This window comes from Sciurus vulgaris, assembly GCF_902686455.1.
Source record: "Sciurus vulgaris genome assembly, chromosome: 13".
NCBI classification, from domain to species: Eukaryota; Metazoa; Chordata; class Mammalia; order Rodentia; family Sciuridae; genus Sciurus; species Sciurus vulgaris.
This window is the reverse complement of record NC_136474.1, coordinates 24,230,489-24,302,577: the sequence shown is the minus strand read 5'-3', so window position 1 is coordinate 24,302,577 and position 72,089 is coordinate 24,230,489. Positions and strand designations below refer to the sequence as shown.

The following is a 72,089-nucleotide window of genomic DNA, read 5'->3' as shown; positions in this document are numbered from 1 at the left end:
TCAGAGAAAAATGGAAATCATTCCAATTTTGCTTAGCCAATAAAAGCCACATTTTAAAGAGAAATCAGTTGTTTTATTCACATATCATTGCTAGGCATTTTACTAAGCAGTATACAAGATAAAAATGATTTGCAGAGCTATTTTATTTTTAGGTCTTTTTTCGGGGTGGTACTGGGGATTGAACCCAAGGGTGCTTTGCTACTGAACCACATTCCCAGTCCTTTATTTTTTATTTTGAGACAGGGTCTCACTCAGTTGCTCAGAGCCTTGCTAAATTGCACTTGGATCCTCCTGTTTCATCCTCCCAAGTCTCTGGGATTACAGGCCTGTACCACCACCATCCTAAATGTTTTTTTTTTTTTTTTTTTTTTTTTTGATTCTGACTGTTGTGCTAGGGATTTCACATTCACTAGTGCAGGGTCTTGCAACAGCTCTATGAGAAAAACACCATCAGCTCAATTTAACAGGGAAAGTTAGTTTTTGCGCATACAGTGTGGTCACCTAGCCAGGAACTGACAGAGCTAGGATTAGAACCCAGGTCAGTCGAATGGCCAACCTGGATGGGAGCCCACCCAGGGAACTCCAGCCGAGACGCTGTACCATCTGCAGCAAGCCACTCAGTGCACACTGGGGAACGTACGTCCTTTCCCGTGGTAAAATCTGCACGGTCAGCGTGGGCAGCTTGGGCTGAACTTGTGTTTTCACCTTCCTCAGAACTTCTTCAGTCCTCCGCAAGTCTGGTGAGATGAGAACTCTGCCTGCAATAGCCTCCTGTCAGCTGCCCCAGGGGACCAGAGGTGATGAGAACATGCAAAGGTACAGAGGAACATTTCTCCAAGTCGGAGAAATCATAGTAGAGCCCAAGAGAATCCGTGTCAATATCAGAGAGACTTGCATTCTGAAAAGGAAGTGGAGAGACCTAAGAAGAGTGTGTTCTGAAGAAATAATTCTGAACTTACTTATTTTCTTCTTACTGGATTTCATATTTTAAATTATTTAATGTATCACCTAACATGAAAGAATGAATTCCTCACATTCTTATCTGGCAAGTGTGTTTAACCAGTGACTGACAGGCCATTGGAAAAATTATATATATATATATATATATATATATATATATATATATATATATATATATATATAAACCCATTCACTCTCTTGGAATGCAAGACAGGGAGTTATGGGAAGTTGAACTCCTTGATTGGACTTTAAAGTGTGCTATGGTTTGAATACAGTTTATCCCCCCAAAAGTTCACATATGGGAAGCTTGAACCCCAATGGGTGGCATAAAATGACGGTGGGACCTTTGAGAGGCAGGACCCAAGGGGAGTTCCCTGGGTCATCATGGCCCCTGTGAAGGGATCAAGGATGGTCTTGTGGAGTCGGTTAGATCTCACAGCAGACCAATTCCTCCTCCGTCTCTTCTTTTCCTGTCATGTGATCCCTCTCTCTCTCTCTCTCTCTCTCTCCCATAATGTCATGCACTTCACCATGAAGCCCTCAACTGCAGCCAATACTGAACCTCCAGAACTATGAGCTAAACCTCTTTTCTTTATAAATTACCCAGTCTCCATTATTTTGTTATAATGACACAAAAGGGACTATGACAGTGTGTCTGCAGATGGTTTTCTTACGAGTATTTATTTTGGAGGACACCTTGTGATAAAGTGAAAGACCACCTTTGGCTGGGAGGAAACTGCTGGTAACAGCTGAAGCATTTAAGACGCTAGGCTGTTTTAAAGTTTTAGAGCAGTTTGATGTTTGGAGAGAATGAAGCAGACATTCAGAGTCCCCTGGACCTCGGGTCTCCCCACTGCATCTTGCACTAGCTGCGGCATGTCTGTTAGCAGGCATGAGCCAACACTGAGAGGTCTTCCAAGTTTAGAGTGTACATTCAAGTTCACTCTGTGTTGGACAGTTCTATGGGTTTTGCACAAATGTATAATAACATCACCCACCTACCTACCACCACAGCATCACACAGAATCTCACTGACTAAAAGTTGCCTGGGCTCCATCTATTCATCCCTCTCCACTGGACCCACAACTTGGTACCGACTGATATTTTTACTGTCTCTGTAGTTTTGCCTTTTTCAGGACGCTTTATGTTTGGAATCATACACCTGCACCCTTTTCAAATTGGCTTCTTTCATGAAGCAATATGCAATAAAAGTTTTGCTGTGTCTCTTTATGGCCTGCTAATTTCTTTCTTTCTATTGCTAATATTCCAGGTATGGAAGTATTAAGTTTGTCTATCCCTTCGCCCTTGGAAAAGCAACTTGGTTGCTTTCAATTTGGGGCAATTATGAATAAAGCTGCAATGAACGTTCATATACAGGTTTTTGTGTGGTTTAAATGAGCTTTCAACTCATTTAGGGAAATACCCAGGAGTGCAATTGCTGGATCACATGGTAAAACTATAATTAACTGTATCAGAAATCTTCATGCCCTCTTCAGAAACGATTGTGCCACTGAGCTGGGCGATTACTTATTCCAAACTGGAGTCAACGCATGTGTGCTCACAGGTTAGATTTGAAAAAAATGATCCCCAGGCACATAATTTGGTAATGCTAATTCTAAACAAGGGTCTTTGTCAAGTCCACAACCTGATAATATGAACTGGAAATCTCCAGAAGTGGAGTGCAAACGCAGCAGTTACTGCGTTTACTTGGACCCTTTCATTGACACATCTCAAAGATTAGATTTTAAGGAACATCTCTGGAAAATTTAGGTTCTAGGAGCTAATAGTGATTCTACAGCAAATGTCACTGTGAAGGTATTGGCTATTTTGGTAAACTCCTATTTCCTGCTAAGTTAGAAAATCTGAAGGAACACATTGTGAACTTTTAACTTTTTTTTTAGCTAGAATGGGTAGACGAATTGACTCATCTGATTTGGATTTTGGTTCCACCAAATGGGGTTTTCATCTGCTGTGGGAGCCTGGCAGAGGGACAGAGGGTAAGAGGGACAGAGGGCAGGGACAGCCTCTCTAGAAGACCTGCAGCTCCTGGGACCCAGCCCATCTTAGTACATGTTAGCAAAGCTAATACCTTGAGTTCACATGGTAATAGCAGGTAGCAGGTCAATTAGGATCTACATTATAGGGACCAATTAGTTTGAAAATACCGTCTCACACCTCAGTTGAATGTGTTGAAAACTCAGAGTCAGTCTGATAACGTTAGGGTTAATCGATATCTTCCAAGACAATATTTTATCAAAGAGTTCTTCAATGAAGATAGCTGGAAATAATTTATTAGCTATCCACCACTAAATATTCTGACTTTAGTTATGCTGTGGGAAGATAGGGTCTATCACTGGGTAACCAGTAAATACACAAGGGTGTCATCCCACTGTAACGTAGAAGAACCTCATTAGCATTTAGTTCTTTAGTGACATTCATCTCAGGGTGATGAGATTCATTTTAAAATACTTACTGACTGGTTTGAAAATTACTAAAACTCGCATAAGGTTAGAGAATAACTTATGAAAAAATGGTGTCCCCTTTGGATATCTCCAGACCAGTAACAGAGCTTTGCCCACTACAACTATGGTGGCCAAAGCCAACAGGCCTCTGCAGGCCTGGAAGCCGGGGTGGAGGTGGGACATGAGCGTGGCTTTCATGGGCCCTCTCTAGACATTTCCACTGTCTCAGAACATGGTTTTCTTTGATTCTGTCTTCATTCCTTTAGAAGGTCTGTGTTAAGTGACTTGGCTAATTCAGCTACACACAGAAAATCGTTGGAGTTCAATGAAGTTTCTGTCACTCTGAGTTTAGTGTTAGAACTAAGACAGTGAGCAAAACTGCAGCTATTGATCATCTGCGCTTGGGGACTTAGTCAGTGTGCAGTCCGAAATATCAATTTTTTTTCATTACTCTGAGGACTTAAGCTTCATAATATGGCAAAAGCTAATACTTATAAAAATGCATGTCTTATTGGAATGTTCCCCAATTTGTTAGAAAGGACCAATGGGAATCTCGATTTCCCTGACTTCAAAACCCATATACTCTGTCCTACATGCTCTTGAATCTGTCCCTTTTATAGTAAGTTGAATTTGTCATTTGAACTGATTAAATCAATTTCAGAAACCTTAGGTACAGATTAAGTAAACTAATTTAATACATGGTCCATTCCCTCAAATCTGGATTTAATTTCTCCAGTTAAAATAGGTAACATTCTCATAGCTGATTAACAGAGAAAACAATTTCATAAAATGTTTTGTTTGTCATTTTTTCATCATATTGCATCTCTTCACAACTATAATGCCGCATCCACAGCGTACTTTCTTCTTGACTCGGGCCCTTTCAGATTATGTAGAGGTATTTTTATTCACAGTGTGTAAGTCAGCTTTCTCTCTATTACCTGAGAAAATCAGCTTGAGAGGAGGGAAGACTCACTGGGGTTTTAGAGGTTTCCATCCATAGCTCCTGGGCCCCATCTCTGTGGACTTGTGGCGAGGAAGAACATCATGGCGGGGGTGCGTGGTGGAGCAGAACTGCTCACCTCATGGTGACTGAAAGCTGGGAGGCAGGTGGTTGAAAAATATCCCCTTCAAGGACCTGCTTCCTCCAACAAGGCCCCATTTCCACCCCCTCCATTTAAGAGTCCATTTAAGCTATGAATCCATTGGTGAAGTCGGGACCCTGAGGATCCCAACACCTCCCAAAGACCCCACCTCTGAATTCGCAGCACTAGGGACCAATCCTCCCTCGTGTGCTCCTGGGAGATATGGTGGAGCCAAAGTGTAGCGTAGCGCAAAGCATTCTAGACCTGCAGGGGCCGTATTATGTCAATTGATACTTTACGGTACAAGAATTCACCGAATAATGCGTATACTCTAGAAAACCAGATGGCTAGCAGATACCTGTCCTTTAGAATTCTCTAATCAGTATGAACAAATCCTTTTACCTTTCTATAACTATCTTTGCAACCTCATTTTATTTTGGAAGAAAATTGAAATTTTACATTAAAACAACAGTTTTTAAATAAAATATACCACTGAGAAATATGAGGAAAAATGTTAATTGAGCCAGCAGATATTCCTGCCTAACATTTAATTTGCCTGAACAAAAACCTTAGCAACCAAGCACAAAGTTAATGCTAATTTGTCTACAGCCATGAATAGTTAATGCTGGAAAAACAGTCACGTCTAATTTTAAAATATTCCCTAGGATGTAGTATTTTGTTTCTGTGACATTCACAGAAGTACAAAATCGCATACCTCTTGATATTTATGACAACCAAAAATTCCTCAGTCATGATCTCCTGACAAAAACAAAGCAGAAAATGCCATTTTTTGGGGGAAATATTAATCTTAAGTACATTTTTCTAGAGTAAAAAAAAAAAAAATTCATTGTTACTCCAAACAAATATTCATCTGGTCACATATTCTGTCTTGGTTTTTGCTTGTTGGTTGCATTCTCACTGAAGGAGATGTCTATCAGTGAAAACCCTCTAATACGCTGTTATGAATTCAAGTTATTGATGAGTGCTTTAAGAATTTGAATATCAGTACTGTACCGTTCCTTTACGAAAACACAGATCCCCTGCTAGATCTCCACCAGTACACTCCCAGAGCTATGGCTTGTTCTTGGTTGTCACCCCCAGCACTCCTCCTCTGTTCCCAGGAGCCCTATCAGAGCCCCCCATCAGCATCTTAAAAGGGATTCATGCATCTTTTCTCTGTATTCCCTGCGGTATCACTTATACCAAGCTCAGGCTTTTTAAAAAGCAGAATCTATTTATTATAGTTCTGTCCACAAGTAGATTCATCAGAATAGCTATTTAATGGGAATCGGGTCTATAGCAGAGTTTTCTGCTAAGGGTGGATGTAGCTGACAGATCCAGTGCATGGAAACGAAGGAGCAATTGTGTCATATTTTGGCAGAACTGGCGAGGGTGGGATATGGTGTGGTCACATATTCCTAGAATTCAGTCCTACAATGTCACCAAGCCAACAGTGGGATTTCAGTGGGACTTAACCTGGAAACTTCAGTGGGTAAATATCAGCACTTGTGCAGAAGGGAACTAGGTTCCCATATTGAACCTGCCACTGAATAAATATTTACATTTCTGAAACCAAAGAAAGAACTTGCCTGCTAATGGATTGGCCAAGTAGACAGTTTAGAAAACATACCCTTTGGTTCTCAAATTTTTGTAGTTCTCTGAAATGATGCTTTTTCCCAAAGGGAGTGTGTAACAAAATGAATTCTCTCAAATATTCTTACCACAAGATTTGAAGGGTTGTTGAGATATATATGTGTGTGTGTGTGTGCGCGTGTGTGTATGTTTGTGTGTGTATTGTATACATATATATGTGTGTATATGGGGGTATGGGAGTAAGAGAAGAATGGAGGAACTTTAGATTACATAGAGGGAAATGAGAGGGAGGAGGGGGTGAGGGTATGAAAAATGGAATGAGACAGACATCATCACCCTATGTACATGTATGATTACACGAATGGTATGAATCTACATCATGCACAACCATAGAAACAAAAAGATGTATCCCATTTGTGTACAATGAATCAAAATTGTCTGTAAAAAATTAAAAGCTAAATAAAAATTTGAAAAATAAATAAATAATTAAATTTAAAATGTCCTCTTTTAACCTTCATTTTTCCTTTGTTATATTGCAAAGTGACCATTTATTTATGTTTGTCTACATGACTGAGTGGGAGAATTTGAAACTCAAGATGATTTTTAAAAATAATCTTTCTCATCAAGAGATGCAATCTTTGAAACATGGGATGAATAAATAATATATTGCCAGAAAATACTGCTCTAAAAGATGGAGTTCTTATTTTTAATCAAATTTCCATCATTATAATGGGAAAAATCTTATGTTATTTGAACTAAGGAACAACCAGCAGTCCTTAAAATATGTGTAGATAAAAACTCAGATAAACAGTGAAATAGCTTCACACTTAAATTCAGATAGAAGTAACATGAGTGATTTTGAGTAGGTGATTAGGATTGTCTGCTAAATGTTTAAGACATTTTAAGAAATCCCACTTAATCAAATGCCTAGACTTTTAACTTAATGGCTCAAAATGAGTCAATAACAGAAGTCTGTTCAGCATTTATCTAGATCACGTTTGTTCCATGAAAACAGTCTCAGCCATGAACAGTATTCAGCATGGGAAATTCAAGTCAAGGATTTGTTTTGCCTTTGGGCCTAAATGGTTGAATAAATGAAAGAACAAATACCAGGTTATTTCAGAAAAAAATAGAGTGCCAAGAGTTTTAAAACCTCACGCGGTTTCTGACCAGGACAACAACAGAAGCAGCTGCTGTTAAGGACTCTTCCTGACACCGGGCGACTTGCTATGAAGAAAAGTCACCTCTGCTGAAGGTGCTTCGTCAGGGGTGAGTCTGGAAGAGGTCATACTCGCTCCAAGTGGGGCCTCAGCGACTCTGAGGTGGATCCCACTGTGTTGAGACAGGATGATACTGAGAATTAGGGCCAGACACCTCAGCAGTGACAACAGGAGAACGAGCTAACAGGACAGGCGTTCGGCGCTGAGCCCTGATTTAGGCTGAGGCATGCTCGCTCTAGGAGCAGGCGGGTAAGGGGTCACAGTGGGCAGGAGAGCCTGGACTCTTTGGGACTCTGGATGCAGAGTCATGACTTCTGAAAAGGGGAGTATCCGGTGTTGAGCTCAGCGGAGCCGCGCTCTTATACAGATAAGAAGGGACACAGCCGATGGCTTCTCCTATCAGTTCTTGCCGCTGCTTCTCTCGCAGAGATCTGCGATCCCAGTTTGATTTTGGTTTTGAATCTACATGACCCCTAAGAGTGACAGCATTTTACTGGCCTGACCTGACTCTACAGAGAGCTTTAAGAAAACAAAACAACAAAAAAAAATTAAATCTGCACAGCTCCCCTCCCATTTCAGGGGTTAACAGTTAATTGAGTGTAGATTGTGGTATATTTTGCAAGAACATCTAGAAAACTCCCATTTGAATTCTAAGGAGAGAAGAGAGCCAACCTGCGGACAGTATGTGCCAACCCCACCTGAGCACCTGCCTGGGTTCCTGCTCCAGCTGTGGGCTCTGGAGGGATGCAGGGGACCACAGCCTAGGGCCTGGCTGCTGTTCTCAGGGACCTCACAGCCCCACTGACTGGACCGGAAGCTACACTTCCAAAGACAGCAGAGCTGAAGGGCTCCCTCAGCTTTCCTAGGAAACGGTGCTGCTGATCCTCACTACCTCTGGGCTCCTTCAGCTAAATAAAGGTGTAGATTTCCTGATGAGCAGGATTTTCCAACTCTAAAATTCTCTTTTTGTGATGTCAAGGCAGCATATAATTAAATGCCACATAGTAATCATTGTGGGAGCTCAGGGAACAGGGAGGGTGTGTGAACTGAGAAAGAAAGGAAGGAAGGAAGGGATGTCAACCAATGTCACCATTTTATTTCCCTGTGCTGGGGATGGAACCCAGGGCTTCATGCTGGCAGGGCACACCCTCCACCACTGTCCCTAGCCAAAGTCAGTTTTTACTATAAGGCAGAACCTTTTTCTTTCATTTTGTGGACGAACATTGTAAAGTCCAACTACTTTCAGAGAGCTGTGTGGCTCCTATGGCAGATACCCCACCTCTTACTGTCCCCAAGTGTCGAAGGTCTCCCTACTCCATCTTGCCCCTGAAAAAGTGAATGCAGAATTGAAAGCTGAAAGGCCAGGGGGATTAAAGCATGCCTCTTTGTCCTCCCCAAAAGCCAGACTCCCAACTCTGCTGCTTCTGCAAATGAGCTCTCTGGAGCTCAAGGTGTACCACCCACAGCCTGTGGTGAAACTGACTTTTTATTTGATCCTGGGAATGAATTCCAGTGGTTCACCTCCTCACTTTCCTGGCCCCTGAGAAACATGTGATTTCTCATCTGCCCTGGGATCTGCAGTAGGTAGAACAAACCCAGCATTACCAGCCTGTCCCCTGCCAACTGCTGCTCCAGATGCAGATTCGGCTCCGAAATGAAAGGAACATTTAGCATTGAGTGAAGCCATGGATTTATGAAAATTGCTCCCTTTGATGAGCAGCCAGGCATGAAGCGAACTTCTGCTTCCATCTCAGGAAAAACCCTCAGGGGCAATGGTGCACGTGGAAGATCCACTGTTCCCTGGATTGAGATCTCATGGCTACCAGAGCACAGAGGAACCTCAAAACCACGCAACGCACCATACCTCGTAATCCCCTCAAGCCAAAGGCTCCCCGCAGAGACTCTGGCAGGCACAGTAGGTGAACCTGAAACTCACAGGGAGCAAGTCCAGGGGGAGGGACTGACACTGCCATCTCTCTCCGATGGCTCCCTTGGAATTTGTGGCAGGGGCTTAAAATTGTCACTGATCACATGTTCTGACCTCCTAACAAGAGTCTTTGATTTTTCCCATTGGAAGTGGGAATCCTAACCCATGACTCGCCTGAAACCTTATTTCTGTCTCCATTGGGAACAAATAAACAGGGGCGGGGAGGAGCCTGCTCTGGACGGGACTCTACTTGCCAGGTGGCTCCAGTGTGAATGGATTGAGCGGCAGAAGGAGTGCTGGGCCCCAGATCAGAGGACCCACCAGGGCTGTGCCACCCATAGAGCAGGGGACCATGAACAGGTCACAGGGACCTCAGCTGTGAAGCGGATGGGTGATTCTTGCAGGAGTTTCCTCTTAGCAGTAACCTCTCCTGGGATGCTGGTTCCAATTAATGAGCCGATATTAACACCTTTTCAACTAGTGTCCAGAAGTTACTTTGGGGCTCACTACTTGTGTTGTATATTCTGAGTGATGAGAAGTGCATAATGACACGGACCCACCATTAGAAGAGCTTCCAGGATCCTCTCACTGTGTGTCCCTCTGTGTGTCCCTGTTTGCCATCCCTGCCTCCAAGGCTCTGCAAAAACTGATGATTCTATGTCTCTGTTTTCGTCTTTTTCCAGAATGCACATGCGTGGAAGCCTAGGCAGACCGCTTTTTCAGATGGACTTCTTTCACTTCACGTGCATCTCTTTCCTCAATGTCTTCCCATGCCTGGCCAGCTCATGTCTGTTTTTTATCTCTCCGTGGACTAGTTCTTTGTCAACTCAGTCAGCTATTGAAAGGCATCGTGGTTGCTTTCATATGCTGGCAATTATGAATAAAGTTGCTATGTGCAGGTTTTTGTGGGAACCTGTTTTCATCTCCTTTGGTAGATATCAAGGCATGCAATTCCTGGATCTAGGGTTGAAGTACATCCGGTTCTAGAAGAAACTGTCCACCGTCTTCCGAGGCAACAGCTGAGAGCTGTTGACCACCATTCACAGCCCCGGGGCTGGTCTGGCCATTCCAGGGGGTCTGCAGTGCTATCTCACTGTTATTTTATTTGGCATGTCTCTGGTGATATATGATGTGGCTGATCTTTTTATATGCTCAGTTGCCTTTCTGCATATCTTCTTGGGTGAGGTGTCTGTTCAGATCTTTTACCCCTTTTTAAATGGGTTGTTTGCTTTTGTCTTGTTGAATTTTAAGTGGTCTGTTTATTTTAGATACCACTCTCTTATCCGTTATGTGTTCTACAAACTTCCTCTCTTCCTTACCCACCCCTCACTCGCTCTCTTTCGTACTGGGGTTGAACCCAGGGCCACTGAGCTACATTCCTAGTCCTTTTTAAAAATTTCTTTATTTTGAGATAGGGTCTCACCAGGTTGCTGAGGCTGGTCCTGAACTTGTGACCTGCCTGCCTCAGCCTTCTGAGCTACTGGATTACAGGCGTGCACCACCATGTCTGACTTGTCTTATTTTCTTAACAGTGTTCTTTGCAATGCAGATTTTTTTCATTTTAATGAAGCCCACTTAATAATTTTTTTCATAGATCCTGTTTTTGTTGTTGTATCTGGTTAGTCAGTGTTAAAACCACTGTTACCGAAGCCTTTTCCTATGCTGTCTACCTTGAGTTTTGGAGTTTTTCACTTTATATTTCAGTCAATGATCCATTTTGATTCAACTTTTGTGAAAGGTGTAAGGCCTGTGTTTAGATTCATATTTCTGCATGTGGCTGTCTACTTATTCCATACATTTGTTGAGAAGATTGTCACTTTTCCATTGAATTGCCTGTGCTCCTTTGTCAAAGATGAGCTGACTATGTGTGTTTCAGTCCACTTCCTGGCCTCCTGGAAATTCCATCCATCTGTTTCTCAATTCCTTCACCAGCACCTCACGAACTTGACCTTTGCAGCTTCACAGTACATTCTGATGCTGGGTCAGTCCTGCATGCCTGTTCTTCAATATCTGGGGGCTAAACTTGAGCTTTGACCTTCGTATAAAACTATAGAACCAGTTTTTCAGTAGACACAGAATAACCTGCTGGGATTTTGATGGGGATTGCACCGAATCTCTAAATCAAGTTGAGAAGTTCTATTCACTTAGAATGACTCTTGGTTGACTTAGATCTTCTTTGATTTCTTTCATCAGAGTTTATAGTTTTCCCCCTACAGATCTTGTACCATCAGAAGAATGCTGCAAGGTCATGGCTGTCTCTGTTGAAGAAAGCCGTGGAAGGTTTGTGCTCATCAAAACCAATACAAGCAGATGATCCTAAAGTCAGGTTCGCTTTCTCTCAAATATCAGTTAATAGACAAAGATGAGATGAACGAACAGTTACTGTTCATTGTATTAAGAAAATATCAGGAATGACACACCGTTGGGATTCTCACAGGAGGAAAAAAAACATGCTTTCCTTGCAGAATTGTCATAGAAAACTGCAAAATCCATGTAATTGGCATGTAGTTTTTTTTAAAAGCCAACACCACCATCCTTAAACACTTTCATCCAAATGTTGGTGAAGGAGTAAAAATAAATTAATCAGTCTTGCCTCTCAGATTAAGTTCTATCTACATAGGAATTAAGTCATAGATCTTATTTTAGTAAAGTAATCGTTCCACATAGCGGGGGAAAACATATTTAATTGGAGTTCTCCTGCCAAGGACTGTGGGTTCCCTCATTGACAGGAGCTGTATCATGGAGTCTTGTTGGGGCCTTATTCTTTCTGGGTCTCTGATCAGATTCCGCTTAGGACTAGCTCACTTTGGCTGTGGGATTGTCAGCCCCAACTCAATTACACATACAAGGGACCTGGAAAGCTTTTAAAATACAGATGCCCAGTCTCCTCCCCCACAGAGTAGGACTTAATGGAACTGAGATAGTTTTTAAATAGCGGGACTTGAGAACCATTGCTAGCAAAACATAAAATATGAATTTTTTGATTTCCAACAATTGTTCCATTGACTTAGAACTCTGGATTTCTGAAGCAGTTTTGAAAAAGTATCTATCTAGTACTCGTGCACATACAGACTCCCTTACCTAAGACGGGAGGAGAACGCTGCACAGTAACTTTTCATGGGTCCTTCACATTTCTGCACAGATTGCCCTGTGTTCCTGTCTTTCTCTTCAAGGGTATGAGTATTTTCTTCTGGAATAAAGTATAGACATACTTCCTGACCCACCCTTCCTTCCTTCCTTCCTTCCTTCCTTCCTTCCTTCCTTCCTTCCTTCCTTCCTTCCTTCCTTCCTTCCTTCCTTCCTTCCTTCCTTCCTTCCTTCCTTCCTTCCTTCCTTCCTTCCTTTCTTCTGTTTCAGACTCAGGGTCTCTAAGTTGCTGAGGCTGGCCTCAAACTTGGGATCCTCCTACCTCAGCCTCCCAAACTGCTGGGATTACAATCATGCACCTAAGATGGCTCCTTTTCTGTAAGGAAATCCACTGCATTTATCTGTGCCTATCAGAGTCCATCCACGTCACCCCATGAGATATGGGGACAAAGACCCTTGGCCTGCTGACACTTACGCTGTGTGTTATTTCTTAAGTACTAACGTCTTTTGTCTCTGAGTGAGGAGTCTCATTTCTTCTGCCAGCAGCCTTGAAACTGGTAGGACAACCTGTTGGCTTATAAGTAATGTAGAATGTCAGGACCCCTCCCCCCATTATTCTTAGCAGAAACATAGGGTGTTAAACTGGATGAACACTTTAAAAAGATATGCCAAGAAACTATGCCTAGAAAAATTATTAAAAAAATAAAATAAAATGAGATATGGGGTTTCCTACCTGGTAGGGCTAGAGGGTAATGAGGTACATGTGTCCTCTGAAGAGCTGATGCCTGCCTGTGAGGCCGTATTCCAGAAAATTCATGAGTTTTTACAAATATTTTACATTTAAGTTTTCTCAGAACTGAAAGAATAATTACCAGTCTGAAGGTTTTACAAATGTTTTCTCTTTCACCTCTCTGGCTTTTGAAAATCTAAAGGAATCTGTCTTTCTGTGGACCAGCTAACTGTATTAGAATTATATCATGTTTTTAGGAATATTTGATGAGCTAAACCTGTTGTCGAAGAGCATCCACCAAACCCTACATCAGAACAACGAGGATCTTCAGAGCATGATTTTAAATCAGGCCATGTCGTTCCTAATGAAGAGGCAGCCTGAGTTCAGAAGTGAATCCAGGCAGGACATGATGGTCCCATAAAGTAGATTCCAGGCGTGTGCGTGCATCCCCAGGGAGAGCGTGATGACAGTTCATTTAATGCCATGTATGTGTGACCCCTGCGACATACTCTGAGCACAACAAAACAAGACGTGATGCTGGCCCTTGAGCACATCATAATAATAATGTGTGCAGACCTGCTTCCCTATGCCTGAAGGCGCGGATATAATCCCCAATGTGCGCGTGACCGAGCTGAGGCTCAGCAGATGCGCTTGTCCAGCATCACAGAGCCAAGCGCGGAGACCCAGCGATCACGCCCAGTGCACAGGTCCTCTAACGCGGATCCTCAGAGGCCAGGCGGCAGGCCGGCCCTGCACCCCCGGGGGGCTCCCCAGCACCCCGCCAGTAGAATCTCAGAGCTCCTCCCCAGCTGCTTCGCTCCTTTAACAGGAAGTTGGAAATGGGTGCCGAGGCTGACAGAGTACTTATTGGAAGAATTAGAGTGGAAAGAAAAATGTACAGTAAACGTGACATTCCAGATCATTGGGGCTTTGGTCACAGATATTTTAAATTGCAAATGAATTTTTAACAGTTAGTAAAAAGACACATCAACGGAGAGCAGGAGTTGAGTTTTTGGGAAAATCTTGAGTTTTCTTCCCCGCGGGAACCTTGGTTGGGGAAGCAGAGTTTGCAAAGGCATCCCTCCGATTTTGTGCTATTTTTTAACAGAAGGGCTATCCTTTCCCGTGGGCTTCAATTACATTACTGGAAGAAAAATGTCTCTTTATTTAAAATAATCTTCAGGAACTTATGTTTTTCCAGTATATTTTAAAAGAGGTCAATCTAGGAAAAAAGGGTATAAGATAGTTAGAAAAAAAAATTACCTTGGGCATGTCATTAGGCTAAAATATGGAACTGGTATTTATTTTAAAGATTCAGCATGGCAAAGAGGAAAGTAGTCAATTTTAGAATTCATAAATCAGCTTTTTTTTTTTTTCTGGTACTGAGTTATGTACCCCATTTATTTATTTATTTAAACTTTGAGAAAGAGTCTCACTAAATGGTTCAGACTGGCCTCAACTTGTGATCCTCCTGCCTCAGCCTCCTGAGTTTCTGGGACTATAAGCATGTGCCACTGGGCCTAGCTGACTTTAAAGGGGTTTTTTTGGAGCAGGGAGTGTACCAGGGATTGAACTCAGGAGCACTTGGCCCCTAAGCCACATCCCAAGCTTTATTTTGTATTTTTATTTAGAGACAGGGTCTCACTGAGTTGCTTAGCACCTTGCTTTTGCTGAGGCTGGCTTTGAACTCTCGATCCTCCTGCCTCTGACTCCTGAGCCATTACAGGCGTGTGCCACTGCACCCAGCACCTTAAAGTTTTTTTTTTTTTTTTTTTTTTTTTAATGAAATGAGAGACACTCTAATCAGTGTCTGGCATCAGGCTTATAACTGAAAGCTGAACACTACTGTCTTTATGTGTCATTGAGATTTTGACGGTAATGATAAATTATCTAAATATCTCGAGTGGTAGAAATTATTAAAATTATTGAGTTTAACAAGTGTACCTATACCAGCTATGCAAGAATAAGACAGACCCTTCCCTTATGGGACATGCTGAAGATATGATACCCAACGAGTTGCAGACACTGAATATATGGTAAATGTTTGTAGGGTGCTTTGCAGATGGTTTCACAGGAGGGATGGACTATCTAGAAAGATATGCATTTGGGGGCAACTCCATGAGGACAAATATGGCAACAAAATATCTTGAAATAGCTTATCTAATTGCCAATGCCAGCCTCAGAAATTAAAACAGGAAAATAGACGTATTTCTATCTTGGCATACTGTTTCTTGCTTTTAGAATTTTATAACGAGATCACATTTAAACATACGGTAAGCATAAAATGTCAAGGCAAATGTATCAATGATATGGTTAAAAGCTGTTCTTTCCAAACTCAGGTGTACAACTTAAATATGCCTACTTTAAAGGAACATGCAATCTCCAAGAGGTCAACTAGCCAATCTGTTAAAGGATATCTAAATGATGTGGTTAACAGTTTTAAAACAGTCCAATTTTGTTAGACGTCGGTATTGGTGGCAAGAGAGCCTAGGAAACTTATTTAAAATGTCCCTTTTGATTACAATGACATAAAAATAATGGCTGCTGATGCTACTGTCTCCAGGAGAGTGACATAAGTAAATATAGCATGAAAATCTTTCCCAGGGAATTAATGCACTTCCGGTACTGCGGAGTCTCCTGCCGGGGGTTGGTCCATGTGCATGCTGCTGCCTTCGATAGAGTGACTGTCTCCACTGGAGGCTGAGGTCACTTGCTCTTGGAATGGTGATACATTAAAATGTTTTCAGGATTGCCAAGTGCTCACCGGCAGATTTTGTTTTCCTGGGTAAGTGGGTGCAGAAAAGAAATCAGGCACTTCAAATAGTTCGTAGTTTCTTTCTTTCTTTCTTTCTTTCTTTCTTTCTTTCTTTCTTTCTTTCTTTCTTAATTCCCTTCCGTCCTTTTCTTCATTCCTACCTTCCTTCTTCTCTTCCTTCCTTCCTTTCTTTCTTCTTTCTTTCTTTCTTTCTTTTTTCTTTCTCTCTTCCCTTCCCTCCCTCCCCCCCTCTATATTAGCACTGAGGATTGAATCAGGGGTGCTTTTACCACGGAGCTAAGTCCCCAGTCCCAGCCTATTTTATTTTTATTTTGAGATAGAATCTCCACTAAATTGCTGAGGTGGCCTTGAACTTGTGATCCTCTGGCTTAGCATCCCAATCCCGTTCTCTGATCGTTCTGTTAATTATAGAACAATGTCTCCAAACTAATGATGGAGAGTTTTCTATGGAGGCTTAAAAGCCTCATGTCTGAGAGAAGTAGCTGGGTCAGGAAGGAAGTAGCCTGGATGGGTAGACCCTGGGGCAGGAGACCAAGCCCATGAGAATTAGTGTATAAGGAGAATTAAATATGCTTTTCTCTCTTATTTTTCTTCTATAAACTCCCTTTTTTGTCCAAAAGCCTTCATTGGCAAAGTAGTAAAGAAAAATAGAGAGTTAATGTTCAGCTCTTGACTTTCACAATAGAATTTTTGAGCTCTCAACAATATAATAGAATTGGGAGATGAGCTTTGTTGAGAGAAAAGAATGCACCAAATTCCCAATATTTCCTTTCATATTAAAAGCCACATCTGGCTGACTCAGAGCAGAGAGTCTCACTGTAAACCATGATGTGTGCGCCAGAGACCAGAGGGAGGACAGGACAGGGTCAGAGGAGGCTTGGCTGGACTGTGCACTGCCTGCACCAGGAGAAAGAGTCAGCACCCTCTGGGCACCAGGTAGAAGCCTGTGGAGTTCCCAGGACATACAGGATCCAGGAGACACCGCCTTAATCTCCAGCTTCCTAGAAACCAGGACTCTCCTTCTTCACCTTCTGTCATTTCCCTTTGTATTTTACATACTCTGAAGTTCCACCTCACTTCCTGAATGGGACTTGTGAGTTACATCTTATTTTGCAAACCACATAGGCAACTCCTACATTTTTTTTTAAATTCAGGGATAATGGACCATAATCCCTTAATTCTACTTTTTTAAAATTGAGAGATAATGGACCATAATAATGACAGAAGATGTGTCAGCTTGTATCTATGTTCACATTTTCACGTCCCATTCATTAGCTATGAAGATCTGCCTGCCTCTTATTAACTTCTTTTCTTGTCAGCTGCTGTCAAAACTTCAAGATTCACAGACACTGAAAATTGCTGTTTTCGAGCACTGATTCCTAACATGCTTGAGGGAGAGCTGCATTTTTCCCCATGAAACTTGAACTCTGAGGAAAGACACTCCCTGAGAGCAGCAGAGGTTTACCTTCCCCGGTGAGTGACATGGGACCTTTGGAGCTGCACAGGACTCTGGAGAGAATTTAGTGCTACTTTACAGATGCACCGAGGCTGAGGCAGGCCAGGTGACTGTGCAAGGTCCCCCAGGGGGCAGCAGGATGTGACCTCTGTGCACACCGCCCAACAGTGGGATCCAGATCCCATGGAGTCCTGGGGTCTGCCCTACTGCAACACGCAACTCAGGGCAGGGGAGCATCTGCAGGAACTGCCTGGAAGAGCCACTGGTGGGCCCATACCTGCCTCTCTAGGACCATGTTGAAGGGACAAACACAAACCTCAGCTACCAGAGAAAAGGAACTCTGACCTGGGCCAGGTTAGTGTCATTTGCTGAGTAAGTGTCTTCTAAGGTCAATTTTCCAACTCTAGGAGTTATCAGAGGTTTCAAGTAGATAATATACCTGTTTGAAATTTGATTAAAATGATTTAAAAAAATCTGCTAGTAGTTTTGTGTTGAAGAAAGGGAAGGATTCTGTTTGCTGGCATAAAATATAAACTCAGCAAAGGAGGCTCTTCTGGTGTAGATATGGCTTCAGGGTCCCCTGAGGCTTCATGCGTTGAAGTTTAATGCCCATGGTGATGTGATAAGGGGGTGGAAACTTAATCCAACTATTATGTTCAGACTCGGGGTCTTTGGGAAGGGATTAGGAGTAAATGAAATCATTAGGTTGGAGCCCCCATGATTGAATTCTGTTTTCTGGCTGGAGAGAGACCAGAGGAGACACAAACAGGCATGATTCCCTGTTTCTTGCCATGTGATTCTCTGTGCTGCCTTGGGACCCTGCCAGCAAGAAGTCTGAGTCTTCTCGACCTTGCATCTCCAGAACCAGGAGCGACAGGAAACCTCCTGTCTTTATAAAGTAGCCTACTCCAGGTATTTCATCGGAGTAATGGAAAACAGTATAATTTGATAATATTATGAAAAAGACAAAACTCTGGAGACAGTCAAAAGATCAATGGTTGCTAGCTGTTAAGGAGGAGGGAAGAATGAATAGAGAGCAAAGCATTTTTAAGACTCTGAAGCTATTCTGTATGCTACCATGCAACCTGGTATAATTCTGTGTAACACTATAATGACAGATGCACATCATTACACATTTGTCAAAACCCATAGAATGTCCCACACGAAGAGGAAAGCAAGATACACACTATGGCTTTGACTGACAGTGACAACTCAACATAGATTAATTATGGCAAACCCCACTTTGGTGATGTTGGTTATGGAGGAGTCTGTGCCTACGTTGGGGCCTGGGTCATATGATTCCCTCTACTCAATTTCTCTGTGAACTTGATACTACTCTGAAAAGTAAAAACTATATTTTTTGTATAAAAAAGTAGGTTTGTTTTAAATCTAATATTGAGACTTGGTCATTATTAAAAAAGGGAAAGAGCTTCCAACTGAGACTGCCTGGGCTTTATGGGTGTTTGGTAAAATTAAAAGCCAATGATGAAGAACATTAATGTCTGCCACAGGCGGGATATTTTGGAATGAATTCTTTTATAGCTTGTTTACTTTAAAAAGTAAAAGAAGTAAAAGACCTTCATGGCCAGTGTAAACTTAATGAGAATCATAACTGCCTCATTAGATGCTTATCGCAAGCACTTAGGTGAGTTCAAAGGCCTATGATTAGCCAACAGAGTGAATATTCCAATCCAACTATGTTGAATATTTCAATGAAACACACATTAAAAAAAGTCACGAACCATTACAACCAAACAATTTCACTGTCAAAAATACAAGTTAATTAAGAACGCTTCACACATTTCTTAAGAGACTGATAAAAACCTCACACCAAAGGCTTAGCAGAAGGGAGACACTCATTTTTGGCATAAAAATGATTTATCTCAGTCCTGACCATGCAACACAAGGTGTTTGACCTAGAAAGAATTACAAGCCATATAAGAATGCAAGTGACAACACAAGCCCAGTGACCAAGCAATCACAGAAGCCAGGCTCAGCTTTGACACAGGGGTAGCATTTTCTGAGAGGGAATTTATAATAACTGTGATTAATATGACTCCAAAAGTTAGCATCATGCAAAATTGGTAAGTAGTTCCAGCAGAGATCAGAAAACTATACTATGAATAAAATGGAAATGCTAGATCTAAAAACCTGGGTAAAAGTGGTAAAGAATATCTTTGACAGGTTCGTCCAAAGGGTCCATGTAGCACAGGAGGAATCCTGTACTTAAGGAGAGAGCAATGGTAATTACTCAAGTGGAAATTCAGAGAAGAAAGAAGAGGAGGAGGAAGAGGAGGAGGAAGAGGAGGAGGGGTGGAAAGAATGTTAAAAAGAAGAAAAAGAAGAACAAAACACCCAGGAACTCAGGGGTATCTATCCCGAATCTATCAGGCAATCTGATCTAGATGTCAGTGGAGTCTGAGAGAGAAGGAGGCGAAGGAGTGTTTGAAGTGGCAATGGTCAAGAATTTCCCAGAATAAAGTTCCCAGCAGACTGCAAATCACAGATGAAAGGAAGTTAGAGAACATCAAACAGAAAACAAGAAAGCGGCTACCCAGGCACACCATTTTCAAATTACTAAAATAAAGGGCCTCTTCTTCATCTGTATGGAGGCACCTTCAGAGACTTCAGAAGGGAAAGAGGGAAAAGTGGGTGACAGGAGGCAAGGAAGGAGAGGGGAGCGAAACAAGAGGCTGGACATCAGCTGAAGGCCCCAGGCGCCGTGACCTGGGCCCTGACTCCTGAGCAGCAATGACCTCAGAGTCCTCAGGGAGCACAGGGCTGGAGTCGAGGTGGGATCCGCTTAATGAAGTGAGCGCAGCCCGACTGGGAAGTAAGGATGGACGTTTCTATTGAGAAGTTCAGGCCTGAAGAGGGAAAGGCCATGACCGGGAAAGGGGTGGATGCAATTAGGATTGATAGTGGTTTCTGTCCCTTAAAATGGAAGGTTTCTGAGCATGTTTATAAATTGAAGAGATTAAAAATAAATGAAAGGGGAGACACAGATGTTACCAAACGAACAGAAACATGACTGAAGACACGATGGGGGATGGGCTGGCTTTGGGCAGAAGGGTCTCTCCCTCTAAGAGAGCTGAGATCAGAAGACGGGATCATGAGCCCCACCACCTGAAAGTGTGGCGTCTCCATATGGTCAGCTGGTTGCTTAAGGCGTGGCAATGGCAGCATGGACGATCTGGCTAAAATACCAATGTTCTTCTGGAACGAGAGGCAAGATCTGGGGAAAGGATGACATTAGAAGTGCGTAGTCCTAATGGAGAGTGGCCAAGGTTTGGTAGAACCAAGGGAGAAGTGGAAGGGAAGGCCACAAGGGCTACAATGGTGCACCTGTGGTCCATCCAAGGTGGGGAACCGTAAACCACTAACAGTCCCAATCCAGATCCATCTGGGATCTAGCAACACACTACAGCCCAGGGGTAGGAATGCAAAAGGTTCTGGTTGGTTTGATGCAGTTGGAACATTTGAATGTCATGTGGAACAGGAGGACCATGGATTTGGAGTGTCGGTGGAACAATGTTGGAACTCAGTTCTTAGAGAATGAATCAAAGCTTTGGGGGTGTGGAGGGATGGCAGGAATTCACGAGATGAAGAGCGGATGCAGGTTTAGAGTTTAAATTTGGAGGGAATAGGTCCCAAGGAATGGTACAGCCAGGCTGTAATGAGAAAGCAGAGAAGTGAGGAGAACTTAGTAGAAGGGATTTCCAAGTTAAAACTGTGTCAGAAAAAGAAGTTTAGACATCACCCTACAGATGCCATATCTCCCCATGGGGGTGGAAAGTGTGGGTTTAAGTTTTCCTGTCACAGAGTTTGAGTTCTGTGACTTTTGAGCCCAACTGTTCTGGTCCACTGAGATGCAGTTAATAATTCACTTCCCTGTTTTATTCTTAACCTATAAATTATACATTGAGAATGCAGAAAATAATATATTTCAATAGCCATTAGAGTTGACTTGAAGACCTTTACAATATAGGTCACGATTCTCACGGACACTGGGAATCTTGGAGGAAAAGGATAACACATTTGAAATATAGCTCGAGGTGACATGAATATGCATAATTGCTAAATTTTGAGTTCAGGCTATGAAGGTCACAGGGGTTCATGAGACTAAGAAACTCAAATGGGAGACTAATCAAGGCGTCTCTCTTACTGACTTTTAATGGAGGGAATAAGAATGGACAGCCATCTTGGTCTGTTCTGTGCTGATGTAACAGAAATCCACAGTGAACGAAAGTTCACTGCCTCACCGTCCTGGAGTTCCTGAAGCCCAAGATGGAGAGACCAACCCCTCGTGAGAGCCTTCTTGTTGCATCCTAACAGGGCAGAGGGCAAAGAAGGCAAGAGAGGCCAGCGAGGGTCAGCCTCGCCCTTTCCTAACAGCAGCGCCCCAGGAGGTCAGTCCTCTTGGCCTCAGCACCTCTTCAAGGTCTCGCCTCTTACTATTGTCATGGCAATTGCATTTCAACGTGAGTTTTGGAGGGGGCAAATATTCACAGCACAGCAGCTTCTAAGACAAGACTGGGCCCCGTATGGGGTCGGGGGAGGCCCATATCATCTGAGCTGCTGAGTTGCTGTGTGTTCATGTGCCATCTTTGTAAGGTCTGGTGAGGTCAGATTACAGAGCTATGGAAATGGGTGGAGAGATCGTAAAACAGGCAGGAATGAAGACTTTCTCAGATTAAAAGCAATATAAGACACTCCAAATGAGAATCACACCCTCTGGGACAGAAGTCCCCTGTGTTTCTCCTTTGCTTGCAGAACAATAAACATTCCTTTCCTTTTTCTCAAAACTGTGTCCTTGTTATTGCAATGGCATCGGGGACAAGGATCAAGCTTTCAGCTGCAAATTTGGCACACCAATGGGACCCAGGAGCAGTCCCCACTCCAGCTTTCTTGGGTAGGCCTGGCTGTCCAAGGATTTCCACTGCCATGCTGAGGACTCAGGTGCTGGCGAACTTGGTGAAAGCCAGCTGCAGCAGAGTTAGGAGATGGGTGAGTTTGCCTTGGCTCCAACCAGAGGAGCTGTTCCTGTGAGTCAAGGGAGGGACTGAGGGACCATCTCAGTAGCTGCCGAAGTTCCTTTTGCTTGGGGACTCCCCGCTTCTCTCCCTGAATAGTACAGGTTGCTCCATCATGGTCCACTTCGAGAAGAAGGAAACTGAACTCAGGAAAGCCATGACACCCTTGGCCATTGGCATGACCCCTGCCCTATGTATGCCTTGTCCAGTCGCCTGCCATCTGCCACTGTGGACCTCTGGACTGCTCTGATGCTGAATGCCCTTAACTGTCCACACCCCACCTGATAGAGAACAAGAGCTTTGGGTTTCTTCCCCAAATTTGCCCACTTTCAGCAGGAAGCAGCTTGGAGATGTGGTCACCCATTTTTCCACAGAAATGGAATGTAGAAATTGACAGTGGAGAAATGTAACAGCGTCCACTTTATGCTGTGAATTCAGTTCTTGCTGCTCTGCCACTGCGACTTGTTTCTAAAATGGACATGTTTCTTTCTCTTCCTCTCTCCCTCTAGTCTCTCCCGCTTCCTAATCTCAGGGGAAACAGGATTACCTTTCTTCTCCAGTCTAGGCAGAGTTATCAGTCCCTGGGTGCACACCCACCATGGGAACGAAGTAATCCAGACTTTGGGGATGATAACAGATCTCAGAAATGACCCTTCCCCAAATTAAAAAGTGAATTACAACTCCAACAGAGAACACATGGAATGTGGCCTTTGAATCACCTTTTTAAAAGCCCTCTGTTCCTGCTGATGGGCAGAATCACAGCCTCTGGGACTGGAGTCCCCTGTGTTTCTCCTTTGCTAGCAAAGCAATAAATCTTTGTCCTTTTAATCAAATTAAAACAAACAAACAAACAAAAAAAGATATTCCAAAGGAATAAAATGGAAATTAAATGCTTAAAATTGAAAATTTCTATTTTCAATCAGAAGAGGATGGATGTTAACACAAAAAGACTGGGTTGGACACAAACCTCACGACTCGTCTCAGCTGTTCATTCAGGGACAGTTTCACACTGGAACAGGGGATGCAGGGATGAAATGATTCCCATGGACCCACTTTCCTGATGGAAAATGAGCCACTGAGCAAAGCAAGGGCCTGGGTTTACGTAGGTTATTTGAGGGGTGGTCTAGTGTGCATTTCAGTCTCCTTGGGCACTCAGGAATTTGAATTTTTTTTGGCCAGACGGAGATCTGCGGGCAGTGTCTGGAGAGGATTTGCTCTGGAGGAGATGAACGCCTCCTAGACACTGTTTCTTTGAAGGATGATAGAACACCTCCCTGCTGTCTGCAGCCACACCTGGAAAGCACTTGTCTTAGGAGATGACGGCCGTCAGTCCATGGCCTTCATTTTCCCTCCTGTTTCCCAGGCCTCATTATCCTGGGAATTTCTCATTCTCCATATCTATTAATGGATCAAGACAACTTGAACACCCGACTAAAGCAAGATGCCCTCACATCATTATTAAATGCAGTAAGTGTGAACACTTGCTAGAAACATGAGTTGGACAGGTGCATGAGAAAAAGAAGATGTGAATCTCTGCTCACTGCTGTTGATCAAGGTCAATGCCGTCGGACAGGTGTCTGGACACAGAGAGTACAGCCGGGTCACGTGGTGGTTGGGAGGGGGCCGTGGACACGAACCTTCCTTTCCCATCGTGCATTCCAGAGGTCCGCGGCCTCTGGGGAGACAACTGTGCCATTCTGCCAGAGCGGTTGCTCCGCCTGCTTCTCTCCTTCATTTTGGTGTGTAAAGCTCCTTTCCTCCCTATTTTCTTATTCCTCTGTGCTTCAGGCAGCTTTTGTATTGCTCTGACCAAAATACTTGTGAAGAAACTCAGAAGAGGGAGAGTTGACGGGGGCTCACCGTTTCAGAGTGATCTCAGTGCAGAAACAGCTGACTCCATTGCCCTGGACCCGCAGTGCACGTCTGGGGAGGAGGCCCAGTGGGCTCAGCTCTTGGTGGGGGCAGGAAGCTGAGAGAGAGAAGGGAGGATGGGGCTTCAGGAAGATGCACCCTTCCAGGGCACATCCCCAGAGACCCCCATCCTCAGGCACCTGCGAACAGTTGTCGCCCAGTGAATCCATCTAACCAGAGTGGATTGAGTGGGCTCCAGCTCTCACAATCCAGCCATTTCGCCTCAAGTGCTCCTGCGTTAACAGGAGCTGGGGGGGGGGCACCTCGTTTCCAAGCCACCACCTCCGTACGGTGTCATAAACATGCCTGCCTATTATTTACTACATTTTACATGAGCTTTAATCTTAGGCTGCTTTTCTTCTTTTCCTGACTTCAAGCTTTTCAGTTTGTTTTGTTTTGATTTCCTATTCAATTTACTCATTTAATATGGTAACTCTGATTCTGAATAACTAGTGATGGTGTCATAATATGCTTTATAAATGTGCTGAAATCAAGTAATGTGATCTTTTAAAATTTCATTTTTTATATTTAATTGACAAATAACAATTGCACATATTTATGGAGCACACTGTGATATATATTCATTGTGGAATTATTATACCAAGATAATTAACAAATCCATTACCCTGCACATTATTCTTTATTTTGTAGGGAGAATATTTAAAATCTGTTCTAAATGCAATTTGAAAGATGCAATAAATTGCTAACTATGGTCACCATATTATGAAATAGATCTTGAAAACATATTCCTCCTATCTAGATGAAAATTTGTACCTTTGTTCAACATTTTCCCATAGGAGGAAATATTTGCAAACCATATATTCGATAAGGGGACTAATATTCAAAATATAAAAGCAATTCAACTCAATAGCAAAAAAAAGAAAAACAAAAAACAACCTGATTTAAAAGTGCACAAAGAACTTATACAGATATTTCTGAAAAGAAGACATATATATATGAAGGGCCAACAGGCATATGAAGAGATTTATTTTTACCTGAAGGTGAGACTGACGAGTTTCCACAAATATGAAGTTTGAGAATTAATGAAGTATGTACTCCTCCTGTTCTGCTAGCTAGCCACCTGAATTTAATACAGTTTTAACAGAAGTGTTTACAGAAAACCATAAAAGAACGTTGATGTTCACTCCATCCCTGGCTTCCAGGAGCACGGTGCCGGGCAGCCTGACCTCTACATCCTGGAAATTTATAATAGTCTTCACAGTTTGCTTCTCAACAAAAGTCAGCCCTCACCAAAATAGCCCAGTATCTCTCTCTCTCTCTCTCTCTCTCTCTCTCTCTCTCTCTCTCTCTCTCTCTCACACACACACACACACACACACACACACACACACACACACATTTTTCCCTCCACTAAATAAATTCAAGTTCACTACTAGTTTCTGGCACATGGAAAAATGAAATAGAAACGCTCTCCTGTCTTAAAACCCAAGGATTCTATAAGTGTGGAAGAGGAAAAAGAACCCAAGCTTTGTAATCATATAGCTGCAGGATCAAATTTCACAGTCTGTTTTGCTACTAAAAATTAGGCAAGTGTTCTGTGATGAGCTCGCCTCTGTGACTTCATCAGCAACCCGAGTTCCTCTGTGAGTGAAATGAGATAATAAACAGAAATGACCTGGCAGAGTGGTTCCCAAACTTGGCTGCACATTAGAATTAATTGGGAAGCTTTAAAAACACCAATGCCCTGGTTGCATGCTGTATCAATTAGGCCTGGGAAAAGGAACCAGCATTCCTGAAGGATTCTCTCGAGAGCCCACCATGCAGCAGAAGCTAGGATTCTGTGCCCTGGCACACGGAAGGTGCTCAGCAAGGTCAACTTTTGTCCTCTCTAATATGTACCTAAATGTACGGACGTTATGCTGACATCTTACCGTACACTTTACAAAGTGGGAATAATGAAGAGCTATCAAACACCAACGATTAAAGTGTCACATAATTACTCAGTTGCCACTTTGCTGGGGCCTTTATTTCACACTTTTAATAAACAGGGCCTTCTTTTCCCATGATTTAGATGAGACAAAATGAAATGCAGACAAGCCCTTGAATACCCTACCAGGGTTTTTGTTTCCAGTGAAAACCATGTAGAAAAAGGTAGAATTCATTGTCTTTCAATAGGCAAACCTCACTTTTCCTAGAAATATACTTCGGAGCTTGCCACACAGAACAGTGAACTTACTGTTGGCCTGAAACTTGTGTGTTACTTTGGATCTGATTTGTCAGATGCCGTGGCCCGAGGCATGCCTGGGGCTCTTCCTCTCCAGCTACCAACACACCAGCCAGCACTGTGTCCTGCACACTCCCCCACCTGTGGCAGATTGAACAGGCTGTGTAACTACGCCTTTTACAGGGTCTGCACAAAAGCTGCCTTTCTGGTAGATGCAGTCGGCAGGAAAGCTTTGCATCTGCTACACCAGACTTTGTGGCATGGTACTTGGCTCTCTCTGCCCCTGCCTTTCACCAGTGCGTCCATGAGCTAGAGGCAGCCATCAGTCTCAGTGTTGGCATGTAGGGTGGTCTGGGGGTAAGCTGAGCTCATTCACATGAAATAGTGACTTTCCAACCTGAAGGATATGCAAAATAACATCCCCCAAAACAGCCCCCAGGAAGAAAGGAGGACAGCGTGGCCTGGGAGGAGGGAGGGGAAGAAGGCACACATCCGTCCCTTTCCAGTGACCATGGATCCTGAGAGAGGAGGCGGATACTGAGAACTGGGCCCTGGACTTTCCCCCTTTCCCCCTGCCCATGAGTCTTGGAAGGAGGAAAGCGAATAGTGAAGCTCTGGGTAACAGTGGGTCCCAGGGGAAGAAGGTCAGCAGTGAGCACTGGCTCTGGGCTTCCATCCTTTCCCAGCGACACGGAGTTCTGCAGGGAGAAGGAAAAAATGCTCTAGATATTTATCCCAGTAACAATAAATTTCAAACTTTAACCACCGTTTCCCTGAGTTAGAATGAGTTTCAAGCTTTTACGGCTGTTTTCCTGAGTTAGATTTTTTAATAGGCACAACCAGTTTCCTGACTGTCCAGCTGGCACGTCCCAAGTCTCCAATGATTAAGTCACACTAAGCACTCTGCTATGATTAACTCTCATCAACTCCTATAGAAAGCAAACCCATCTCGTAACCAGTGACCATTTTCTCCCCTGAAAAAGTGCCATGTGCCATTTCACTGATACTTAATCAAGACGGCGTGCCGACTGTTCCAGGTCTGCTCCCATTTGGTTACTGGTGCTCACACAACCCAGTAGAACCTCCTGCTCACCTCAAATATTAGCCATATAGGGAAGGAATGGGGAGCTCGCATGTGTGAAAGTAAAGGGTCCTAAGAATGAAAGCAATAAACAGAAGTTCCAGAAAGGGTGATAAAGAGTAGGGAGAAGAAGTAGCCCATGTTGCAAAGGCTCTAGAGAGTGGGGGAGCGTCTGGGGGCCTGGAGGGGTGGAATGTTACTGTGTGGGTGTAAGTTGTCTCCCCAAAGCTCACTGTGAGACAATGCAGGAAGGTCCAGAGGTGAAACAATTCCCCCAATCAGTGGATTAATGCCCCATATACAGACTACTTACTGAGTGCTAACTTGGGCAGGTGGGGTGTGGCTGGAGGAGGTGGGTCATTGGGGCTGCCTTTGGGGTTTCTATTTTGTCCATGGAGAGGAGCTCTCTCTCTCTCTCTCTCTCTCTCTCTCTCTCTCTCTCTCTCTCTCTCTCTCTCTCTCTCTCTCTCTCTCTCTGCTTTTTGATCAACATGAGAGCCCCTTCCCTCCACCCACACTTCCGCCATGATGTCTGCCTCACTAGGGGCCCTGAGGAATGGAACTGGCCTTCTATGCACTGAGACCTCTGAAACCTTGACCCCACCCAAATAAACTTTTCCTCCTCTAATTGTCCTTGTCGGGTCTTTTGGTCACAGCAACAAGAGAGCTGACTAAAACCAGTGGAAAAAAAGAGGGAGGAGAAGTAGCCTATGTTCACAGACACGAGAGAGGAGGGATAGAATTTGTGTTGGCCTGGGAGCACACAGAGGAGGACTCAGAGAACCATAGAAGGTGATCCAGGTGCAAACCTTCACCACCCAGGACAAACTGAGCATGCGCCGATTTCTGACCACCTTCAGTGCCCTAACTGAGGTGCAGTAAGCAGCAACCGAATTCATTATGTCATAGTTTATCTCACCAGGATCATCTTCAGTATGATTCTCCAACCTGGGCTACACTCTGAGCTCAACACTTTGAGGCAATCTTAGCAGTAGCTATTTACTTTCTCTTGAGGGGAGAATACTGCTGGGTCCACCTGTTAGAATTCTTTGCTAGCTCCTCTTGGTGGCTTGGTCATTCTTCTGGAAGATGAGGTGAGCTCAGTCCATCAGTCCTCGCAGGATCCTGCGAGCCTTGGCCTTTGTTCTGTGCTTCGGGAAATCGGTCCCTCTACTGCCCTCACTGTCTCTGTCTGCCTGAGTTGGATGTTGTTCTGTATACAGTTTTCCCTAATTCCAGATCATTCAAATAGAAAGATCAGCATATAAACTTGGCAAAAGTACATTTAAACTTAAAAATTAGGAGCAGGAAAAAAAAAAAAAAAATGAACTGAAATAAAAGGAAAGTCCTGAATTGGGAGTTGACACTGAAGAAGTCTTTAAGATTCTGTGGCTGTCACAGTCAAAGCAGAAGGGACACGGTTGCTACTTTTCATCCAGCGGGAAGAACATCAGTTCCCCGGGGATGTAAGGCTGCTCTAGCACTTAGGTCCAAACTTGCTGTTTATGACCACTGTTCTCCCCTGACTGTTGAGGACTCACTTATAACCAGACGATGACAACAAAGCTCAAGTGTTGAGAGGTGGCAGGCCAGGCAATGACGCAGAACAACAGTGTCTCCAGACTCGCCAGCTGGGATCCCAACACTACCTCAATCCCCTTATTCAAAAGACCAGAATTCTAGGGTCCTCCAATATAGGCTTGTTGTCAGCACTAAATAGACTGGGCCATATAATTTATAATACAAAAAGTTACTCCAGAAAATGCAATAATATCTACTTGTCGAAATATCCCAGCCAGGCACAGTGGTGCATGCCTATAATCCCAGCAGCTCAGGAGGCTGAGGCAGGAGGATCAGAGTTCAAAGCCAGCCTCATCAAAAACAAGGTGCTAAGCAACTCCATGAGACCCTGCTCTAAATAAAATACAAAATAGGGCTGGGGATGTGGCTCAGTGGTTGAGCGCACCTGAATTCAATCTCCACCCCACCTAAAAATCTCCATATTTAGGTGTGTTTTCTAATGTGCTTATGCATATTTAAAAGTAGTTCATGTGTAACCAGACTATAAAATTTATTGTTCAGGATCCCTGTGCCAATATTCTGTTTTTTGGGGTTTTTTTTTTTTTGTTTGTTTTGTTTTTTTTTTTAATAGTAGATGCATTGGTGCCTAGATCACCAGCAAAATATAAACAGTTATCTGGAAATTAAACACAATGCCCCCAACCTGCAATATATTTACACACAATGCCTAAGGATCATGCACACTTAATAGTCTCTGGATTTTCTCTTTTAATCAACTTAGACCACTGAATAGCAAAGTATTTAGCCTGCATTAGACTAGTTTATTATTTATAAACCTTCAAGAACAATGATTTCATAATATGCCCTTGAATTTTATCAGAAGTTTGACATGACGAATTTCATCAGAAGTTTGCGTATGCAGATAATATCTATTTGCATATTCTGAAGAATTGCCATAAAATCACTGTTTTCACAATGTTTTCCTTTCCTGTGGCATAAATTCCTAATATGGCTGATTATCAGCAAAACAACAAACAAAGAATTTTTAAAAACCCAAACTTAATAAAACAGAAGGCAATCCTTCTTACAGGTCTTGGAGCACTTCCTGAGGTCAGATGGCAGCCCAAGTTCAGTCCTGAGAAGTGCCAGAAAGCCTTGGGCTCTGCATCCCTCGCTTTGCGCTTTGCTCTCAGCTAGCAGAGGCCTAGGAACTGACCCTGATTTGGGTAATGGTACCATGCTTGGCCACAGAGGCAACCCTATCCCCCTTGGTCTGAATGGCTTTCTGTTTCCACCTTCTCCCTAAGTATCATGCATAGCACATGCACATTAGAGCTCATTTGGAAGTTAACAGAATAAATGATTGATAAATCGATACTTTTACAGGACGTGGGAGAAAGCAGGATGCAGCTGACAAGGGCATTGGTGCCAAAGAAGCCAGAGTTTGAATCCTTACTCTACATTTCCTGTGTCATCTGGGCACACTACTTTCTTCTCATGAGCTTGTTTCCTCATTCTAAACAGAATGACACTTGTCCCAAAGCATGGCCTTGAAAATTCAGGAAGGTAACAGATATGGAGCGGGGTGTTCTCAAGTGCTGGGCTCATGCCTGGTCCTCAATAAAAATTGGTTTGAGGGCTGGGGATATAGCTCAGTTGGCAGAGTGTTTGCCTTGCTAGCACAAGGCCCTGGGTTCAATCCTCATCACCGCAAAAAAAAAAAAAAAAAAAAAAAAGGTTTGATTCCTCTTTTCCCTCCCCTGGTATCATCCTCCATCCTCTGGGCTCAGAGTAGCCAAGAGCTCAAAAAAGTAGATTCTACCTGGGAAAGAAAACATATGAAGACAAAGTGGGGACAAGCCCAGCTGGCGGGGTTGGGGCACCCAGGTCTGGGTCATCTGTGAGCCCCGTGTAAGAGCTGCGGTGCTTGCACCTGTGAAGGAAGAACAGCTTCCACCGGAAAGCAAACGATGCTGTCCTTGAGAACCTGAAGAACAAAAGACCTCTTAGCCCAGCCTAGGGGAATCGCAGTGGGAAGCGTGTCCCTTCCCTACAGGCTTGGTGGCCATCAGAAGCTAGAACAGGCAGGATGGCCTCAGATTCTCCATCATCTCATGGAGACTGGATACCTAGACATTTCTGTTCTGATGGAAATGGCTACTTTGCTGTTCCTGTTACCTGGAAACCCGTCCACTGAATGTTTGAGTCCTTCCCGACGTTCAGTTGCCTGAAAATGTAAAAGGCTCATTGATTTCTTCTCCTTATCATTCCCCAGTTCCTCTTCTTTATCCTTCTTTGATCCCTCTCCTACTTATCTTTTAATTTTTCTATCAATAAAAATGATAAAAATCACCTTCAGTCACACGGCAAGTCAAGCTATATCAAAATAATTTAAAATCTTTAGTTGGTTGGAGGAAAGTACAATTAAGGGCTTTAAAAAAACTTGCAAGAATAAAAATGTCAAGATGACAGATTTTGGTTATTAAGTCTGCTCTTCATTTTTAATTAAATCTAAAAGTTTATTGATAATTTCTTTTGCCGAACCACATCAGATGTCACATCACAGGGGCATTAGGATTTACTAGAACGTTAGTGTGTAAGATAAAGATGAAAGTCCCCTTCGAATGTTTGAACAGTGAATGTGCATGCTGCAGACGAACAGAGGAGACAGGTGCAGAGTCACTAGTGCTCATAATTGGTGGTCATTTAATTCTTCCTTCATAAATGGAAATAGATCCTTTCATCCAATAAAGCTCCAGTATATTTTAGAGCCATGCCATCAATGTTTAAAACTGTCTCATTGAAAACTCATACAACACATGGTCTTTGCCAAATTGCAGTCTTTCTGCTGTTGGTGAAACTGGGTTTCTGCTGCTCACTACGATGAGCTTCCTGTGGAAGTCACACACGGCTGGTGTGACTGTAATTGGCAGTCGAGGGGCAAGTCCGGCACACGCCAATTCCACTGAATTTTGTGTTTGCAAATGCTTTGAGTTTTGTAATGGTCAAGGTTCCACATTCAAGCAAAGAGGTCAGGGCTCCAGTCCATGTTCCACATTCCACAGGTCAGGGTTCAGAAAATTCTGGTGTTTGGAAGTGAGGGGAAGTAGGAAAACCTCAGAAGCCACTCTGACCTTCCCTGCTGTCTTGAGCAGGCACTGGCCCTGAAGAACTTCTCTCACCTACCTGGCCTGAAAGGAGGTGGTAAGACCCTCTTTCCAGAGCTACCCTGCAGCACCCTGAGGGACTAAGAAGAATCCAGCAGGCGAGTCTGGCTATTCCTGCCCAGATCACAGCTCACTGTCTGCTGGGACTAATGACACGTTAACTAACTCAGGCTGACTCCTTACTCCCTGGCAAATGAGCAAGATCAAGGCCTCAGAGGCGGTTTCAAAGGTTAATGACGATAAATCGGACCACTGTCAGGGATTGGTTAATAACAGTTCTGCGAACGTGATCAGCTCGTGCTTGCCATATAGTCCTGTGGGACTCTCGCCTGCGTGAACCCTGTGCCTTGCTGACCTTTAAGCTGATTGGTTCCCGCCTAGCCTCCACCCTACATAAAAGCTGTGTGACTTCCTCAATAAACGAGTTCCTGCTGTGACTGGTCTCCCTAATGGGTCTGATTGTCCTCTGCCTGGAGGGCTGGGAGCAGGCGGTCAGTCGGCCCTACCTATCCCGGTCTGGCCTTGTTGGGGAGTGTCCCCTTCCCTTGTCGCTGGTCCAGAAGAGCAGGGGGGCTTAAGATCCTGACATCTGTCTAACACATTCCTACATAGTTGCCCATTCTTGATCAAACCGAAGCATAAAAAATGCATATTTCCCCCACATCTTTGGGTCTTTATTCATGTTCCTGTGACATGTAAAACTTTAATTAAATAAATCGCTCACGCTTTTCCCTTGTCCCTTTAGGTGTGATCCTCGTGATGAGCCAGGGAAGGCTTTGTACCGGGCAGCTTGCCCAGCCAACCCAAGATTATTTCAAACACTGTCCTGAGCGAAGAATACAGCCCAACGCACTGTCGGAATTAGTTCTTAGATCTAAATGTCTATTACTGCACCGAAATCATGAAAGACAATATGCGAACACAGGGATAGTATGAAATTAGGATTCAGGAAACTGAAAAGAGGCTATTTGTGAGTTAACAATTTCAAGGTTTCAAAGCCACGGCAATTTCACGTATCATGTTCAGAATTTGAAAGATCAAGGCCATTTACTGAAAAATAATTTGTTTTTCCCATTATGCCTGAAAATATAATGTAGTTGAGTATCCTTTATCTGAAAATTTTCAGATTTTGTATTTTTTTCAAATTTTGGGATATATGCATATACATAATGAAATTTGGCGGGGGTGGAACCCAAATCTAAACATGGAATTTATGTTTCATGTACATTTTATACATATGGCATTAAAATGTTTTTGTTTTTGTTTTTGTTTTTCCTGGGGGCAAAGGGAACCAGGGATGGAACTGAGGGGCACTTGACCACCGAGCCACATCCCCAACCCTATTTTGTATTTTATTTAGAGACAGAGTCTCACTGAGTTGCTCAGTGCCTCACTGTTTCTCAGGCTGGCTTTGAGCTCTGATCCTCCTGTCTCAGCCTCCCGAGCCGCTGGGATTACAGTGTGCACCACCGCACCCAGCTAGCATTAAGTTTTAACTGTGACCCATTGTATAAGGTCAGGTGCAGAACTTTCTACTCCAGGCCTCATATTGGTACACTATATATTCAGAATTTGGAGCACCTGGATTTCAGATGAAATTTCAACTTATATTCAACATTGTGGTAAAAAGTCAAGAAACATAGATTTCAGGCCTATTTTGTTTGAGACCTTGACATAGCTGTTGAATGTCTTAAAACCCATCCACAGGCCTGTCTTTATCATTATACTCTGCTGACTTTTTAAAGTACTAACCCAGATGTTTCTGTCAAGCCACAAATCTGCAGTTGGAGTTTTCTCAGAGACTTAAGATTCGTCTTGTCCTCAAATGAGTTCATCATTTCTTCTAAATCCTCTCCCTGTTCCTGAATCCCCTCTGTCAGTGGCAAGCATCATCCACTCCTCCTGACATTTCCTGGTCACCACCCACCAACCCACCCTGCCCTGCTGCAATTAATCCATCACCACCTTCTATGAATTCATCTCATAGCACCTTTTTAATTCTTGAATTCATACCATCACCACCTGTTCTTTATGCTTCTGCTCTAACTTCCCTCTAATACTTTTAAATACTCAAATCTAACCCTGCCATCCTTACCTAAAACTCCCTAAGAATTTCTGCTGTTTGGAGTGAAAAGTTCAGCCTTTTGAATTTTTTTGAATTTATTTTTTGGTGCTGGGGATTGCACTCAGGGGTGCTCTACCACAGGGCCACATCCACAGCCATTTTATTTTTTTAATTCTGAGTCAGAGTCTCACTAAGTTGCTTAGGGTCCACTAAATTGATGAGGTTAGCCTCTAACTTGCAATCCTCTGGCCTCGGTCTCCTGAGCCATTGAGATTAAAGGTGCATGCCACCATGCCAGGCAAGCTCAGGCTTCTTAGTTCAGCATGGAAGATGCGTGTTGAGGGAATGTTGAGTGAATGTCAGGGTCGTGTAAGATCAGTTAAAGGCCATCTGGCCTCCAGAGCTGAGCATCCAGGATGCGATCCTAAACCCTGTACCGGTGGCACCAGGCTCCTCTTTCTGCGCACGCCACATCCTGATGCCACCACTGACACCAACTTCTCACCAACCCATTGGTTGATGTAAAGGAGATGGAGGCTGCCAAGGATCCAAGAGCCTTAGGACACTTTGAAAGCCTCTGGATCTGCACAGCGAGACAGTGGTGACCACCCCAGAGGCCAAGGGCAAAGGCCTTCCTGGCCTGGCAGGAGCACGAGGCGGGTCTTTCTGTTCGGCTCTTGCACCTTCACTCACAGCCCGTGAGCTGGTAAGAGCTGGGCGTGGGCCTCGCCCTGGCTCTCCATCAACCTCCTCAGGGTCTCCCTGGGGTGTCCTTGCCCGGGCTCCCCAGGGACAGACAGCACACACGGTGAAAACCTCGGGGAGCCCTCGGAGGGCCGGCCCCCGGGTCCCTAGCTTGTTGCTGGGCGCCTCTTTGTTCTCTTAACAGCTACCGCAGTGCATCCCTATCTCAACAGAGACAGGCTCCTACTGAACGTGGAGGGAGCTGTGTGGAAGTGAGTCCCTCTCAGGGGAAGCAGCACTTGAAAATGCACCAAAGCCAATCAACAGGCCTCGCCCTCAGCCCTGCCTCCCACACAGTGACTAAAACCACCCTGTCACACTGTCAGGAGCCCCTGGGACACCCTCCCGCAGACACGGTCTCCCGCCCTGGTGGAAGCCTGGCCTGCAGGTTCCTTCCTGACTGGTTTTGTTTTCTCCCATCACCAGGTCAGTGTCCCCTGTCCCAGCACCTTGGCACCGGCTGCTCCCTCTGAGACTTGACTCTCAGAAATGAACTTCTACGTCACTGCTCCTGGCCACCTGGCTGCACCATCCCATGACCCTCCACAGGGCCAGAGGAGAGGCTGGTGATGCCTTCTGGGGCATCCAGAGCTTCTAGATCATTCATGATAAATGTACGGCTCATGATTTTAGCCACATCCGCCTAACCATTCTGGTGCCCATGCACCTGTGTGAGTCAAACTAGCTTGAGTCTCTGCCTGCACAGCAGAGAACAGTCTAGAACCTGTAACTCATATTAAGGAGCTTGGCCTGTAAATCTGAATCATATAGATGACCTTTAAGCTTGTCCTAAATTGGTGACACTTCATTAGTCTAGCATCACCTACCTTCTGGTAAGTCAGAATCACCTCAAAGATACCGTCATCACGTCTGTTTCACCATACGTCAAGATGGAGATGAGAGCAGAATTGTGTTCTGAATTTTTTTTTTCATCAAAATCAGTTAAGCTTCAGAGCTTGAGGCATGCACTACAACAATCTCAGCAGAACCATGTGAAAGTTTCTCGACTGCTCCTGGCTCGTAGAGAAGGTGTATTTATTAATTGTGTTCCTGTTCCATTCTGTAGTCTTCAGGCTGCATGACAGCCAGGAAAAAGCAATGAACAGCAACTACTAAACCACGGTGTTCTTGTCCCAAGGCACCAACATTTGTTATTATCGTTCCCAGTGGGAATGTCCTCGAAGCAATTTTAGGACTAGGATTTTTCATTTGTTTTTAATACTTGTGGAATCAAATCGAAGGCTGCTTTGAGAGTAGGATGTGAAGTATGGGTGAGGAAACCATATATAAAATTATAGGGCGGACTTCAAGGTCAAAGGCTAAATGACATCGACCAGAAAGCAGGTGCTGCCCAGGTCTGCACTCTGTGCTCTCCAGGGTTCTCCCCAACCCCGTCCTGCCTTTCCATTATTGCTTCAGCGCCTTTTAGGTTGTTCTTTTATGGATTTTGCCTCTTTGGGTACCTTATTCAAGAAAAATATGCCTAGTCCAAGGTCATACACATGTTCTTCTGTTTCATTCTAGAAATTTCACAGGCTCTGTGTTTATCTTTAGGTCTCTGAGCCATTCAGAGCTTGTGTTTATGTAAGTGCAAGGTAGGAATGGAAGCTCAGCTCTTCAAGTGTCCAGCTGTTCCTGGGTCAGTTGTTGCAAGAATGTCCTTGTCCCACTTCATGGTCCCTGAGCTTGGGTCAAAAATTGTATTTTCACATCCCTGTGGACACAGGAAAGAATTTTTTTTTGTACCAGGGATTGAACCCAGGGGTGCGTTACCCCAAGTGACATGATTAGCCTTTTTTTCTTTTTTTTTTTTTTGAGACAAGGTCTCACCAAGTTGCTTAGGGCCTCATTAAATTGCTGAAGCTAGCCCTGAACTTGTGACCCTTCTGCCTCAGCTTCCCAAGCTGCTGAGATTACAGGGGTGCAGCGTGGTGCCTAGCTTGGGAAGGATTTTTATCTCATTTTACAGTCAGGGAAACAGAGTCTGAGGACATTAATTAACTCACTAGAGGTCTCACAATGTAGATACCAGGGTTCCATCCAGGTACGGGACTTCTCTGTTTCCCGGTTTTCTCAAATGTGAGATGAGAACACACTCTGGTACCCCCCACCCTACCGCCTAGCCAGGCTTACTTCCTACCCACTTCTCATGGGTACTTACTGGACAACATAGGGCTTCTGGTTTCCTCCTCTTAACATGAAACCCCTCCCTGGGGTTAAACCTTGGCTGAGACTTGAACCAAAGTGGCCCTGACCCAGAGGTCCGCGCGAGGCACTGTGAAAGTTGGCAGCTCACTTCCCTTTCCAGAAGTTGAACCCGAGACGCCGTGTGCTGCTCAGGGTGAGGCACCTGACCTGAGACCCAAAGAGGACACCTGGGTCCAAGGTGGCCTTTTAGGAACCCTGGTGATGGGACCCACGTGAATGAGTGACCCGAAAAGGCCATCTGCTGAGACACTCGGGAGAAGGGGGCAGCCCCTCCAAGAGATGCTGAGATGGGTGACATGGAAGGAATAGGAAAAAGCACGAGGAAAACCACACGGAAAGAGTATGTGAAATGGGAATGGAGACCCTTGGGTGGGCGAGAAGGACCCATGTAGAGTTCCAGCGGCTGTCTGGGAGTGCGGACTCTGGTCATCTTCTGACAGCGGGCACACGGAACAGGTGGTTCCATCGTGCCCAGACAAGGGTGCCTCAGGACTGTGGTTCAGATCTGGAGTGGCCCGAAAGACTCACGTGTTCACAGCTTGGTCACCAATGCAGTCTTATCCTGAGCTGTGGCCTTCAGGAAGTGATGGATCAGGGCTCTGCCTCATCGATAGGCCAGTCTACTGGCGGAGCCCATTCTGATGGTTTTCCTGGGAGGTGGAGGACGCTGGAGGAGGTGGACCTAGTTGAAAGAGTGGGTCCTTGGGGGCGTGCCCTTGGGGACGACATGTTGTCCCTGGGCCCTTTCCTTCTCTCTCTCTGCTTCCAGCTACCGTGAGTGGGGAGCGTTCCTTCTCCACTCCTTTCTGCCATGATGTGCTGGCTGAGGCAATGGAGCCAGGCAACCACGGACCAAAATCTTTGAACCCGTGAACCAAAATAAAACTTTCCTCCTTAAAGTTGTTCTTCTCAGGTAATGTGACACAGTGATGCTAACTGACATAAGAGGTTTTCAGAATCCTGTTTTATGGACATTTTTAATAAGCACGTACATCTCTGATGGTCACATGGCACCTACGCTCAACTCTGGTAGAAACGTCAGCAGCTCAGGAGGCCGAGGCAGGAGGATCGCGAGCTCAAAGCCAGCCTCAGCAACTCAGTGAGGCCCTAAGCAACTCAGCAAGACCCTGACACAAAATAAAAAATGAAAAGGGCTGGGGACGTGGCTCAGTGGTAAGCGCCCCTGGGTTCAATGCCTGGTACCAAAAAAAAAAAAAAAAAACAACAAAAAAGAATTATTATTGTTTGACAATAAACCAATACTTCATACTAATATTAGTGTCCCCTTTCTCCCTTCTTTGGAACATTTGGAACACTGATTTAAAAGTACCTGAATCTGCCTTTCTGAGTTGCAATTCTTTTAAGATTCTCAGTAAAGTCCTATTTACTTGTGCAGAGTCTGAGTGTGAACCGATTGACCTTACCTTCAGCTCCTGAGCCTTAATCTTAACTCAGGAGGCTGGTGATCAGCTTTCCCCAATATCTTTATGATAAATTCACCTCGTTTTTAGCAAAATTCATTTAAGGTGGTTATTGTTCGATAATCAAATGATTTCTAACATACAGAGTCTTTGCAAAGATTAAATATATTTCAGTAAGAAAATGCTTAGCTTGAGTCATAAAATTACAGATATATGGCCCTTTTTTTTTGTTAAAATAGTGCAACCATTTCATCTGGTTTAATCTGACTCATGTTGAAGTACTTAGTACTGAGTACTTCAACAGTGCTTGAAACAGTACTTGAAAGAGCCAGTCATCTCATTAATCTCACCCTAGTACTGACCCTGCCGGATCCTGTCTTCATCTAAAATGCTGGTATTTTGTTCATCATGGATTTGTTGCTTTAATTTTAATTTTTAATATTGCATTGAAGTTTAAGTTTCATTTTTCTTATTACTGAGATTTTTGGCGACCCATTAGTTTTGCACCCCAGATTTGCTGAAGCACATGCTTTCCCCAGTCCAAGCCTTGTTGCAGGACTCACGATTAACTCCCTGGTGGTGTGGCTGCTCATTACATTATTAAAATTATTCATGGAAAATAAGTGGATTGCAATCTCCCAGTCCTTTTGTATTAAAAAACTGTCAACACGCTGGTGATAGAAAATTGCCTACATATCAATATTCACCCAAGAAATACAATATTTTAGAGTTTCAAGCTCAAGCTGTCAAGTCTTGAGGGGGGGGTGGGTTTTCAGACACTGCCTTAGGGAAGAGTTGAAAAATGACAAATACTAATTTACTGTCTATTCCCCGCTAGGGATCATTCAGACACGTCGCAGACATTGACTCATTAAAACTCAGCTTCTCCGAAAGGTGAGTGACGTTAGTCTCACTTTACAGAAGAGAAAACTGAGTATCATGAAAAGAGTCAAGTTCGCAAAGCAAGAGCTAAATTTCCAATCTTCATGTCACAGATTCCAAACATCTTGACAGTACTAGGCTGTCCCTCATTTAGTTTGGTATAAATCTGTGGCCCTCTGGATTGTAATTTAGGCTTTAAAAATCAAAGCATCCATAGAGCCTATGCCAGGGGAGGGAGGGGAGGGAATCCCCTTTCTAATGAGTATTTTGCACAAACCTGGGATTCTCTAAACTGGAAGTTGACTACCAAGCTCTGTGCACCTTCACAAGTGGCCTGTGCCATCATCAGGAGATCTTAAGATGAAACTCACCTCATATTTACCATTGTCCAGTTAAAGCAGCTATAGTTTGATAATCAAATGATTTCTCAGCTACAGAGTCTCTGCAAAGATTAAATATATTTCAGTAAGAAAGTGTTTAGCTTGAGTTGTATAAAATTACAGACATGTGGCCATTTTTTTCTATTAAAAACCCAACCATATCATCTGGTTATTTTAGCACGTGTTGAAGGACTTAACAAAGTACTTGAAAGAGCGTCACCCTAGGCCTTCAGTAGACCACTGGCAGGAGTCTGAGTTCCCCTGCACACCTCGTTCAGGCTCCGAGAGCATAGTCACTGGTCCAGCCATGATAGGGAGACACCGTGTGTTGAAATAAGCCATTGGTCACACAGGAAAAAAAGTGACGTTTGGATTCCCATGTCACATCTTACACCAAAAACAATCCTGGATGCATAAAAATGTTCATGGAAAAACTAAAACATTAGCCAGGCAGGATGGTGCACTCCTGTAATCCCAGAGGCTCAGGAGGCTGAGGCAGGAGGGTCACAAGTTCAAAGCCAACCTCAGCAACTTAGCGAGGCCCTAAGAACTTAAGGCTAGGGACATGGTTCAGTGGTTAAGCACCCTGGGTTCAATCCCTGGTCCCACATAAATAAAAACGACCTAAAACATTAAAGAACAAAGAGAAAGTCAGTGCTCTCTTTGTGCTTCGTACATGGGTGTTCTGGATAAAGAGCACTGCAAGCTTAGAAGCCATAGAGAAAACACGGCAGCCTACAGGCTATCTGGACCACGCAGAGCCTCCCCTGAACATGGGGCAAGCTGTCCGCTCAGCCTCACTGGCCCTCACACTGGTGTCTTCCAGCGGCCACCAACCATTGCAGACACAGAAGCTGTCAGAACAACTCTTAATGGCTCCAATTTTCAATTTTTAAAAACCTGGTTCTGTTTTTCACAGTGTAGTGTCACACAACCTGAAGAACTGCTTCCTGTGATGACAGAAGCAGAGGGGACAAAGCCTTCTTCCAGTGTATCCTCTGCCCGCTATGGAAAAATGCCTCGGGAGAGAGCAGGGCATGGGCATCTCAGAGAGCGGTACCCGGGCCCCGGAAGCCCTGGGCATATCTGGTTGCCACATGCTTTGTTTCCTCAGTTAATGCCAACCGGCACACACCTGCCAGCTCTGACATGCCCCTCTGCCTAGCCAGATCTCAAGGAGATCTGGAGGTGATGAGAAGGATGTCTGACATCTGTGCTGTCATTTCTGCACTTTGGCATCCTTGGATATTCGCGCACATTTGATCTCAAGAAGCTCGAAGGAGAGGACCAACATCATGTCGGAGATGATGGCGTTCCCTCGAGTGCTTTGAGTGATGTCTGGCAGGTGAGGCACTGGTGACACTGATGCTTCCTTCCCCACGGGATCCAGGGATGCACAGTCAGCCTAACTGCCCACCCTGCTGTGGTCAGGCAACGAACCTGCCCTCTACTCAGATCCGCCAACCAGAGCCTGCCAGCCCTCCTCTCCCTGCACCTTACCTCCACTCCTCTCCTCAATTCAACCCACTGCTCCCTGACTCGGAACCAGTTTTTGGTCTCTGGCCCAACATCCTCGCCTGATGAGCCTCTGTAGTGACCACCTAGCTAGCCCCCCACCTTCCCTGCCCCTTACACGAGTCACGAGTCACACAGATCAGTGCACATCCCTCCCAGCCTTAGCACTCTCGGATTGCCCCCCAGACACTTGGGATGACTTCCGAATTCCTCATGGTGGGCTCGCAGACACCACATCCTTTGGCCCTAAGTCTTTGATCTTGATGATCATGTAACTACGAAGCAGTGATTTTATTTGTAGAAACCCATGGTACATTTTTAGGGTTTCTTGTATGTAATTGAGAAAATCTTCTTAAAGAACAGGTAGACACACACAGGCACACACACCTACCTGTGACTGTATGTCAGAGAGAGTGTGGGCTCGTGCCACCTGGGAAGAGGGTGACAGGATTCTCACTGGACTCCCCTTCTCAGAACCATTCAGAAACATTCACTGGCTCCTCTCCGAGGGTGTTTTGGAATCCTTGAAAATGATATTCACTTAAAGTTTCCACTTGGCCACGAAAAATATCTTGGGAATAGGACACTTGTCACCCACCATTAATTTTTTTTTTAAAATAAACTCTTTGTGCTTTAAAAATGAAAGGGAAAAGGCAATTAGGTATGGTGCTCGCCTTCAGAAAGACAAACAACGCACTTTGTTCCCACTGTGAATTCAAGAGTAGATTCTTGTATTCAAATGACCATTCCTATTGTTGAGAATTTCTCTTCATAGTTAAAAGAAAGAAAAATGAATCCTTTCAATGGGAGGGATATGTAGCATTTGTGTTTTTTAGAGATTCTCTGATAAACTGCCCTGCAGATATGATGCCAATCCCCCTCTCAAAGCGTGAATCGCAAAGTTCATTATGTAAGTGATTTAGAAGCTTGAGTGTGTTTGCCGATGACTGATACACAGGAGTGTGTGTTTTGGAAATTGTGTCCAACATAATGCTCTGTCACAGGCGGCAAGGAGGAGTCAATGAGAGTAAATTTGGTCCAAAATCGATTGGCTTTTATTTGATGCTGATCACACAATTATTATAGTTATTCTAACTTTAGTCACACCAATATCACACATAACTTAATCACTAAATTATTATAAGCCTCGAATAAGCAAGACTCACTCCTTACTGAGACCCTTTCCTAAGGTCCACTCCTGTGTGACGTGTCTTGAGTCAAAGGGCAGTGACTCCCAGAGGTCCGTCAGGAAGACAGCTCAGGAGATCTCACTGGGGAACTCCCTCCAGCTGGAGTCCTGATCGGCGAGGACGGTTGGATGGCGAAGGAGGGTGGCGAGGTCACGGTAGGCAGGCCGGGCGGAGACGTCTCAGGCAAGATGCACACGTGCAGCTCTGCTGTCCACTTCTACAGGAAGGTCTCGGTCACGGTCAGGATGATGGATGTTCCAGCAAGCAACGAGCAAGTCAGTGAGTCCCCTTCAGGCTTGGCGCAACGGTGGTGTCATTGCTGTAAAATGGGGACTGGAACTAGGCTCATTATGAGTCCTTATAAATCCTTTTTATCAGACCCTGCCAGCCGGTCTTGGTCCAAGGGAAGTTAGTTATCTTACTCCGGGTCAGTTGCACATGTCTCCAACTTGGGGTAACGTCAATCTTATCTTGGGACAACACCACATCATTACCTCATTACAACACAAGCAAGTTGTTTTTTGCAAGTTACACAGCACATAGAATGTCACACATTTAATTTTGCTCCTTTCACGCTCATATTTAGCAAGCACACAGGGTACCAGACTGTGTACCAAAGTCATGTGTCGCTCATCTTCTCCTGCAAGACGAAACTGCTCTTACTCTCATTTCACAAACAAGATGAACAGACCAAGTTTTAGACACAGAGCAACATGGCCCCAGAACTGAGCACCCCCTTCTCTCCTGTGTCCCGCTGCACTCAGATGTTGGCATTTGTGTCCCAGACTGCAGGGCTAATGATGCCAACCCTCAGAACATGCTCCCCAAATGTGGCTGCTTGGTGACAGAGAAACTCCAGGAGCAACCACCTCATGTGTGTCAAGGAGGTTCTTGGACACATTGGAACTGAGCGGAAACCTGAATCAACCCCTTGGTTTCACCTTCCTTCCATTACCTGCCTTGGTGGCCAGTCTTGGAGGTCACCTCACTAGGTAGCCTTCTCCCAGAAGTTTTGCTCTAGATGACCTCTGATGCCTGGGTGGGGAAGGAAATCATTGTCCAAGCTGTTGTTCAGTAATTCAGGGCAGCTCAGACCAGTGGAAAAACAGGTCCTCCACCCGGGCCTGTGCAAGCGAGGACCTTTGACTTTCCCCGTCAGAGCATGCTAACACCGCTATTTTCTGAACACACATCTCAGGAAGACCCATTCCTTCATTTCCCCATCTCCTATCACCTCTCTCCCACTGTTTTTATTCCATAAATACTCCTAAGCCCTGTCCCTGAGGAGGGAGAGCTGGTATGTGGGGCTCTTGCCTTCTCCTCTCATTTGGCCACCTTGCGAGTAAACTTTCTGTTGCAAAACTCACTCGGCTCTTCCTGGTGATTGGCATACTGCATGGCAGACAGAACCGGCCTCCTTCAGCACCAAGACCTTGTCTGAAAATAGATGGGTGGACTCTTCTCACATGCCCAGCCCAGGACAATTACTTCAAGTTTGTCATTTCTCTCCCCCGTCTGTCTTTGGTCACGGGGTGTCAGGTGTGACTCTTGCATGAGTGAGGAAACGGCCTCGCTCTTTCTCCCCTATTGATGCCCCAACACCACAGTCCAGCTGGAACTTTCCCAAGAAAGAAAAAAAAAGCAACACGTTGATTTCTTTTAACCGAGTGCAGGACACGCCACCCTAAAAGGTGGCACCCTGCCTTTGGAGGAAATAGCAGAAGCAGGAAGGTCACTCTGAGGCTCCCTGGTCCCTCTCACCTTAAGCCCATTGTGTAAACGTCCAAGGATGTTCTGGCCTTCCCCTGAGGGACCCCAAGTCCCTCGTGAGGGGCACATTCCTGTGCCAGGAGGAAAGGATCTTCCCTGTCTCTGAAGACGCAGGCCACAGAGGGGAATCTGAACACACAGACATCTCTAAGGTCCCCGTTTGTCACCTTTAGAGCAGATCCGTTTTGTCCACAGGTATTTCTTCACGACTGTTCCATCAAACCTAGCATGAAAAGATTGACCTGTTTCTTTGGGTCTTCATTTCCGGACTAAGGCTCCCAGGTCAAATACAAATTATTGAACACATGGCTGAGGAAACGATCTTTCTTTTCCTGCACTTTTGACCACCCACAACAGAAAAACTCCCTTGAGCCAGCACACACGCAAGTCCCTCCAGAGAGGGACTCAGAGCCCTAATATAGTTCTTACACCCGCCCCAGGTGATTCTCATCCTTTCTGCCACTTCTCTGGTCTCAGGCCTCTTGATTTTCCCGGCTCCCTCACAGCGAGCCTTAGGAAATTTATTCTCTAATTTCTCATCCATCCTGAGGTCACTACCTCATATCCTTGGGGAAAAGCTTTTCACTATCCTCTTATGATATTCTGATATTATTTTTGATTATGTTATTTTCTCACATGCTTATGAAAAGGGAACCTGATATTAAAATAATGAGAAACATAGAAATATGTATTTGTGTTTTCTAAAGTAACAGTCTGGGTGACAGGATGGGAGAGCTGTGACTGCGATTGGGGGTCTCTGATGCCCTCACGGCTGTGGCATGCCCAGTGCCTGGGAATGTTTCTGTGCAAGGGCACAGGAAGCCTAGCTGCTGTGGCAATGCCCTACATGAGGAGGCTCTGTGCAAGAGTCCTATCAGCTCTGACCTTGACCTCGGGCACCCAGCTCCTGGGAAGGAAGAAATTCTTATGCTAGACAATCACAATGTTTCACCAGCTCCCCTTCTCCAGTTCCTGCCCGCCTTATAGTAACTTTGAACAATGGACTTTCTTGAGAGCTACACAAAGATCCTAACAAACATGGCACTTTGCAACTGTGGACTGCAACTGCAGAAAAGCTACATAGGATGTCCTAGTTTCTGTAACTTTCCTAAATACAAAGAATAATGGTTGCATAGTCTTTAACCTGATAGTGAGACACACATAAATAAAGATTCCCGGTGCAACTTTAGATCTGCAGCTCCATCAGACAGCAGAGCTCCACCTGATCCCAGCTTAATCTTCAAGATCTGTGTCTGAATCTTTGTTTTCCAATCCCCCTTCACTGCTCACAAAACCCGAGAGCTTGGTCTTGCTGGTTGGACATAACACAATGACATTCACAGTCTCGTTATCTTATAATAAAAATGAGTCTGCGAGATGGCTTATGCAGAATGCAGCTCTAAGTTTCCAGTTCACTCTGCATAGCTCTACTTGTCATGCAAGTTCTCGAACAATTAATCGCCTTGTGATGTGGAATCTTTAAAAATAACATAGGCTAGGATGGGAAAGGGCAGTACCCCAACCTAAACACAACTCAGAAATGGAAAAACAGAACACCTGTTTGTCCCTTGGCATGAGCAACAGCGCCTTGGAACAGTCTATGGGCTCTGTCTGTCCTCCAAGTCCACCGTCCCAAACAACGATCCACCGAAGACAAAACTGGGAAGCACTATAAGGACCTCAAGGAAACTTAGGTGAATTGTTCTCCTGGTTCATTTTTTAATTTTTTTACTTTTATCTGCAGAATGAAATTAAAAAGTGGTCTCTTCTTTATAACCTTAGAAGGAGGAAGAGCTTCTCTCTAATGGAAGCAGCTGTTAGAGAACACAGCAAGAGTCCGAATTCACCAGATATTATCCCCGAGCAGACTGCAGGAGCGGAAGGCTCTGGCATCTTAGCTGGGAGGTTAGTGACAAGTTTAATACATCATTTCAGATGAAGTTTTTATTGCAACCATATTTGGTCCATTAAACCTAACAGAAGCCTATATAAAAGGAAGAAGTATTTAGAGCTAAAGGAAAAATAGACGTAGTGAAAAGAATATTAAGTTATCCAGGTCTCCATCCATCCATCCATCCATCCACGCACCCACCCACCCGTTCATTCAGACTCTATAAACATTTACAGAGACTCTATTATATATTTGGCATTGTGATAGATGTTAAGAATAGCAAGCTCAATAAGATTTATCAAAGCTAGTACATGCTTCCATCTTTTAAAAATGGATTTGATTCATGGGAAGAACTAAATAATCTTTTTAACCAACCAACCAACCCTCCTACTAAGTGGGTGATCATACTGAGAAACACTTAACTTCAGTCATAAAAAAATAATAAAACCAAAAGCCCACAGTAGGACAATCAGGGCCATCTGTTGTCATGGTAGGGTATACAAAATGCATCTGTCCTTTCCTTCCTCAGATTCAAAACTCACCACCTACAGAGGCCACCTCCAGCACCCTGTGTCTCTTTAACGCTTTTTAAATATTATTTGGCCACCCTTCATCCACTTCCTAGGAAAGGGGACTACATAATTGGGAGTGTCCAGCAGTTTGGGTCAATCTTCCTTAATTCTACAACCTTGATGATTTTGCCCAGAGAATATATGTATAATTTTTTTATTTTAGTTTTCCAAAATTTTTCAAGTCCGTCCTGAATATCAAGGCCCTGCCTGGATTAATTAATCATGTCGTCTCAGTCGTGGGAGGACATCCTGGCTTCTTTTTCATAGGATTTCTCCATGTTCTGTGGCAGCTTATCCAGGCTTTGTCTGCAGTCACGCAAGCTGGCAAACAAAACGTCAATACACAACGTGTAGCAACGTCCATGTCTGTTGTCATCATTCGCCTGGGTCTTTTTCTTTTCAAAATCATTGGTACTGCTTTCAACATGCCAGCCATACACTTTTGCCCCCTTCCCTGGAGTCTGAGATCACTTTCTTCGGATGGAGAATAGACGGCATATATGTCAATAAATTAAAAGTTCAACTAAGAAATAGAAAAGTCATGCACACCTCTGGGATGCTGTGCTGTAGGAACGTCTTCATCAGAAGGATTGCTAGGCAGACAGTCTTAACAAAATCACTCAGGGCGAGCTGGATGGCCTGTGTAACCTTAGCGTAGGGCTGGCCATGCTGGGAAGGTCAGCACCTTGACGCCCTGAGCTGTCTGCTGTATTCATTCTGTTCAAGGGAATTTAAAACGCCTCAGGCGAGATGGCAGTGAGGGAACTGACCTCCAGCACCCCGGGGAGGGGGCGTCTTGCAATATAATCAAAACAGGCCCCCAGGAAGGCCTGGGTCCTTCAGCCTCACCCCTGGCTGGAGACCCACAGCCATATGAAGAGTGGTGGCCAGGTGGCCAGGGACGGAAGAGAGATATTTCTGGGACTCCTCGACACAGGTGCCTGACCTCTGGTTCCAAACCCTGTTTGCAAAGACTCAAGGGAAGCTACCATCAGAGCAGAAAAACACAGGCCTGCGCAGTCAGGGGGATCGAGGTGAAAGCTGATCTTCCCGATGTGCTGGCCTAGCTGACCTGGGACAGACGGCCCCTTTCCTAGAGATGGAAAACACTCACAAGGAAGCGCCTCTTCCATAGGTGGGCTCAGCCAGTCCATCCCCCTTATCAAACCCTCACTCTTCAAGTCAGTAGCCCCCACCGTAAATCAGCCCAGAGACAGGTCACCAGACAACTGCTGACAGTCCCCTCACCCCCGCGCTCACTGACAACCCAAACCAGACCTGCTTTCCCCTCCTCACCCACTGCTTCCCCAGAAACCATCGTGAAGGCTCTGGCTCACATTTTTCTCCTCTCCTCTGCTCTTGACCAACCTGGCGCTTCCTGCTGAGGGCTTGAGTGGTGTGACCTGGCCTGGCATGGCCCCACCTCTCAGGAACTGTGAGCATTGGACTGTATTTTCTATGGCTGCCGTCTGCTCACCTGTCACCTGGTCATTAATAAAAATTCACATCTTGAAACATCTCGAAGGGAGGTCAGAGCAACAGAGACTATCATATCACCCGGCACACCAGTGCACCAGATGCCATGCTGCAAGGGGACACTGAGACTTCTTCTGTCCTGGCCCCTCCCCAGGTCCAAGGGAAGCCACCAACCTGAAGAAGCAGGAGCCGCTAGGCTGCGCCTGGTCAAGGCCACCACTGGACACCAGGGTGAGCTCAGGACCCTCTGGGCTGATTCCCACCTTGCACGTTCGGGGATTCTTCTGTGCCTTATCCAGCTCATCCTGCGGCTCAGTGCGCACACTCAGGTTCAGTTATCCCGGATCCCTACGGGGGAAGTAAAGGAAAACCTGAAATCCAAAATGCTCCTGAATTTGAAATGTCTTGAGCAGATTCCACCCTGGACCTCACACAATGACTCACAGTCCAGATGCAGGAACCTCAGAAATATTGCCTAAAATTAAAGTTCACATTAATGAACTTTCGTTCAGACTCATGTCCCAGCCCCAAGGTATCTAATTAGGTACCTACAATTATTCCAAAATCCCTGCCCGCCAAAAAAAATTTTTTTTTCAAAATTTGAAACATTTGTGGTCCCGAACATTTTGGATACTCAACCTGTATCTCTGCTTTAAAGGGACAGAAACTGAGGTGTGGAGAGAGCAGATAACTTGACCAGACCACAGAGTTAACAAGTGACAGAACCTAAGCTGTCTTCTTCAGATTTAAGCGTGCCATGCCATCGCATTAGAACTTCTGGCAGTAGTGTCAGACTCTGCAGTCCCACAAAACCTTCTCTGCACACTCAAGAGGTCGCGGGGTGCCATGCTTACAGGACAGAGTGCATGCGTGTGCGTGCATGTGTGTGTGCATGCGTGCGTGCGTGGTACTCACGTGCTGGGGATCACAGACATTTCACACAGAGTCACAGTGCTTTCAACTGAGGAGCCCTCCAATGCAACCTGTGCAGTGGTGGGGCCCCTGGCAGGGAGCTGACCTGATGACCATCCTCCAGCCTGAGATTCTAACAGACCACAAGCGCAGAAGGGTCCTGTACTCTTAAAATGGGCTAAATGTTTGTTTGCTTTTTTGTTTTTTTTGAAAGTCATAGTGAATTGCATCTCTGAAATCTCACTTATCCAGTAAGAAGAATCAGTATCCTCAATTTCATTTTGTCACTTGTTTGGCTTCCTAAATGTGTCCATAATATGATTTTACCTTTTTCACAGATTGAAGTGTCTTGGACAACATTCCGTTTCTTCGCTTCCAGCCTCCAGGGCCCACATACACATGCTGTTTCTAAAATGCAGTTTTATTATGAATATAATATTATGTGAAAAATGTTCCATTTCCGACATCATATCTATATTCAAGGATTTGTACACATGTTGCAAGAGCAGCACAAACTACATTTTTTTTTATCACTTCACTTTAGAAACAAGCTGTGTTAACATGTTAGTCAGGTACCTTTTGGAGGAAGATCACTAGTGTCAGGTTAGTTAACCAGGCAATTATAAGGAGTCCTATTGAAACTCGGTAAGGAAAAGCAAGTTGAAATAAGAATATTTAACCAACCTTGGGCAAAGTCCTCTGACCCTGATCGCAGGGGTGAGAACTGGGAGGGACAGATTCTCCCTCAGAGGGCTCCTGTGTGAGAAAGCTGCTCCTCAGAGACCCCCGCCCTGCCTCAGGGAGGGGAGAGGAGGGGAGGGGAGGGAAGGGGAGAGGAAAGGAGGAGGGGAGGGGCCCAGCCCCCAGACCCCTCCCTGCACGTCTTCACCTCCAACTGCTTCTTTCCTCAAGCTGCAGGTGAGATTTCACTTATATTCTGTGCACTGAGGCAAAATCTAACTCTAAATAATCACTAATCTAGGAAAGTTCTACCCAGTTCTTCGATAATACAATACCGCCATTTAACCACTCACAAGCATAATTTCCCAATAACAGTATTGCGTGGCTAAATTAAAGTAGATGAGTAGTAAATCTTGACCAATGCCTCTAATCGGTTCTCATGAAGAAAAAAATATACACCTGAAAAGAATAGCTGTCTTTCTCAATTATCAAGAATTATCTATACATTTTTGCAATTTCCTACATGGAAGAAATGTTAAGAGGATTGACAAAAAGTCATGACATCTGTGTCTGAATGACTATAACTTTGATATAAAGTGCAAGGAAAACATTTAGTTGGTTGATTCACACTCCTTTATACAATTCATGTCCACTTACACACACCCAGAATTGCAAAATCCACAAATATCTGTAAGATTTTCAGAGTCTTTAGTTTAAATTATAACTATAAAGTTTTATTATTTAAAAATGTCCCATTTCATTTTTTCTCTATGAATCTTCCAAAGATATATAAACTAACAATATGCTGCCTCAACTATTTTGGATTTGTAGACATTTCAGCTTGATGGGTAGCTGGGATTTCCTGTGTTCTCAGCACCTTCTCCAGAACAGTGCTTGGCATGGGTCAGTAATTTCACCAGTTGATTTATTTAAAGATGACTAACTTACTATTTAGTCAACTTTTTACATTTTATGTGATTTTTTTAAAAAGTTAAGTGTTGAGGTATAAGTTAAAACAAATTATGAATCTGGAGTTGGAATTTGAGGATCAATGTTTTGTGAATTCTAAATCATCAGCTCTCTCTGTGGGCTGGCTGGCAACCCAGCACAGCTGAAAATGCCAATTAATCTTCAATAGCACAGCTCATCATAATGAGAAGCAGAACTGTCCATCTGGACACCAACAGAGCCCCTGTGGGCGCCCCCTCTCTGCATTTCAATTACACTCAGGATGAGAGAAAGGGAAGAAATTGCCTTTCTGGAATCAGACATTTGGAAGACTTTCCCAAAACTTTATTAGATTTTAGTGATACATACCATTTCCAGTTTGGATGAGGAATGGCGTATTTGCCACGTGGACAAATACCATAGAAAGTATCCAGTGATTTGGGAAAGTTGACTACAAAAGGCATTTCCAGTAACTCGGATTTAATGGGTATTACATGTGCCCACTAAGCAGTGAATCAACAGGGGGTTTTTCATAAATAATGTAGAAGTGGCTGGGCAGATTCCCTGCAGAACAGTAAGTCCATAACAGGTTCTCAATTCTGAATGCAATCAATAGATTAGCTGAAGAGAGACTGTTCTGAGTCACCCCCTCTGTGCCTGGCGTCGCTGCTTCTCTGCCTGCGTCCATCTCCCCAATCGACCCTGCCTCCATGGGAACTGATAGGCCCAGGGCCAATCAAGGGAGCCCCACCTCCACTCGGACAATCTTCTGCAGGCTCCTTAGGGTCAACGCCATGTAACATGTAGAATAAATTTCAGAACAGCCCAGAGAAGAGAGGATGTGGTCGTTTTTTCTGAGTGTGATACAAATATCCTGGGGAACTTTACTGTGGATTGTGAGTTAGAAAGATAAATTGGGCAGCTGCCGGGGAGCAAGGGCAGAGGCGGGGACATGAGGTGGGAGACAATGACAGCAAATGGGGCCAAAGAGGAGGGTGACTTCATCCCCCTGCTTCGTGTGTGTGTGTGTGTGTGTGTGCATGTGCATCTGTGTGTATGCATATGTATGTGTGTGTGCGTGTGTGTGCATGTGCATCTGTGTGTGTGTGCGTGAGTGTGTGCATCTGTGTGTGTGTGCCCGTGTGTGATTGTTATGACAGAGCATCTGAGACTGGAGAATCTATGAAAAACAGAAATCCATTTCTTTTGGTATTGAAGGCTTGAAGTTCAAGTTCAAGGTGGTGGCAAGTCTGGTGCCTGGTGAGGGCTGCTCTCTGCTTCCACAATGGCACCTGGAACACTGCATCCTGCAGAGGGAGGAAGGGGAGCCCACTTCCAAAGCCCCTGCCACTGCGGCATTCGTCTGTCCGGGAATGTGCAGCCCTCCTGAGCCAAACCCCTCCCCCTAGAACTCAGCCCCAGGACTGCGGCACTGGCGATTAGGGTTTCAGCCTGTGAACTTTGGAGGAGACGGACATTCAACCCACGGCAGCAGGAGTAGCCGCCACGCACGGTAAGATTTGGGATGGACGCTGAAGTTGAGTCCAAAGATTTTACTGACGAGTTGCATGTAAATACCGGAGAAAGAGAAGACCCTAAAAGGCCTCTAACGCTATGGCCCGAATGGGTGAGTCCCCAGAACTGCTGCTTCTTAAACCAGAATCGCTTAGAGGAGAGGAGACCCTGGGAAGGTGAGCAAGCAGAGGCCATCAGAAAGCAAGGCCGCCTCTCGTGTCTCTCTCTTCCACAGGAGCCTGCCGGCCCTGCGCTTTCTGCTGTGCTTCGAAGGCTCTGATGGACACCCTACCCTTGGACTTCCCAGCCTCCTGAACTGTCCCCTAATAAGTCTCTGTTTTAAAAAAAAATCAGCTAATTTGAGGTCTTTTTTTATAGACATAGAAGGACGGAGACATCCCTGAATTTTGTGCTCATTTTCTATGCACTAACCCCCACTGGGCCTTTGCCTCTAAATTCCCACTTGCCCATGCTGGGTTTAGAGCTCAGGCTGTCTTCTGCACTAGGAAATCTCACTCCCCATAGTCATCTCAGTCATCACCCTCCGCTCACTCTTGAACAAATCTCCCTTACTGTGCCTTAAAGTGTCACAGAATATTGTTTTCCTATCATGGGAGAGAGAAGGGGGCCCGGCCATGTGTGGCACAATGAAACATGGGTGTTGTTTTACTCGGATTGTTTGGTCATTGTGACCGAAAGTCTTGATGAGAAGATTAAGGGGAGAAAAAGTTTATTTGGGCTCATGGTTTCAGAGATTTAGTTCATGGTGGGCCAACTCCATAGCTCTGGGCCTGAGGTGAGGCAGAACATCATGGTGGAAGGGCTTGGCAGAGGAAAGCAGCTCAGGACATGGCAACCAGGAAGCAGAAAGCTCCACTCACCAGGGGGAAAAATATCCCCCAAGTCATGCCCCCATCCATCCACCTACTTCAGTCACACCCCACTTGCTTATAAGTACCACCCAGATAATCCACATCAGTGGATTAATCCACCAACTAGATTAGAGCTCTCATAACCCAATCATTTCACTTCTGAGCATTCTTGCATTGTCTTACACATGAGCTTTTGGGGGACACCTCACATCTAAACCATAACAGATGTGCATGTATTTCAGCTTGTGAAGTATTCAGTCATTCATTCAATATACTAGTTGGACACCTAATTGTGCCTGGAAATGAGCTAATTATGTGTATAAAGATTATGGACTCTTGACCTATGGAAAAATATGGACATACGCTAACATGTTAGAGAGGGCAGGAGCAGAGTTCTGGGAAAACCCCATGAAGTGAGACTCGATACGTGCCTGTAGGAATCCAGATCACAGCAGAGAAGGGGCTACAGGGGAACCTGGCCTACTTACATGTCAAAGAGACGGAAGAGCTTCTAGAACATATAAGTATGCTCCCAGGCTGAAAACTGAATGACTCTACATTTTCACATTATTTCTAGGTCCCTTGCAACTTTCTCTGCCGTTCATCTTGTGATGTGCAGAGAAAGGCGACATTTCTGCTTAGTCTGGATATTAGTTGAAAAATACCAGGGGCACACAATTAAGAAATCAGTTGATATTTGGCATAAAAATGAAGCACATCTAACTCCACGCTTGCTGAGGTTGCCTGCCAAGACTCTCCCATCGAGAAGTAATTCTAGTAATTTGCCATGCACCACTAGCTTCCCCCGTTACTGCCAGGAAACATCTGCTCTTTCCAAGACTTGTCAGTGGGTTTATTCACTTTAATTTTCACTTCATGGTCCGGGATGTCCAAGTAACAGGTAAAAGGAGAGAGATACTGTCACTCCATGATGAGGTCTTCCCCAGAACAGGAGTTTTCAACTGGGGGGATTTTGCAATTTAGCAATGTCTGGAGATATGTTTGATGGTCATAATTTAAGGGAAGGAATTACAGGAATCTTGACAAATTTGCATTTCACTCTCATGTTCAATCACTTTCAAATAGAAGACCTTCTCATCCTCCTTGCACAGAGAGTGTGAGTGTGGATGCAAACATGTATTCAGGGGTGTGTGTGTGTGTGTGTGTGTGTGTGTGTGTGTGTGTGTGTGCTGAGAAGGTGGGGAAAGCTTCTGCTTTCGCACATCCCTCACTATCACAAGCAGGAGGGAAACAGATAATGCCTGTGGTGTGGGTACAGTCTTCTCCCTGACTGGCCATATGTTCCCTTGTGTGAGTCACACAAAAGTTGATTCTTTCATGGAGCCAGATTTAGAAATCTTTGCAAAGCCCTCTGCGCCTAAGGCCTCATTTCTGAAAATGACTTGGCAGCATGAGAGATCCTTTTCAAACCAGACACATTATCCTTCCCCAGCTCCTGAGCAAAGTCCCTTCTGCTGAGTCCCTCACTCAGGCAATGGAGGGGGTGGCAAGATGGCGCACACCTCGGTCTCCGGCTGTGGTGCCAGTAACAGCACAGCAGCACGTGCACCCTGGCCTTGCCACGTGGTAGGAGGGCAGGCTGGGTTTTCACACTCCTTTCTCAATTCTATGTTTTTTCTTCTTCCCTCTCCAACCTTGGTGGTTCCTGTTCTCTGCTGGGTTTGCAGCTTAGCAACTCCCTGATGTGATACTCACCTGTTCCCAGCTTTATGATTTACCTGTTCCTCATCTCTATGAGTGATCAGTTCTCTAGGGAGCCAAAGGACACGGTTCCAGGGGAATTAATTATTGTCTAATTACACATTATGCATTCCTTCCCTACCTTCCATTTCTATCCAGATGTGTATTAATATGTAAAGTCTAAAACTCTGTCAAATGAAAGCTCGCTGGTCAAGTATCAGCCATTCCATGCACTTCCCCCTCCTGTCAGTCATGCTGTTCGCTGTCTGTCGAAAATGAGAGACTGGATCCTTCCTGGTCTACTCACAACTTCCAGCAGTTGGCCACGTGGGATGGAAGACAATAGTTCAGCTTGAGGAAGCTCATGGCTAAATGACGGATGCCTGGTACATGATGTGACCTCTGAAGCTCTTGTTCTGTTCTAAAACTGATGTGCAGAAGGGAAAGAAGGCTAGAGTAGTTAAAGTGATCACACGGTGGTGATTTCATTTTGCAGTTTACGTTTCTACAAGGAGGCCAAGAGAATGTTAAAGGCAAAGGCATGTTAAATGGCAAAGGGTTTTAAAATCATAACCTTTCCCATCATATGTAGAAGATAAAGTGATTGAATAGGTTTGTATTTTCATGGGTTTCTTTGGCACCTCTGCAGTCAACTGATTTTCTTTTGAGTTGTCTTTACTGTTTAGCTGCAGTTTTGAAAGAGTGCTATGACTCGTTCTGCAGGTACAGAGAAATTCACTGTGGTTCAAAGCCTTTACTATATAATTTACTAGAGTCCGCCCACCCAAAATATTTTTACTAGTGTCTTCTCTCATTCCATGGGCTGCCTTTTCATTTCACTGATTGTTTCCTTTGCTGGACAGAGGCTTTTTATTTTCATATACTTCCACCTGCTTATATTTGGATTTAGTGCTTTTGCTTTTGGTATCGCATCAAAACATCACTGTCAAGGTCACTGTCCAGGAGCTTCCTCCTGGGGTTCTCTTCTAGGAGTTCTGTGGTTTCAGGTCTTATATATAGGTCTGTAAATCATTTTGAGTTGATTTTGAGTATGGCATAAGAGTCCAATTTCAATCTTTTGCAAATCATGTATCTGATAAGGTGTTAATATTCAAAATAAATAAGAAAGAGCAATAAGCAAATAGCCACTTTAAAAATGAAGAAGGGACTCAAATAGACATTTCTCAAAAGAAGACAGATGAACAACAGGTATATGAAAAATTGATCAACATCACTAATTATCAGGAAATGAAAATCGAAACACAATGACATATCACACATGCTTCTTCGGATGTCTATTATTTAAAGTGCTGCTAAATGTTGGTAAGGATGTGAACAAAAGAGAACCTTTATACGCTGATGGTAAGAATGCAGATTGGTACAGCTTTTATGGAAAACAGTGTGAGCTGGGTGAGGTGGCACACTCCTATAATCCCCATGGCTCAGGAGGCTAGGGCAGGAGGATCCCAAGTTCAAGGCCAGCCTCGGCAATTTAACAAGGTTCTGAGCAACTTAGTGGACCTCATCTCAAAAGAAAAAAGAAAAAAGGCTGGGGATGTGGCTCAGTGGTTAAGCAGCCCTGGCTGCTTCAATCCTTGCTACCAAAGAAACAAACAAACAAAAACCCAAAGTAGAACTACCATGACATCCAACAGTGCCACTTTGGGGTCCACATACCCAAAAGGACTGAAATTGGAATCTTGATGTGTCATGTGCATCCCATGTTCACAGTGGCATTATTCACAAGAGTCAAGACAAATAGGCAAGATACATGTTTATCAAAGCAGATGCCTGGATAAGAAATCATGGTATGCATACACAATGTAAAATCATCCAGCCTTAAACAGAAGAAAACCCTGCCTTTTGGACTTGAGAGCATTGTGCCAAGTGAAATCGCCAGACACAGAGAGACAGAAGCTACACGACCTCACTGGACTGTGGACTCCAAGAGTCAAACTCACAGCAACATTAGAACAGAGGTCACTGGGGCTGGAGGGAGGGAGATACAGGAGGTGATGGCTCAAAGGTACGACATTTCAGTTCTGCACAATGGACCTGTCGGGGATCGGCCATAAACCGTCTGTGACTGGTCACACCATGTGTGTATTTACAATTGCAATGTAGAAATGGACACCCATGTGCCCAGACACTCTCCTCACATGGACAGCAAACTCGGTAGAGCCCGTGCTCCAGGCTCCTGACTCCTGTCCCAGCCATTGAACTTTGAGGAGAGAAAAACAAGACAAGAAAGAAAAAGCAGTAGCAACCTCTGTGCTAGACTAATTGTGCAAACTTATGCATAACACGTGAAAAGACACTACAGTGAGCTTAATTAGGGTCAGCTCAGGAGGAAAGAGTTCTTAGAATGCAGCCAATGGTAGAACAAATGGCTGAAAACATACTAACGTAGTAAATGCACAGGAAGAGCTTTTCAGAGAATTTGCTAACAAGGCAGCTCTCAGAATGTTGTTAGTACATATTTCATAAAACATATTTTTCTGAACAAAGAGTCATAATAAAATATAAAAAAGGATATTGTTAACAGCATTTAACATGCTGAGTTGAATTCCTGTCACCACTGGGCTGTGGGCGTCAGGGTCCAGAAAAAAAAATGTGTATGCCATTTTACTGATAGTTTCACAACTGCTTAAGAAAAGTCTTTAATTGGGAGAATGAATGGTGCCTAATTTATTTTTTAATTGCAGTGTCTAACAGAGTGGCCCCAGGCAATGCAGAGGAGACACCCTGTCAATAGTTGTGCAACTGATAGGATGGAAATGGATAGAGAAAAAGACATCGAGAGCTCAGGACAAATGGAGGAGTCACCAAAAAACAAACAACCCAATCAATAAATAACTGAGGAACCGGCAGACACTTCACAGATCAACAAATGTATGAAAAAATGCTCAACTGCTCTAGCAATTGGAGAAATGTAAATCAAAACTACTCTAAGATTTCATCTCCCTCCAGTCAGAATGGCAATGATCAAGAATACAAGCAATGGTAAGTGTTGGTGAGGATGTGGGGGAACAGGCACACTCATACATGGCTGGTGGGACTGCAGATTGGTGCAACCACTCTGGAAAGAGGTATGGAGATTCCTTAGAAAACTTGGAATGGAACCACCATTTTAACCAGCTATACCACTCCTTGGTCTATACCCAAAGGACTTAAAAGCATCATAGTGCAGTGACGTAGTCACATCAATGTTTATAGCAGCTCAATTCACAATGGCCAGATTATGGAACCAACCTAGATGCCCTTCAATAGATGAATGGATAAAGAAAATATGGTACATATACACAATGGACTATTACTCAGCCTTAAAAAAGAATGAAATTATGGCATTTGCAAGTAAATGAATGGAGTTGGAGAATATCATGCTAAGTGAAATAAACCAATCCCCCAAAACAAAGGCCAAATGCTTTCTCTGATGTGTGAATGCTGATCCACAATGGGAGTGGGCAAGGAAGGAATTTTAGATTGCAGAGAGGGGAATGAGAGGTTAGAGCTGGTATGGGGGTAGGAAAGATGGTGGAATGAGGTGGACATTATTACCCTATATACATGTACGATGCACGGATAGTGTGACTCTGCATCATGCACAACCAGAGAAATGAAGAGTTGTGCTTCATTTGTGTACAATGAGTCAAAATGCATTCTGCTGTCAGGTATAACCAATTAGAACAAATAATTTTAAAAAAGAGTCGGGGTGCACAGAGAAGGCTGAGTCCTGGGGGCGGGAGGTGGGAGCAAAAGTGAATTCCGTCTGCTCCTTGATCATTCTGCATAGTCTCAATCCTGTTCCAAAAACTGGACCAAGGTTTCACGCAGGAACTATAAATTAAGGTAGAGGAGATACAGTGTCAATGTGGTGAAGCAATAATAGGGTGGGGAACATTCAGCACTCATGTTCAACCCTGAGAGATTCTCAAATGGAAAATGGTAGGAAAAAAAATTCTCAGTCCAGTTGGGATAGGAGTCAGATTGACGAGTCCTGGTAGATTGTACATAGGAAAATAAATAATTAATACTCCCTGCTAGGCACTGACTGCTTCCAGGTACCAGAGCAGAAGTCTGGAGTGCTGACTTAGGCCTTGTGATACTCAAATAAGACGGAAGTCATGGCAGCTATACTTTCTTGACCCCTTACCATGAACCAAGAAGCACCGCAACCAACAAGTCGTACGAATTATCCAGCTCACTTTTCCAAGGAGGAATGACATCGTCACAAAGTCAAACTCTTAGGAAGCGTCTGTTTATTTTTGACTATGTATCGTGGTAACACGTTCTGACTGTCCTTAGGAAAGTTTGAATCTCTGGGCGGCAAGATGAGAACATCTCTTGTCCTTGAGATGAATCGGGGAGTGTTCCCTGAGTGGCTGTGACTTAGGAGAACCAGTGTGGTGTGCCTGTGTTAGGACAGAGTGGGCCGTGTCTTGCCCTTTGAGGAGGAGGAAAATTCAAGCTCAATAAATCCTCTTCTATGGGGCGGCCATAAGCCAGGAAATTCAGCTGAAGGCTGTGTAAGGACTCACCGATGTGTCTGTACAGTACATGGAGTATCTGTGAAAGGGCTCCAGATGCTTGTTGGGGTTGATCCACCACAGCAATGCCGGGCTCATGCATCCTGAAGCGCTTCCGTGGACACGCTGGCTTATGACACTTGCATCTGTCCCACACGTGCATTATTGTTCCGTCCAGGGGAACCGGCCCAGAGAAAGGAGACATTACTAATCTTTAGTTTGACGAGATTTATTGCATCCTCCCTGTTTCTCTGTCTCCTGCCTTCTGTTTATTAGCTTCCTTCTTCCTCTCTCTCCCTCTGTCCTCCCCCAGGCTCCTAGCTTATCAGCCAATTATAGCAAAGCTTTCTCTCATGCAGGAGAGCATGCAGAGGAATGCCAGCATAACACTATATAAATCATGAGCTGTCCATGTGTGGCATGATATTAGATAGCCAATCCTTGAACTTGGCATTAACACGTCATAAGTCTCCATAAGGAACTAGTAAGCAAGCAGCCTTTATGGATACTTCCTTATTTTGGTAGCCAGTGCCCTTTGGCTCACTGCCAGGCTCCATCTTGTCCAAGACGGCCCTCAACACATTATGAGTCTTCATCTCAGGTGATCTGTGCCTTTGTTTTTTGTTGAATAAAACTACAGGTCTCCTGTCACCCCAGCAGCTCTGGAGGCTGAGGCAGGAGAATCACAAGTTCAAAGCCAGCCTCAGCAGTTTAGCTTGGCTCTAAGCAACTGAGTGAGACCCTGTCTCAAAATAAAATTAAAAAAGGGCTGGGATGTGGCTCAGTGGTTAAGCGCCCCTGGGGTCGATATCTGATACCAAAATTAATCATTTAATTATTTAATTAAACCCACACATCCAGCACACTCTGCAGGAAGCAATCAAGGTCGTTTCAAGCTGAGGAGCACACATCGCGCTCCACAGGGCCCCATCACGCACCCCAGTTTTAGGAATGAACTGCCATCTGACCCTGAATGAGTGGGTGGTTCACCTCGTGTCAGAATCACTCCAGGTGACGCCCCTATCTCATCAAGAGTGGGCATTAAATGTCACTTAACATGGTAAGTGTGCGAAACACTTACTTTTCCAAATGTTTGTTCACATTGTGTTACACAGGACTCTTTAAGTAAACAAAAGGCTCATGAGTTAGTTCACTGATCAGCTAACCCATCCTTAGATGGGTTTTGCATCTTAGATGGGCTTTGCATCTTCTTACCATTAAGGCCCAGGAGGTGAAAGGGCCACGTGAAGTCCTTGGTGAGTCTATAAAACTTACGCCACATGTGCAGGTGAACTCCACCCTCACTACCTCCTAGTTTTACATCTAGTAGCATCAATAGCAGCCATATGCTTCATTCCCACGCTGTGGCTTTTCCTGTCGTGGTCCCTGGACTTACTGTGACCTTGGCACCTGCTGGAAATCTGTTGCAAATACAAATTCTCAGGCTCCACTCTGGACCTACTGAGTGAAAAACTCTGCCCTGGGCTTGACGAGTCCTGTGTGCTTCTGGTACACGTTAAGGAGACCACCCTCCTCTCACTCCCCCAGGACACCTAGCCATGGAGGGTACGAGTTTTACGTTTGGCCGTCTTCACCATGGGCTGTGTGTGATGACTGTCACACGCAGATGATTCACAGGCCCACAGCGACAGGAAGTGCTCACTGAATCCTGAAAGGAAAGCTTAACATGCACAGGCAAATATATAGCTGGCTTCAAATTACTGAATCACTGGTGATCTAGCCATGCATCCTGAGGACTCAGGCCCTGGGGAAAAGCAATACGGTCGTGGAAGATTTGGCCAAGTATCTAATCTCTCTGTGCCTTAGGTAGAGCCTGAAGTTGTCAGGCTTGTTTTCTTTGCTTGTCTTGGGTTACAGGCTGTTAGAAATACTGTGGAAGTCGTGCTCAGCAAGAGACCAAGCGCCACTAACCCTACCCCGGATGAGCTGGTGCTCGGAAGTTCTAGGCCCCCAGCTGAGGTTACACAGGGCTTTTACAGTACCTTTGACATCATTTCTTTCTTTTTTAAAAAATATTTTTATTAGTTATAGATGGACACGTTACCTTTATTTTGTTGATTTTTTTATGTGGTGCTGAGAATTGAACCCAGTGCCACACATGCTAGGCAAGCACTCTACCCCCGAGCCAGGACCCCAGCCCTGACACAATTTCTTAATCATTACATTCATGGGTTTGAATTCTTGGGCTACGTGACCACCACAGGTGCAGGACGAAGGCAGTAGGACACTTACCAGTGTTATCATGCAGGGGCCTTCTGATGTCATGCAGGGGCCTTCTGATGTCACGCAGGGGCCTTCCCCACAGGCGGCAGTCACTCAAGATGACTTGAGTTTACCTCCCTAGGAGAAATACTTCTAGGAACTAACCCTACAAGGTTAATTGGCCTAGCAATTAATTGATGCCGCCTCACTCCTACAGAGCTGAGAAAGTTACCAAGTGTAAGAAGAAAGGACTTTTCACACGCATCTGTTGAATCTCTGGCCTTGAAAGTCTGGCACAGGGGTGCCTAGAGACAGCTATTGACAACCCAGCAGGTAGGGACCCCTGGTGAATGAAGCTGACAGCAGAGGAGGGGAGTTTAACCCTTTCCCCAGGCCTTGGTTTTTCAGCATAATGTTCTTATATTTTATAATCGGGTCTGATTTTTTCATCACAGGACAGCATCATCAGTGGACACGAGACATCTCCATCACAGAAGAATTCACTCATTTTTTAAATGCCAGCTTGATCATCCCAGTTGTTCACCGTCCTTTTAGTCTCTGAAGTCTTTTCATTCAAAACTTTCTGTCGTTCATTTGCATGCTGTTGTGTTTGGAAGGAAAAGTGTCACCTTGTTCTTTTAGGATAGGGATGCAGTGTAAAATGACACCGTGGATCTAGAGCGCTAAATATTCTAGATGTGGATTTGGAGAGTCACTCTTAGAAGGCGGAACCAGATCCAGCAGAGGCCCTTGATCAAAGGTTGTTCTAGGTAGCAGGATCCCCACACGTGGGATTTAGTCATTTGTCATCGCCAGCAGCAATCTACTGTCAGATGGAATTGCTTTGGGGATAAAATGAATTATTTCATTAGTATAGACTAAAAATAATGAAGTTGTTGATCAATAAGAGTTTGTTCATTTTAAAAACTCTAAAGTGTTTAAAATTTGACAGATAAATGGCAGTGCCCAGCACGACTCGTACCTGGGAAGAGAAAGTCTGGCTTTGATTTTTTTAACACACTTTCAAAGTTGAGCACTGGTTTTCAAAGGAAATTGCATCGGATATAAGTATAAAAATTCATGAGCTCTCCCAGGATTCCTAATTACCTGACATTTTCTTACCTGATATAGATGTTTCAGCAAGTCAAATGTATAATTTTCCAGGTATGTGGCTGCTGCTAGGAGTGTTTGCCCTTTTCATACACACAAAGAAAAAACATTGGCATTCGCAGGGAGAGCTTACCAAAGTTCAGTGGATGCAGCCACGTTGGAAGGTAGAGCCCCCGGGCTGGTAGGGTCACTGGAGGCCGTGCCATGAGAGCGGGTCAAACGTGCAATACTTGGTGTGGAAAATCTACCCCCGATTTTGATCCATCATTTCTGACAAGTGCTCACAGCTTAGTTCCTAAATAGAAAGGTCAGTGTTAGAAGCCTGAGTTCTATGATAAATGGGATGATGAACTCTCTGCACGTAAGACTGGTTGGCCAATAGAAAATATTCTGGCCTCTGACCGGTCTGTGTATGTAGAGAATTTTGTTTAATGGTGCGACTCTGCTTCGTGTACAACTGGAGAAACAGCAGTTGTACCACATTTGTGTACAATGAATTGAAATAAATAAATTTAAAAAAATAATTTTGTTTACGTGCAAATAAAACACTAAAATGATCAGATGTTGATTAACTCACATAAAAATTCACACATGCACATGCCTGTGTGCGTAAGTGTGTATGCATTAGACGGAAAGAGAGAGAGGTGATCAAGTAGCCTTGCCTAAACCAGGTCTAGGGACTTGCCCTGGCAGATTTGTAGATTAACTCTTTCTTCACAAAGACCAGCAGGTGATTGCACTTTAACTTCTGCTCATCTCCCTCCTGCTCTAGAGTCTCTGCTGGATTCCTACAGCTCACATACTGCGGTGTAGACATGATTCTTTGTCAAGCAGCTACCCTCAGTTCACCCACTAGAATCTTAGGAGAAGAAATGTCCAAACATTGCTTTCATGTGAAAGGTGAAGTGGCCGGGGAAAGGAGCAATAATGGCATTTTCCCTTAGTTATAGGTCATCACTGAATTAAAAACAACTTGAAACTAGGTTATTTAAAAAGTGACTGGATGCAATAACAATGAAGTGTTGGTCCCTGCATTTAAATGACAGCAATATTCGTTAGTGCTTTTAAGAGGAAAAGGCGTTCCAGGTGCTTCACTGGAGAGATTGACACTGTTCTGAGCAGGCTGAGGGAAAGCAGGCATTCTTACCTTTTCTGGGGCTGCGGGGAGCTGTTTGCATGTGCCCCCTGCACAGGGAGGCATCTGGTGGTAGCTCACAATGCTGCATACTCCTGTGGGGGCCCCGCGACCCATCCCGAACACAGTCCACAAGTACGCTATGAAGTTTGGGTGAGAACAGGATGGGAGGCCCAGGGACAGGAGTGGACTTCTTCAAGTTTTTCCCACCATTTTTGTATTGAAACCATATCAATGTTTCATATATTTGGGACCTTGTTCTGGGCAGTGCTCTCCCAGACCATAACTAGGAATATGCTCTCAAATGACAGGAAACGCTCAAGAATCTTTTTCTTGCTGTTTATTCTACATTCTCACCACAGTGTTTATATTATGTGTGGGCATTTGTGCTGGTCCCAGAAGCCGCAAGTCCAACGATCACCTATTGCACTTAACATGAGGACACTTTGACCTTGAACTTCCTGGTCGTGTTTATCTCAGCATAAATTTTGGAGAAGTTTCTGGTTTTCCGAAAGAACAAACTTCATATGGGATTGAAGCACTCATTTCCCAAGTATCACCACCTCTCAGATTAAGAGTCCAGTGCGTAACAGAGAAGAAGGCCCGGCCCCTCCTCCTCCTTCCAGAGCAAGGTCCTTCCTGGAGAGTAGGCCCTCCACTCTGTGCTCCATGCGTTGACTGTGGCCGGGGGACACAGTGGGGTGGATGGACTGCTCTGGGGTGTGGCCCAGCCTCCTCTGAGACGCAAGAGTCCTTGAGCACACAGCCAAGCTCCGCACTCTCCCTGATTCCTCACACCCACACATGGCCCCGCTGCCATGGCTTGGATATGCAGCGTCCCCAAGCTCAAGTATGAGAGGAGGCAGGATGGTTCAGAGGTGGAATGATTGGATGCCGGGAGCTGTGACCTCTTGTGTGGAGGATTCCATGACGGCTTCATCACTGAAAGGTCACTGTAGGCAGCAGGGTGTGTGTGGGGGGGGTAGGCCGATTGGGGGTCGTATTCAGTCCCTGGTGCTCCTCTATCCCTCCCTCCCTCCTCTCTCTCTGCTTCCTGGCTGCCATGAACTGAGCAGCTCTCTGCACACACCCTTCCACCATGATGTTCCACCATCACCTCAGAACACGTCAGCCTCGCTCCACCCCCACCCCAGCCCAGCATCCCGCTAGTAGTTGACTAACAGCAGCTAATCAATCAGGAGCTCAAAGCTCAGGAGTCAAACTGCTGCTCCCACCAGCCACATGGAGTTTAGAAACCCTGAGAGGAAGCCAGCCTCTGTACAGGGCAGAGGTCTGCCCCTCGTCCTGCGTGACAGTCTCATGGGGATCACTGTCCCCTTTCTCAAAATGACATGACCACAACTTTATTCCAAGTCATCTCTCTGAGTAGGTATCTTCCCATCTGGAAGGCAAAAAGAAAAAGGCATGCTGATTTAAACAATTGAACAAATAAACAGATGATTGGTATAAAGCACTACCACTTTTCCAAGAATAGTGTGTGTGTGTGTGTGTGTGTGTGTGTGTGTGTGTAGTTAAAGAGGAAAAACCATGGCCAAAATCTCAAGATTAAGACAGAGATAAAATCAGACTGAGAACTCATCCTTTTTTCTCTTTTCTTGTTTTTTTTTTTTTTCCCCCTTTTCTCCTGGTTCTTTCTTCCTTTCTTTCTGGCAGCTGTAAAGTATAGAATCTAAAGGCATAGTTAATTTCCAACTTCCCCTTTTACCTTCCACTGCTTATAAACAGGACTGGTAGCGACCGGATGGTCAAAGGTCAGTTCTTCAGGGAAGGGTGGGAGTTGCTCACTCTTTGAAACACTACATGCACACTTTCCTCTAGAGTTAAAGGTTCTGTAGCGGATATCAAGATGGGGGAAGGTGAGAGAGAACATATGCTGTGGTTTGGGTGGTGTGGAATGTCCCTAAAAGTTCATGTGTCAGAAGCCTGGCCCTCAGGGTAGCCAAGATCAGAGGTGGGGCCTTGAGACAATGGCTAGGTTTCTGACCTCACCAGTGAATTAATCCATTAATCCAGTAAATGGATTAATCCACTGACAGCCAAGTGAACTACTGGGATATAGAACTAGTTAGAGGAAGTAGGTCACTGGGGGTAGCCATGGACTATATATGTGCCTGGCCTGGCCTGGCCTCCCCAGCCCTTCCCAGTGCTTCCTGTCCTCTCCTCCCCACCCCTTCCTGGTGCTTCCTGGCCTCTCCTCCCCACCCCTTCCTGGTATTTACTGATCTCTCCTCCCCATGCCTTCCTGGTGCTTCCTGGCCTCTCTTCCCCACTCCTTCCTGGTGCTTCCTGACCTCTCCTCCCCACCCCTTCCTGGTGCTTCCTGGTGTCTCCTCCCCACCCCTTCCTGGTGCTTCCTGACTTCTCCTCCCCATGCCTTCCTGGTGCTTCCTGGCCTCTCCTCCCCTCCCCTTCCTGGTGCTTCCTGGCCTCTCCTCCCCACCCCTTCCTGGTGCTTCTTGGTGGCCATGTCCTGAGCTGCTTTTCCCTGCCATGCCCGTAATTCTGCTCCTCTGTCTCACCTCTGGCCCAGAGCAATGGAGTCAGCCAACCGAGAACTGAGAGCTCTGATGTACTGTGAGCCAAAGTAACCTCTCCCTTCTCTAGGCTGTCCTTGTCAGGCCGTTTGGTGACAGTATAAAAAGCTTACACAGCATATGAGCAGAAAGACCCAGGATGTGGCTGGAGCCCTTGACGGAATGTGTGCGGTAGGAACGTCGCCAGCCAGTGCTTCCCCAGACCTGCCCACTCTTGCCAGACTCCTCACAGGTGGTGCTCAGCCCACCACCCAAGGTTTCTCTGATCCCCTCCACTGTCTGCTGCGCTCCTCAGCCCAGGTCTCCACCCGCAGCTGCCCCTGTGCTAGGTCACAGTGCCAGGGCCTGCCTGCCAGCCGTCAGTCTTTGCTGCAGCACATTTTAGTCTGGAGCCTTCTGCCATCTACCCTGTAGTCAATCTTTCCACCTCAAAAAGAGCCTCAGTGGACTAAGACACACAGCCAATATTTTAGGACATGGCTTCCTTCCCTTCACATCTGAGCACTAGACCCAGGCCCTGGTAGTGGCTGCTCATTAAAAAATTTTCAGGAAAAAAAAAATGAACTTTGGAAAGTAGGATCTGCAAATTTTTACATTTGGGTTTGGACAAATTCTCTTTGAAGTATAAGTTTGAGCAAGAGAGTTTTGAAGCTGGGTCAGATTCACTGGTTCTCTCTCTCTCTCTCTCTCTCTCTCTCTCTCTCTCTCTATATATATATATATATATATATATATATATATTTTTTTTTTTTTTTTTTTTTTTTTTTTTTGCGCTACTAGGGTTTAAATCCAGAGCCAGACCCCTGAGCTATGTCCTCAGTCCTTCTTGTGTTTTTTGTTTGTTTGTTTTTGAGAGAGGGTCTTGCTAAATTGCTAAGGCTGACCTCGAACTTGTGATCCTCCTGCCTCAGCCTTCCAAGTCTCCGAGATGACAGGCATGTGCCACCACGCCTGCCTACTGGTGTGCTAGATTAAACAGCCTTTGTGCGTTTGTCCACTATTACAACACCATTCAGAACGTGACTCAGAGGCCTCAGCATGCTGTATCTTGGGGGTGCAATCCGCAGGTTGCCGGCTCTGGAAGCCTGAGATTCACCATCCCATGACACTTTTCAAACCCCTTGGCATTGCCTGCCGGTGGTTCTCCCTCACTTCCCCTCATATCTTGGATTTTTATTTCTGTTGTAACTTCCTTTCATTTAATCTCCAGTTTTCTGGCTGTTTAGGACCTGACTGAAGCCTCATCGGTGGCTCCACCTACGTGGCTGACACCTTCTTCCCAAATCTGCAGCACTTTGAGTCTTTCCATCCAGCTGGGAGAGCAGTTCCCCTGTGAGGATGGAGCGCTCGCCAGCACAAACTTATCAAGAATCCACATGGTTCCAAATCAAGTACTCAATCATGCTTCAGCAGACATGGACACCTGAGTAACTTTGTTGGGTCAGCCACCATGGAAACAACTCGGGCATCCGGAGGACACATTGTGTCCTTGTGAGAGGACTATGGACATCGGCTGAGAACACAGTGCCCACCATGAAGGTACTTCAAGCTAAGCAAAATGAGATACACATCCACGTATGCATACACAGAACCAGACTCTGTAGCACATGCCTGTAATCCCAGCGGCTCAGGAGACCAAGGCAGGAGCATCTTGAATTCAAAGCCAGCCTCAGCAAAGGCGAGGTCCTGCTAAGCAACTCAGTGAGACCCTGTCTCTAAATAAAATACAAAATAGGGCTGGGGATGTGGCTCACTGGTCGAGTGCCCCTGAGTTCAATCCCTGATACCTCTTCTCCAAAAATGCTTGCAATTCAAGTCTCGCGATATCTGATTTGGTCAGCTACATGTGGGTAGCAGAAGGAAGGCTTGGGTTGGCCAATAGTAGTTTCACCAGGGCTTGATATAGTAGAAAAATATGATGAAAGATCGTGGTGAAGTCAACCAAAACACTTGTAAAGACAGTCTATGTTCTGCATACCAAGATAGGGTTCCAGTGTGAGGTGGGGATTCAGTGAGCTTTGCTGGGTCCTCTCCTTGCATTTGCTCCAGCAGTTAGAATTACCTCCCTCAGTTCTTACCAAGCCACAGCCTGTTAGCTGATTTAAATACTATCAACTCTCAGACTTTTATCTCAAATGATTTTTGTGTGTACTAATCAATCAGAACAGCATGGTGTAGATTCCTTATCCAACCTCAATCCCAGGTTATTTCTGACACAAAAGTCTTAGGTGTGTGACTCCTCTAATATAGGAAATGCCAATGCCAATTTTCCTTGAGGAAAAATGGTGACTGAGCTTACACTTAATGTCATCGGGCCAGAAGCTTTTTGTTTATAAGCATGACATTTAAAATGCTGTCTTGGTCATTCTAGTGGGTAAGATAGAAAGAGTTGAATTTCCTCTTTCCTAGACTTCTTTTTCTGAGAGCTATTTCTTCTCCTTGGGTTCCTGGATGTTCACCACCACAGTGCAGTTTGTAATAAAATCCATTCATTTTGACAAGTTTTGTTTTGTTTTGTTTTTGGTACCAGGGATTGAACCCAGGGGTGTTTAACCACTGAGCCATATCTCCAGATCTTTTTATTTTTTATTTTGAGACAGATTCTTACTAAGTTGCTTAGGGCCTTGCTAGTTACTGGCTTTGAACTCTCGATCCTCTTGCCTCAGCCTCCCAATCTACTGGAATTATAGGTATACACCACCGTGCCCAGCCAACAAATATTCTTTATTAGTGCTGTACATGACTATTGTTTGAATCTGCAGCAAACGATGTCCATGCTCCTTGTCATTCTCAGGTATCTGTGGGGTTGGTTCCAGGATACCCCTTGGATACCAAAATCTGCAGATGCTCAAGTCCATTATATAAATCAGTGCAGTTCTTGGATAGACCCTACATGTATCCTCCCATATATTTTATGTCAACTCTAAATTACTTATGCAGGGCAAATATTATGTAAATAGTTGTTACATTGTATTGTTAGGGAACAAGGATGTGAAAAAAAGTCTGTATGTGTCCAGTACAGGCACACTTAGAAAATGCTTTTGATCTGCAGTTGACGCTGCAGATGCAGAATCTGCAGATACAGCGGGTGACTGTATTGGACGGAGCCGATGCGATGGTCGGGAACTCACTAGGTTGTAAAGTCCACCTCTGCTCTTAATGTACTCTCACTGACATGCAAAGGCAGTGTTTGAGAGTGTCACGACTGTGAGTGCCCAATTTTAAATCTCTCTTTCCTACTGGTAGAAGTAAGGAGGCACCCAAGAACTCAAACCGCAGCTTGAACGTGGGTGGGCGAGGCAAGCCCCGACTTCTGGAAGAAGGGAGTGCTAGGGGCCCTGGTTAGCCAGCGCGCCTGCGCAGTCCGCGGCTGGTATCTGGAACCTGAGGCGGAGCTGCCCTTCGCTCTGATTGGAGGAGTTCTGGATTACGACCTCGTGATTGGCTAATTTTAGAATTAGGGGAAAGGGAAGGGCTGCCACTGACCAATTTAGGCTGAATAGTAGATTTTGTAAATGAACCACCGGACTTTCTACTTCCAACACTATGACACCGCGGCGGCTGGCTCCCTAATGACAGTCACAGTCGCCCTTGGCTGTGGTTTCAAATCACTACAACTGGGTTATTAAATGGGGAAGATGGGACTATCGCCTTTAGAGGAAAAAAGTGCTTATCAGGATATCAACTTCCTAATATTTTCCTTTAAGATAATTCATCCATATTATTTATCCAGACCTATTAACTTCTTTTTTTTTCATTTAATAAATGGAGATATTTATTTGGAAAATAGAAATTCCTTTATTCCCCACATACACAAAACAATCAATTCCAAGTGAGCCAGAAGTGTGAAAATCAAAACTTTAAAAATTTTAGAAGGTAATACAGGAAATCCTACTACCTCACAAAAAATACCAACCATAAGAAGATTGATGAATTTGACACCAAAGTTAAAATTTAGTATCTTTGACACATAAAAGTAACAAAGAATTGAAATCAACATTTATAAAGGACTTACAAACCAACTTAAGGGGAACAAATGACAATGGAAAAATGGTTATAGCCTGTGAGCAGGCAATATACAGAAGAGGAAAAATAAATGGTCAGTAGAAGAAAAATGTTCCATCTCACCAGTAACCAAGGTATTCTAAAGTAAAACAAGAGGGAGAAACTATCCCACATACATCCTATTACAAAAATTTGAAAACACATATTGGCAAGAATTGAATGGTAATAACTCTCATATATGGCCAGAGAACAGTTTAAAAATTATAAAGTTAAAAATGCAGGTCTTCAACTCAGAAATTCCACTTATAGCATTTAAGAAAACTGTAACACATATTGTACACAGAGACCTAGAATATAAAAATATCCTACTTGCATTAATGTTTATAATTTAAAAAATCACTCTCCATCAACCTAACAAATGGAGAAATAAGTTGTGATATATTTACTGAATAAATTCCTATTGTACAACCATTAAATTAACTGGAGCTACATGTAACAACATTAGTAATTTTCAAAAACAATAATTACAAAAAAGAGAATGTTGTAGAATGATAATTACAAAATAATACACACAAAAAATTTGAAAAAATACTAAATAATACCTTTTATTGGTACATTTGTATGTTTTAAATGCTTGGAAATTCCTTTTATATAGTAGTTCAATTAACTGGAGCTACATGCATCAACATTAGTAGTTTTCAAAAATATAATGTTGATTACCTAAAAAAGTAAGTTGCAAAATGATAATTACAAATAGTTCATGCATAAATTTGAAATGATAAAAAGCAATATTTTTAATGGTATATTCACATGTTATGATAAATTGAAGGATTCTTGGAAATAATGAAAAATTAAGGGGAAAATTCCTTGGAAGAGGGAAAATATGAAATCAAGGAAGTACCCTGGAACCTTCAACTGTATCAGAAATGTTTGTTTTGTTTTTTAATTTTGTATTTGTTCTTTTTGGTTATACAGTACAATGTCTTTTGACATATCATACATACATGCAGTATAATTTCCCATTTTTGTGGTTGCACATGATGTGGAGTTACACTGGTCATGTATTCATATATGAACAAGGAAAGTTATGTCTGATTCGTTCTACTGTCTTTCCCATTCCCATCCCCCGTCTCTTTCCCCTATGCTCCCTTGTCCAATCCAGTGAATCTCCATCCTCCCTCCCTTTTACCTATTGTGAGTCAAATGTTGTTTTTTGTTTTTTGTTTTTAATTTTTAAAACCCAATGTGAAATGTTAAGATTTGATGAGGCTAAGGTGTTGGAAAAATGGATGTTTATGTAATACCTTTTGTTAGCGTGAGAATGACTTCAGTCTTCATATCAGTAGAAAGCTATCAAAGTGTGGCCAGGACATACAGAAGACTCTGGAAAAATTTCAAAGTATAATCAGATAGGAAATAGGTTTAAACATGTGAAACAAACTGAGCAGGAACCTTCAAACTTCATATCAGACAGTAGGTTTAAGTAATGGTAAATTTTAAATCCAGAAAAGAGTAAACCCTCCCAATGGATATAAACGTGGAGTTCCTGCTTTTAGTGATTAGGAAAAACTGAATTAACATGTCACTGAGTGGTTCTAGGA

The 72,089-nt window shown here is 44.3% G+C and overlaps 2 long non-coding RNA genes across 2 annotated transcripts; both read left to right on the top strand.

Moving 5' to 3' along the window:
- The first annotated feature begins 17,385 nt into the window (after positions 1–17,385).
- On the top strand, positions 17,386–42,107 carry LOC306643307. Its single transcript, XR_013758884.1, has 3 exons — positions 17,386–17,647; positions 39,468–39,523; positions 40,811–42,107. It is a non-coding gene; the product is annotated as an uncharacterized lncRNA (long non-coding RNA).
- A 7,957-nt stretch (positions 42,108–50,064) lies between these two features.
- Positions 50,065–59,620, top strand: LOC306643213. Its single transcript, XR_013758854.1, has 3 exons — positions 50,065–50,135; positions 57,640–57,912; positions 58,996–59,620. It is a non-coding gene; the product is annotated as an uncharacterized lncRNA (long non-coding RNA).
- The last annotated feature ends 12,469 nt before the right edge of the window (positions 59,621–72,089 follow it).